This window comes from Lissotriton vulgaris, chromosome 7, assembly GCF_964263255.1.
Source record: "Lissotriton vulgaris chromosome 7, aLisVul1.2, whole genome shotgun sequence".
NCBI classification, from domain to species: Eukaryota; Metazoa; Chordata; class Amphibia; order Caudata; family Salamandridae; genus Lissotriton; species Lissotriton vulgaris.
In genome coordinates this window covers 58,345,171-58,417,259 of record NC_141695.1, presented here as the reverse complement: position 1 = coordinate 58,417,259, position 72,089 = coordinate 58,345,171, and positions in this window count along the sequence as shown.

Sequence of the window (72,089 nt, the reverse complement as noted above, 5' to 3'; positions counted from 1 at the left end):
TAATGTAAACAACTAAAAATAACACAATAAAGTAAACAAAACAGTACAACAACACAGGCAGAACGTATGAGTACACATCACAATAAAATAGTCAAAACTGAACACAACACAGCAACCACAGTACTACAGAAGATAATAACAGTAGAACAACATATCACAACAACAAAGCAGTACACAAAGCACAACAGAAAACATCATCCACACAGCAAAAGCTCACAAAACCTTCTTATCACCAGCAATAGAATCTTGTTTACAATATTACAACGGTGAAAGGTGTTTGGAGAAAGCAAGTGCCTTAACTTGCCAATAAGGACTTGAAATAACACCAGTGAAAAATGTTTTGTGACCATACCCACGGTGTAAATCATAGCAGTGAAATTAATTAGCATTACACAAACCTTCCAGTAGAAACCAATTCAATTTCAGGAGGCTCTGTTGTGGCTGAGTTATGGTTACAAATGATAACTTATTTAGAAAGTGGTGTTAAGCCACTTAAAGGGGCTTAACGCCGCCTTGTAAATGAGGCCCCCTTTCACGCTAGAGTTTGCATAAAAGAGGTGGGCAAAGGGTTTTGTGGTGGGCGTTCCGCCGCAACACCCATTTATTTTGAATCTGCACCCTATTTACAAAGGTGGCGTAAATTGGAGGCAGAGCCAATTTTAAGACCAGGGAAAACCTGGTGTTAACATGGCAAAATGAGGACAAATGCTTTACCTCTCCTTGTTTTTGCTATTCCTATGCCTGCTGCAATGTGAACCACACAAGGAAACAGCCAAATTGCCATGAATGATTGTTTATTTGCAGGAAGATGAGCTTCCTGCATATGAACAATCATTAAAAAAATGACGATTCACAGCTTCTCTGTGCGCTGCACAATGCAGCACACATAGGAGTTGCAATTCACCATTCTGGATTTATTATGTGCAGGAAGGAACACCTTTCTGCACATAAACAATCATTCCTTCAACGCAAGCCCCCTTGCACTATGGTGTTGGAAATGATGCTAGGCAGCTGAGAATATTGCCACCGCAGGGAGAAACACAGGGAAGTGCTGTATTATTGCAAATACAGCACATCCCTGCATTTCTGAAGTGATGGAGCCTGACTTTAGCAATTTTGGGATTAACCCGCCCTCCACCACTAACTTGTAAATATTCCCCTGAATCCCTATGACATTGAAAATAATGCTTAAGCACACAAACATAATTTGCACCCTTGCCTTTTAAATCTATACCTCACCCAACAAAAGCTTGCCCAGGCTCTCACAATATTAGGGACTTGCCAACAAAACATCTGGAAGTAACAATATATTATCAAACAAAGGAACTGTACCATATTCATTGTCATGACATTAATTAAGGCAAAGATAAGGTGATATGGACACTCATCAATAATTTCATCATTGACACTGTAAATGGCATCTGTTACGCCACATGTGAGGTCATGAGAAGTCCTTTTGGATGAGAGCGATGGTTTCCATGGCAAGGGCTCACTGGGTTCGAAGAGTGCCAGGGAACGAGTCCTAGTGGCATGATTAGTTCTAAGTCATCGGCTCTCAGGTTTTGTGTCTCTTGTGAATAATTTCAAACCTGCTTAATTTGCAGATGGACACGTTTGTGTACTTCGAGTGCGCTGATGTTTGTAATTCTCGAGTTAGTTCACTGGTGTGTAAGCAGGGGCGTAACGGATGCCCCCGCAGCCCCCACAGTGCGGGTGAAGAGGTTAGAGGTCAGAGGTGGGGGGGCACAGCTCCAGCAGTCCAGCTGCAGAGAATGTCCATCATGTAAAACAAAACAAAACGAAAATAGCTGAATAGACAGAAGCAGGTAGAGGCCATCATCTGTGAAAGAGGGGTGTGGAAACAAAAATAATCCATGAAGAGTGCCTCTCACTTGGAAGCGAGGGCCTCTTGTAGACTGAAATAAGTTTCACTTTTCTCCTGCTGCACTTCCAATTTGCATGGTACAGGGCCGCAGATCCCAGCCCTGGAGAGGACACTGGAAAGCAGGTCAGACCACAGGGGAGACAAAAGCAACCAGCAGAAATCTTTGTGTGCCCCGAACTGTTCAGAGCAGAAAAATAAGGGGAATAGAACTGGTGTAAAATGTACTTGCTGGAGGGAGCTGTTTTCTCTCTAGTTATGGTTTTGACTTACAAAATAGCAGATAAGGTTAATGAGCCTGCTGCAAATGTGTAACAAGCAGATCACAGATTAGAATGTTATGGTGATAGCTCAGTAGGCTACTGTTTTTGTTACAGAGAATATATTGGTACTTGCAGTTTGTAAGCTTCAGTCCTTGTAATGTAGGACCGTGAGCTGTGGACCATCACCAAAGAGCTGAATGCAAACTGTAAGGCACAAGCTTGAACCTTTTTTAAAAAAAAACCTTTTGTTTCGCAAACTTTAGTTATTTTAAGGTTGCTAAAAGGGGTTAATTTCAGTAGTGAACAATTCTTCTTCACATAGACAACTCAAACCACGTATAGTTTTAAATTATGTGTTTGTGTTTTTCTAGGCAAGGCAGTCTTACATTCATTGCCTATCAGTATGGATGATACGATTCCTACACCTTGCAGCTCACATTGTCTTATGTCAAATTTCCTGAGCTTGATTTAAACATTTGTAGGATTCAATGTCTCTGTCTTCTATGTGTGTGAAAGACAGGATCACTAAGGAACTAGGCTCAAAGGGAATTTCAATGTTTTTTTATGTGGAAAGAACACATAGGGCACTGATCCCCCCCGCTCAGTCCGGGTGTACCTCCTAGAGCCATCATCACCAGATTCTTTATTATTATTATTATTATATTTCTTATATAGCGCCAGAATCGACCCCCAAAGGGGTATCTCCGCGCTTGCCTTGGGAACCCATACTGGTTTTTCCCTGTGAGATAGCCCCTACAGGGTATCCCCAAGGTGAAAGCCAGGCATCCCGCCACGAGGGGGCCGTTGTGGAGATTAAGCAAGCTTAATGCCCAGAGTTGCAGAGTGAGAACCGATAATTAGGTCAGGCACCGAAGCGAGAATTATCGAGTCCGTGGACATTTGAGCTCAACACCCTGCCGCGTCGGGAATCGAACCCTGGTCCCGGGTCTGACCTCTGCTTCAGGGTCTGCCTGCTCTAACCAGTGAGCCACACTTCTCCACTTTAATTACAGGAACCACACCATCATCCTGCAAGCTGCCCCATTAGAGGCCAGTTGCTCTACGAAGGACTTCCCATCTCCATATATCCGGATTACATACAAAGAGTTCAGGAACAGAGGAAAACTTTCATAATGGTTAAACGGAGACTCCGAGTCCTGAACCTATAATACAGCCTCATGTTTCCAGCAAAGTTATGAGTGGAGAATGAGGGTCGTACTCTGTTCTTCTTCTCGGCCAAAAACGCGAGCCACTGTTTACACACTAGAGGAAGTGGAAGGAATTGTCTCTCTCCATCCATGGGATCCACCAGAATTCTAGCAACCAGGGAACAGACATAGGATTGCAGGAACACGACACGACAACAACTAGGAAGATTCAGCAGCCCGCTGCGGGTAAAAGATCTACTGGAAGTGACAGTGCAAGACTGATACAGAGAACATACCTGAGTCAGAAGTGAAATCACAGGAACTAACGACAGATGATAGAGGTTCAGGGAGTGGACATGAATGAGCAGAACCAGGTGGGCAAAAGAGACAAACACAGATAAGTGATTAACGAGCATGAGTACACTGGGGTGGGGATTATAAATGTAAGGATAGAGAGATAAGGGGAAAATATATATGAGAAACAATCTTAGAATGGAATTGGGCGTACAAGGGGAAGCACTTTCCCCAAAAGAAGCTGAACTTCGCCTGGGGAGCTTGAAGAGCTATCTCGCACCCTGGCCGCAACCATTCTACTGGCAGAGCAACCAACTACAGGAACTCAGACAAAGGAACCTAAGTTAGTTATTGTGAAGGGACCAGAACTCAAAAACCAATATTATGGACCCTAACTGCAAATAATTGTTGGGGGGAGGCAATAGGGAGGTATATGCTGAATTTAGTTTTAGTTCTAACAATGAAAGCGAGGATCACACGCCTGCCAAGGGGGAGGAGGGGGTAAAGGGAGAGTTCAGTTGATCATGTTTTATCAGGTTGGGGGAAGTTCACATTATCGTGTCCAACAATTCGATCTCAAATTCAAACCCAGACCATCTGGAGGGAGGAAATACACCTTATGAAGGATGGCAGGGTAGAGCGAGGTGGAAGAAAGTTGAAAATGGCTTCACAAGTATTGAAGAATATTAACTGGAAAGTCCAGTGTATGGCGGGCCTCGAAAAAAGACGCTGAATACATGCTTTTCTGAAATTATAAAAAGCCGCAATAGCCTGCCTACAAGAGACAGATATATTGGGGGGCACAATCACTAGTGTGCCCAGGAGATGGAGGGGATAGCTGTACGCTACCTCATATTCAGGTTTCACATGGGGAGCGCTCATAAGGGTAGCACCTGGGATCCCCTTCCAGCATCTACACCATGTCCTTGATCCAGAGGGGAGATATGTTATACTACATGGAAAATGGGAGGGAAGGAAACTATGCATTATAAATGTCTATGCCCCGAACTCAGATTGTCCCAATTTCTTCCTGTCCATTATGAAGGCAGCAAAACCATGTATAGGTTCGGAAATTATCCTCACAGGGGATTTTAACTGTGTCTTCGATGCAACATTAGATGGAGACCCCCCTAGGAGTAACACAAAACTGCAACCAGCAGCATCACTGATAACAATAGTTCAGAACATGCAGTTACGAGACGAATGGAGAGTCTGGAATCTGCCTAGGAGAACTTTCTCATGTCACACCACAGCATCTAACACATTTAGTTGCATTAATCACTATTGCCTTACACCCGAATTGTCAGCTGCAACGGAGGGAGTGTCTTATCTACCTTGATACATGTCCAATCACTCACCACTAATATTAACTCTGACAAATAGGTAGGGCCGTCCTGCTATGGAAGCTCCGGTCTGAAGCTCTCACAAACACACCCTATGTATTGGTGAAATAATCTCTACCCACCCAAACAAATACTGCAGGACTTTCTAAATAATACAGAATTACCCACATCAGAGTGAAAAGACGCAAAAGCCCTTGTGCGCTGATCACAAAAGAAGAAATACTAACAGCCATTAAGAAACTGAAAACAGAGAAATGCCCTGGAAGAGATGGACTGCCGGGGGAATTCTACCAGCGGTTGGCCCCACTGATGGCCGACCGCTTATTGGAAGTATTTAATAAGGCCCTAACAAAACAATCCCTACCAAAAGAATGCAGGAGGCGGTGGTGACCATGAACCTTAAACCAGATAAAATTCGGCTACTACCAAACTCCTATAGACCGATATCCCTCCTAAACCTGGACGCCAAAAAACTAAGTGGAATTATGGCACCCTGATTACTGCCATACATGCCTCAACTTATCCACCCTGACCAAGCCGGGTTTATACCTAGGTGGAATACTACACATAATTCACGTAGATTAGCACACGTGTGGCATGCTCCAAGGCTAGAGGCTGAGAGCTGTGCATTGGCACTGCTAGACATTGAACAAGTGTTTGACTCCGTCAAATGGGAGTATATATGGGCGACCCTTAGAAAAGTGGGGCTGAGACAGGTGTTTATACAATGGATTAGAATAATCTGCACCAACCCAACTGACAGAGTGAGGCTAATAGGACAAGCATCAAAACAATTTGCATTAATAAAAGGCACCCGGCAGGGCTGCCCCACTTATATTTGCCATTGCAATGGATCCTTGGCTGTTACACTGAGGAAAAAGGTGGGACGATGGGGAATCCAACTGGGGGACATCAACCATGCGGTCTCGATGTACACAGATGATATGGTATAAGCCGGACGAGGCGGTACCAGCTCTTCTTACAGAACTTAAACATTTTGGAGAGATATCCATTTTTTGTCTCAACCCTGGAAATTCTAAATTGTTCCCCATGGGGAGACTAGCGGGGCAGCCAAAACAATTGCTACCCAATGTAGGGCTAACGTGAGTATGATGGGGGTGTTAGGTTTTTAGGGATATGAATAATACATGTGCCCACCGCTTACCTAGAAAATAATATAGGGAAAGCAATGGAAGATATCAGTAACTCCATTAAATTCTGGAAGGAGCTTCCGCTTTCCCTGATGGGAAGATTAGAACAAATAAAAAATGGTAATTCTGCCAAGGTGCTTATATGCCACTCAGAATTCATTGTACATAATCCCTCACCAGTATTTTACACAACTAGAACATTTACTAGTTGAATAATTGTGGCAAACAAGAGGAAGCGAGTAAACTTGATAATCTTCAACAAAAATGGGAGGCGAGAGGAATTGAAGTTCAACGCCTGGATTTATAGTACATGGCCACACAGCTTCAATATGCAGTGCATTGGATAGACAAGCATTATAACTGGGAGACACAACTATTGTCAGCTCCCTACCCAAGCTCATCATGATGGGACTTGGGGACCCAAGTCCTATCCATATGTTATTCAACATGTTGCGGCGGTATGGGAAACGGCAATCCGAAAGTAGTTCGACAAGCGCCCTATACCCCAGATATGCCATATTGCAGGGGGCCACTAGGGTTTTATTTTGCATCTGTGTGCAGGTCACTAGTTTTCTGGTTCTTACTGGGCTCTGCAGTATTTTAGGTTCATCTGTTCAAGTTTGACTCGTTAGTGCCACATAGGTGCACAGGAACATTTAAATATATTGTATGGCTGTTGCTTTTCCATGTTTGTTGAAACACAGATTTAATAATCGATGTTTACTTTTTTATCGTAGGACCTACTAATAGTAGGGTCTGCTGAGATATGGCGGCCAGAGTCTCTGCAGGGGTAGATTGTGGGCACCTTGTGGGTAGTTGTCACAAATGATGAGGTCAGGTAGGACCTGGCCTTGGGGCCCATCGCATGACTGAGTGCAGCACTGATGGGGACAATGTTTTTGCAGAATTTAAGGAAAACGTTTGAGTGAGAGCAGGTGGAAAATAGATATTGATTCATGCAATAAGAGGCCCTTAAAGATAGTACCTGCCTGGTTGTACAGAGGGATAGGATCCAGCAATGCAATGTGGGTGGAATGCTGTACACTTTCAACATTGAAACCTCTCTGAAGATGACAGATCTACCCAAACATGGCTGATTGGGATTCAAACTTTAAGTGAGCACTGGCATCACATGAAAGCCATTGACTGCATATAAAAGTTGGAGACTAAATCCAACGCACCGAAAGTACAAGCACTTCCTGAACATGGAATAGTGAACTGCCTGTTCCCTCAAGGCTAGGACTGAGACTAATGCTCAACGTCGGCAGGGGTTATTGAAGCCAAGTATGGGTCTTGTGTATTTTCTTTCCTCCTTTTTACCCACTCCCATAGTTACCTCAGTTCTCTGTCTGACCCCTTTGAGTACTAAGATCTGGCCTCTATATATAGTTGAGCAGCTGTCTCTAGCTATTTGGGACATATGATGGGCAAATGTAAAGGGCCTGTGAATACACTCATTCTGCTTTTCTTATATATGTTTGTATACCCAAAATCCACTTTCCTATATTCCCTCTTCCTAGAGATTGTAATCAGGTAGTGGCTCCAACAATGTAATGGGGTCACTGTTATTGGCAGGAGGGTCATACTCCTTGCGGCCTTCACACAGGACTGAGAGTAGCACAGTGATGATGATCAACATAATGAACTTGAGCAGAATATTGTGATTCCAACCTAAGTACAGAGTGTATGTTGTGTGTATTGTGCTGACACTTTCTATTATTATGTCTATATATTTCCATGATGTTATTAAGTGGTGTTACAACGGTGATAACGGGATCTTACTGCATTGGATCTCAACAATGTTATCTCTCACTTTAAGCTATTTACTGATTGATCAGCTGGACCTGAGAGTCAAGGAGACTTTGGATAAAAGCAGGCTATTACAAAACTAGTGCCAAGGGTCCTGGTCAGTATGGAACACGTACATCCTCACCTCTGATGCTAACCGTGTGTCCATCCTCCTACATGGATATGGAGTTAGCCTGTTTCTCCTTCTGAATCCTCTACCATTAAAAGGATTAGGATCAGTGGGTGTATCAAAGAGGCACACATTTTCCCTCCTCTATACATCCAATGTTAATGCAGGTAAATGGCCTCTCCTATGTTATACCAGTGGGAGCTTTGGACGTCAACCAAGGGAGGCATCATCTGGGAACCTCACTGAAATGCCACATGGTCATTCAGGGGATGTCACTGTCAAGATCTGTCAAAATACTTCATGTTTCCCTTACACACAATCAATACAGGTGAGCCCAGACCTAGGACAATTGATACTTAATGATTGTAAACATAACCACTGACTTCAGGACATCATCTGCCTTCTGTCCTGAGAATTGCACATCAATGACAAGGGCACATCATGTTAATTGTGTTTACAAAATAATGGTGCTGTAGAATCGGGAATGACTTGCAGTTGTGGCTCTGGCCCCTGTAGCTCCAGTGACTGTGTCTCTGAGGAGCTTCCTGCAGAGTGAATGCAGCCTCCAGCTTCATATAAGCAGGTGAGAGAAGAAGGGAGAGAGAGGACGGAAACCACATGATGTGAATGCCATGGATGCTGTCGACCCTCTTCTGTAGTGAGCAAGATTAAAAGTATTGTGAAGTTATAAGTGTATATTCCTTCTCCTCTTCCTCTTCTAAATGCCTCCTCATCGTCGGAAGTTGTACAACTTACCAATATTTTGATGACGATGTTCACACAGTAAGTGCTTGGAATCTATTTAGCCCAACCTTCTACAACATGCATTATTTATGGATTATTTGCAAGTGGTATTAACAGTAGTGTTCATGGAGTGGTGTCAGTGTTGCTCATTATTATGTCTGCACCCACACGTGTCATGCAGATGTGCTCCCACCAGCTGCAGGACTTCCATGTCACCAGTAAAGTCATGTTTGGCTCATTTGAAACAGGTTCATGTCCAGCAAATCCACTGATGCTATCAATATGCTGGATATTAAACACAAATTCTGTTGACCTCTTCAAACAAATGCAGCACACAACAGGCATTGGTTATCAGATGGCGCCAAGAAGATGTGCCAGTAGTTTATTCCAGTGCTGTAATGTAACTGAAGTGTAAGCCGTGAGACATTTCAATCTGTTTACAAGTGACACAATATGTACAATGGCACCTGCGGCTGCTGGTGAGACACCAACAGAACATGCAAAGAAAAGGCTGTCATGCGAGGTGATTTCTCTGTCCCATATCTTCACAAAACACACAACAATGATCTGGGGACACGTACACTACAGGGTTGATGTGTTGTGTTCCAAGGCTTAAGCAACAATCAGGTTTATACCAATCCTTTCTAATGGCCCCTCCTTCTAGACTTTCAGTAGAAAAGAATGTGTACTGGAGAACAGTGTGCTTCCTCCATAGTCCCTGCAGCTGGGATTCTTTGACATTCAAGATGAAGGTAAATAGATTCACTGTTATGTGCATGTAGTTGATGATTTAACCACGTCTCTGATTGAAGCAGCACAGTAGTGAATTCATTGTACACAATCAGATCACACTGTGACCTCAGTTCTGAGTTCCCTTTAGCTCAGCTCGGCGATACCGGCTCACCATGTGTTAATGCAGATCATGAGTTAAACTCATGGGGAATAACCTGCTCGATCAATAATTACCAGGTTCTTTAAGGCAATGTATCCATGTCATCGAGGAGTTTATCAGAGACATTTACCACGTGTGTTGAGTAGGTGGTACACATCTGTGGTAGGGCTGGAGCAGTTTTGGGGTGTTTGAACTGGGGAGAGTGTCTGTGGGGCTGCTGGGTGGGGAGGGCATGGGCCAGGTTTATTCCATTGCCAGCAGACCCTCCCCTCTTCATCTGTGGTGTTACCTACCATGTGCAGATCAACACCAGATCAACACCAGGTAACTTTGGGCTTGGTGATTCTGGAACTGGACATTTTGGGTCTGGAAACACCTGACCACTTGCAGTTGCACATTAAAAAGTGATCCCCCCTCGAATACCTCTCTGGACAATTTCTCTTCGGACATGTAACACTGTCCTACTCAAGAAAAGCCTACGAGTCTTGGACTATGCTGCTGCAGGTTGTAGTGACTTTACCTCGATAGCAAGCTTGTATCTCTCTCTGTGAAGTTGAGAGTGCCCAGGATTTCCACATTTTTGTGAACTGGAACCTGAAAATCATTGAGTGCTGTGACCAGTGGAGGTACACATCACTCCCTCTCTTGTATGTGTAGGATGGACTCCATCAGGACGTTGATGCCAGGAGGTTGAACGTTGAATATTGTCATAAGAATATCATTTCCAAAATGACAACCAGAATGTAGACAAGGTAAGTGTACAATATGAATAGAATTCCTTTGTATATATACTATGACCAAATATACATTTTCAAGGTATACAGATAGGAATAGTAAATGTATACTTAGCAACGTACACTTACTACCCTCAAAATATGTGTGTATCACAATATTTACTAGTTGATAAATTGAGAATACACCCCATCAACTGCAAACTGTTGACCTGATTTATCGAGGGATGAATTTGGATTTACTTTCCACAGCAAATCTTGTTTTTTATTGGAAGGTATTACTAAAGTGATGCAAAGTAACACCGGGCAGCACTTTGTGCTCACTATTATTCATCGAGGAGCATCCTATGGGTGGTATATGGTTTATCCCATGTAGTCCCCACTGCTTTTTCCAAAGCCTTATGAACTAACATTTGTGGACAAAGCTTTGGTCGGAAAATGTAAATCTACTTGAGGCAGGCCTAAAGTTGGAGAAGTATTTATGTTCCCAATCTTTTCAACGTTCTCTTGTGTGCTGTAGGATAAGCACACATATAATGTTGGAAACTTATAAAAACTATGTCAAAGCATTGTCTTTTTTTATTGGGAGGGTACCTTAAAGTGCACCCGCGCATGGGAAAGAATGCTACGGGGCTATATTTGAGATGATATGGCTGGGTTCCTTCTCTTCTTTTCATGCAATGCAGCAACTCTGGTTGCTGCACTGCATCACATGACCTTTGAGTAAATTTGCCCCTGCGGTGTCAATGGTCATTGTACTGAAATTTGGGTGCTGATTCAGAGTTTGGTGGATATCCATCGTAAATGTGATCGATTATCCATCCACCATATTCCCAGTGCATGGCATCCTCTGGCACTTGTAATACAGCGGACGGGCTATCCATCGCCTTGTGATGGAGTGACCCATCTGTCGAACTCAAGATCAAGCCCTTATCCTGCTAACTCATGTGCATTTTTATTTCTGTTTGAAGACCACCACATACAGGTAAGTACTGATTCACCACAGTATGCAGCGCTTGTGCTAATTGATAACCACACAACCAGCCCACCACTCGCAAGACCCATGGATAATGCTCTTGATGGGGACATTTTACTCCTAATTGCTTTAGGTATTTATTACAGTTTGATTCTTATTCCTTGGCAAACATCTTGCAAACTTCCTTAAAGAGGTTGTAGATCCCTCTCCCAAGTTCTGTCACGTCATTCTCGCCTATTTATCATGCGATATATAGATTTATGGTAGATTTGAAAGCAATGCACCACCTCTTGGTGTGGTAGCAGACTGCTCTACTTTATGGGGCAGTTCAACCCCCCTAACGTTTCCAAAATGTGAAGCGAAACTCTTGGTGATGACTCAGTGCTTGACTGAACACATTGGGGGAGGATGGGGGAGTTTGAACTCCAGGCTCTACCTTCAGGTTCTTAAACTGATCATTAGGTTTAAGTGTTCATTGCATCTCAGTGACTAGAGACATTGTTATTTGTTGTTTTATTGGACGTCTTTTTTGCATGTCTGCTTTGTTACTTTTTTATATTACAAAACAAGTTAGGTGAATACCATCACACATCTCCTACACAAGTATTTGCACAGGGACATAGATTGGAATCTTCCATCTGCTCGGGACACGTCGTCCTTGTTGGGAATCCTTCTGTCTGCCTAGGGGTTCATTGTTATGCTTAGGAGATTTACCTGTAGTGCTTCTACTAAAGATCAACACTGTGTGCATTTTGGGATTTGTAGTTTTATTTTTCTTTCAGTATCATGGGCTTCAGAAGCTAGCATGCTGTGTGCTGAAGATGTCAAGCGAGGTCTGACTGAAGGTGCTAAACATCACAAGGGTGAAAATGCCAGCTGTGAAATGTGCATCTTGGGAGTTTTAAACCCATATTTATGAAGGAAGAAGTGGGGACAAAAGTCCCAGAATGCTACTTGTGTTTAGTTACAACAAAAACTGTCTGAAGATGTCACACAACAGAGCAACACTTGGCAGCCATGGAAGTGTGGTAAAGAGTTTAGGAAGTCTACAATGATTGTACTGTTACCCACATGCCACCAGCGTTCTAGTCATAAGGACACGATGAGCCACAGGCGGTGGCAGGTTCAGCAGTTGCAAGGCCCGGGGCCACTGCCATACTGGGACACTTTCCTGTTGAGTGGAGGCTGTGGTGGCTGCTTTCGGGGTTGGAAGGACTGCCCTCCAAGCCCTGTAAAGAAACGTGCAGAGGTGTTCATCCTCCAGCCTATGCCCGACACACCTGTATTATACTCATTAAAGACCTGCACATGGTCAGTGTTTCTCTCCCAGACCCCAGAAGCTCCAGCTCAGGGCCTCTCCCACATCTACAGTGAGTGACCCAACAAGGCACAAGGGACAGAGAAAGGACAAAGCACAATACCGCAGGTGACAAGTGACATACTGCACATTGGAGAAGAGCGTAGGTAAAGACTGGAGAAACGGTATGACAATAGGAGAAGGAGAGGTGTGAAGGTAAGAGAAGGAGAGGTGTGAAAGTAAGAGAAGGAGAGGTGTGAAAGTAAGAGAAGGAGAAGTGTGAAAGTAAGAGAAGGAGAGGTGTGAAAGTAGAGGGTGAAGATAGGAGAAAAAAGATGCTAAGAGGGCAGGGAATGATTAATGATAAGTGAAAGCAAAAAAAACGTGACAAGATGTAGGGAAGAATATAATGATACAGAAACTGAGTAACAAGAGAATGGGCAATAAACAGTGTGATAGGAGACAGAACACAGAAAGAGTCACAACAGAACAGGAATCGGAAGAGACGAGAGAGAACTAGAAGAGTGAAGTTTAATAAATCATGGGAAAGACCGAGAAAAAGACAGAAGTGAAACAAAGTGTGAGAAGGCGAACTTTGAGGGACAGAGCGAAAGAAAAAGGTGAGAAAAGGAGAAAGAAGAAAATTAAAACTAGAGTAAAAACAAAAGCAGTGAAACAGCTGCAGCATGCTCAGGATGATCTGTGAGTCTAGGCAGCTGCACATCATCTTATGCAGGAGGAGCTAAAGGAGCCCCTCAAGGGATTCAGAACAAGACACATATCTTTAGTGGCCTTGGAGGTGTTTATGGACACTGAGCTGAGGATGCTTGTTAACACACTCACGCACTGCACATGCGAGAAAGTGATGCATTGCATATTGGGGCATCACACAAAGAGGGGCTCAGCAGCCTAGTTGTGTTGAATTTGCATGCTCATGTATTACATAGACCTTAATGGGGACAGGGCATTGCATACAAGGGCATGACCCATACGGCATCAGACATTGCAAAATAAACTGGTGTCAAACACAGGTGTACCCGCTGACAATGGCCATAGGTGTAATGGAAAAAAGTAAGTATCAGTACTACAGCTTTTAAAATAGGGTGCTGGTTGCTCAAACCGTGCTGCCTCCAGGTGCATTTGGGACAAGTGTAAGCCGTCCGGGAGCAGTTGTGGATTATGTCCTGGTATAGTGCATTACATGCAAAGGTATTACAGATAGAGGCATAGGGATGGTGCATTGTATACTGCCCCTTAGCCTGTCCTGAATTAGCAATATTGTTTCCATACTTGGGCCCTGTGGATTTTATACTGGTACAATACAGTCACTGACCAAGTGGAGGTACCTTGCCTACTGGGGCACTGACACTAAGGCCCTAATTGTGTTGTGTAAAATTTGGAGCAATTATGGATCCTAGCCGGAGAATATTGCGCTATGGCATTACAAATGAGGGCATGTTGCATATCACATACTGTCCTCAGGATATTACTTTACATACTAGGGCACAGAGGAATCTGGCCCATGAATAGAGCTTTCTGTACTTAGCCTTTGCCGGTCCCGACTTGGTTTGGTAGCTTTGCATTCTGGGGCAATAGCGATACTGGATTACAGATAGTCAGGGATGGAGGCTTCTAGACTGATACTGCATTGGGATGGTGCTTTATATGCTGGCCTTAAAGATACTGGCTTAAGGATGGTACTTTAGTAATTGTGGATACTTTGCTACACTCACTTAGAGGTACTGGTCTTCCTGGGGTACCTTGCATGTGGGGACTTTGTGTCAACCGGACTGGGTACACTGCTTTATCTCCACAGACAATGTAAAAGGTGGCCATTTATGGTACTCTAACTATTGTGGCACTGTGAAAACTGTCCTGACAATAGTGCTTTATGTACTGGAGATTGTGGAGACTGTCATTTAACTATTGGGTATTGGAATATTTTGTTCTTTCTCATTCAAAACTGCTGCAAAATCCATTGCTCTATGGCAAGGAGTTTAACACTGTGTACATTCTTGCCCCTTAGAGGAGGTGTGGGTGTTTGGTGCAGGCTCCTCAGAATAATGTGTTTGTTGCAGGCTCCTCAGAATAATGTGTTTGGTGCAGGCTGCTCAGAATAATGTGTGTTTGGTGCAGGCTCCTCAGAATAACGTGTGTTTGGTGCAGGCTCCTTAGAATAATGTGTTTGGTGCAGGTTGCTCAGAATAGCATGTGTTTGGTGAAGGCTCCTCAGAATAGCATGTGTTTGGTGCAGGCTCCTCAGAATAATGTGTTTGTTGCAGGCTGCTCAGAATAATGTGTGTTTGGTGCAGGCTCCTCAGAATAACGTGTGTTTGGTGCAGGCTCCTTAGAATAATGTGTGTTTGGTGCAGGCTGCTCAGAATAATGTGTGTTTGGTGCAGGCTCCTCAGAATAACATGTGTTTGGTGCAGGCTCCTCAGAATAATGTGTGTTTGGTGCAGGCTCCTCAGAATAACGTGTGTTTGGTGCAGGCTCCTCAGAATAATGTGTTTGGTGCAGGTTACTCAGAATTATATGTGTTTGGTACATGCTCCTCAGAATAATGTGTGTTTGGTGCAGGCTCCTCAGAATAATGTGTGTTTGGTGCAGGCTCCTCAGAATAATGTGTGTTTCGTGCAGCCTCCTTAAGATAACATACATGTTTGTTGCGTGATCCGCAGAATAATGTGAGTTAAGCGCAGGCTCCTCAGAATAATGCGTGTTTGGTGCAGGCTCCTCAGAATAATGTGTGTTTGGTACAGGCTCCTCAGAATAATGTGTGTTTGGTGCAGGCTCCTCAGAATAATGTGTGTTTGGTGCAGGCTCTTCAGAATAACATGTGTGTTTGCTGCAGGCTCTTCAGAATAACATGTGTGTTTGGTGCAGGCTCCTCAGAATAATGTGTGTTTGGTGCAGGCTCCTCAGAATAATGTGTGTTTCGTGCAGCCTCCTTAAGATAACATACATGTTTGTTGCGTGATCCGCAGAATAATGTGAGTTAAGCGCAGGCTCCTCAGAATAATGTGTGTTTGGTGCAGGCTCCTCAGAATAATGTGTGTTTGGTACAGGCTCCTCAGAATAATGTGTGTTTGGTGCAGGCTCCTCGGAATAATGTGTATTTGGTGCAGGCTCCTCAGAATAATGTGTGTTTGGTGCAGGCTCCTCAGAATAATGTGTGTTTGGTGCAGCCTCCTTAAAATAACATACATGTTTGTTGCGTGATCCGCAGAATAATGTGTGTTCTGTGCAGGCTCCTTTGAATAATGTGTGTTTGGTGCAGGTTCCTCAAAATTAAGTGTGTTTGGTACAGGCTGCTCAGAATAATGTGTGTTTGGTGCAGGCTCCTCAGAATAATGTGTGTTTGGTGCAGCCTCCTTAAAATAACATACATGTTTGTTGCGTGATCCGCAGAATAATGTGTGTTCTGTGCAGGCTCCTTTGAATAATGTGTGTTTGGTGCAGGTTCCTCAAAATTAAGTGTGTTTGGTACAGGCTGCTCAGAATAATGTGTGTTCTGTGCAGGTTCCTCAAAATAAAGTGTGTTTGGTGCAGGCTCCTCGGAATAATGTGTGTTCTGTGCAGGTTCCTCAAAATAAAGTGTGTTTGGTGCAGGCTCCTCAGAATAATGTGTGTTTGATGCAGGCTCTTCAGAATGACATATGTTTGGTGCAGACTCCTTAAAATAACCTACATGTTTGTTGCATGATCCGCAGAATAATGTGTGTTTGGTGCAGGCTCCTAAGAATAATGTGTGTTTGGTGCAGGCTCCTCAGAATAATGTGTGTTTGCTGCAGGATCCTCAGAATAATGTGTGTTTGGTGCAGGCTCCTCAGAATAATGTGTGTTTGGTGCAGGCTCCTCAGAATAATGTGTGTTTGTTGCAGGCTCTTCAGAATGATGTGTGTTTGGTGCAGGCTCCTCAGAATAATGTGTGTTTGGTGCAGGCTCCTCAGAATAATGTGTGTTTGGTGCAGGCTCCTCAGAATAATGTGTGTTTGTTGCAGGCTCTTCAGAATAATGTGTGTTTGGTGCAGGCTCCTCAGAATAATGTGTGTTTGGTGCAGGCTCCTCAGAAAAATGTGTGTTTGGTGCAGGCTCTTCAGAATGATATTTGTTTGGTGCAGGCTCTTCAAAATAATGTGTGTTTGCTTTGCTGCAGGCTCTTCAGAATGATGTGTGTTTGGTGCAGGCTCCTCAGAATCACATGTGTGTTTGGCGCAGGATCTGCAGAATGCCAGGTGTGTTTGGGGCAGCCTCCTCAGAAGGACGTGTGTGTGGTGCAGGCTCCTCAGAATGATGTTCAAGTTCAAGTTCAGGAATTTGTATAGCGCACTACTCACCCAGAGGGTCTCAAGGCGCTTGAGGGAGGGTGGGTGCATTACTTATCGAATAGCCAGGTTTTTAGTTGCTTTCTGAAGGAGAGGTGGTTCTGTGTAAGTCGGAGGTGAGTGGGGAGAGAATTCCAGGTTTTGGCCGCTAAGTAGGAGAAGGATCTTCCACCCATGGTGGATCTGTGGATGTGCGGAATTGCGTCGAGGGCTTGATTGGATGATCGTAGTTTGCAGGTAGGTGTGTAGAAGGACAGTCGTGTGTTGAGGCATTCGGGTCCTACGTCATAGAGGGCCTTGTGTGAGTGGGTGAGGAGACGGAACGTTATTCTCTTGTTGACGGGAAGCCAGTGGAGACCCTTTAGGTGACCGGAAATGTGAGCATGACGGGGAATGTCCAGTATGAGTCTGGCTGAGGCGTTTTGGATGCGTTGGAGTTTTTTCTGTAGTTTGGCTGTGGTCCCGGCGTAAAGGGTATTTCCATAATCCAGACGGCTGGTGACCAGTGCGTGGGTGACTGTCTTTCTTGTTTCGGTGGGGATCCAGCGGAAGATTTTTTGGAGCATGCGTAGGATGTTGAAGAATGAAGATGAGACGGCGTTGTCTTGTCTGGTCATCGAGAGGGAGGAGTCTAGGATGAAGCCCAGGTTACGTGCGTGATCTGTGGGTATGGGTGCTGTACCCAGGGCCGGTGGCCACCATGAGTCGTCCCAGGCAGAGGGGGATGATCCTAAGATGAGGACTTCCGTTTTGTCCGAGTTAAGTTTTAAACGGCTGTTCTTCATCCATTCTGCTACTTCTTTCATTCCTTCGTGTAGATTGGTTTTGGCGGTGTTTGGGTCTTTGGTGAGGGAGAGGATCAGCTGGGTGTCGTCTGCGTAGGAGATGATGTTGAGGTTGTGTTGGCGTGCGATGGATGCGAGGGGATTCATGTATACATTGAAGAGGGTGGGGCTGAGTGAAGATCCTTGTGGTACACCACAGATGACTTCGGTGGCCTCTGATTTGAATGGGGGCAGGCGGACTCTCTGGGTTCTTCCGGCGAGGAACGAGATGATCCAATCCAAAGCTTTTCCTTGTATTCCGACGTTGTTGAGGCGTTGTATCAGTGTGCAGTGACATACTGTGTCGAAGGCGGCAGAGAGGTCGAGTAGGATGAGAGCAACTGTTTCTCCGTTATCCAGTAGCGTTCGGATGTCGTCTGTAGCTGCGATGAGGGCGGTTTCGGTGCTGTGTTTGGCTCGGAAGCTGGACTTTGAAGGGTCGAGGGAATTGTTGGATTCAAGGAAGGCAGTGAGCTGATTATTGACGGCTTTCTCAATGACTTTGGCAGGGAATGGGAGGAGTGAGATAGGGCGGTAGTTCTTAAGTTCAGAGGGGTCTGCTGTGGGTTTCTTCAGAAGGGCGCTGAGTTCGGCATGTTTCCAGCTTTCCGGGAAGGTAGCGGAGTTGAAGGAACAGTTGATGACATCGCGGAGATGGGGAGCGATGATGGAGTCTGCTTTGTTGAAGATGTGGTGGGGACATGGGTCGGTTGGTGATCCTGAGTGAATGGAGTTCATCAGGCGGATGGCATCTTCAGTGGTGATTGGGTGCCAGACGAAAAGGTTGTGAGAGTGTTGTTTTGGTTCGGGGGTGGGTGGAGTGGGTTGTTCATTGGACTGGTTTACAAAGCTGTTATGAATGTTGGCGATTTTGTTGTGGAAGAAAGAGGATAAAGAGTCGCAGAGGTCTTGGAAGGGAGTGATGTTGTTGGTGCCGGCGGTGGGGTTGGTAAATTCTTTGACGATGTTGAATAGTTCCTTGCTGTTGTCGACGTTGTTGTCGAGTCGATCCTTGAATTCTGATTTCTTGGTGGATCGGATCAATTGGTGGTGTTTGTGGGTGGCGTCCTTGAAGGTGGTCAGGTTGTCAGAGGTAGGGTTTTTTCTCCAGGTTTTCTCGAGGGTACGACATAGCTTCTTGGATTTTTTAAGGTCATCGTTGAACCAGGGGGCCTTTTTGCTACCTTGTTTGATCTGATGGTTTTTCAAGGGTGCTAATACGTCGGCGCTGTGGGTGATCCATTGTGTGAGTTTGGTGGCAGCTTGGTTTGGGTTCGATGGTATGGCAGGAGGGTTTTGATTTAGCGATGTGAGGAGTTGGTTGGTGGTGATTTTGTTCCAGTTTCTTCGAGGAATAGGTTGTGGGGGGTTGTGGGTCGTGGTCTTTTTGTAGCTGAAGTGAACGCAGTTGTGGTCTGTCCAATGGAGAGCTTGTGGAAAAAGGTAGGGCTGATCGAGAACCTTTTTCAGTATTGCCCGGCGCTAACCGCCTCTCATACCACTCGAATCTTTTAAACAAAGAGGCAGGCGCTGGTGACGGGAAGGCAGGAAACAGAAGTTTTATTCCGACGGAGCAGTACACGTCAACTCAGACAACAGGGTATCTTCTCGAGGTGCTCTCACCGCATCTCTGAGGCCTGGCCTCTTATACACAGGTTTATGGTTTTATTGCATGAAACACATCTTTGTCAATACTTTGATGTATGGAAAGACATCCTGGGAATCCCCGCTTCAAGCCCGTTCCCACACACATTTACAGTAGAAGTCCCCACCCCGGTCACAACAGGTGATGATTGTCACGCAGCTGGGCATTCCGCTGATTCCCGGAATGCATGTGGTTGATTGGATCTCATGGGGTGGGGGCTTTGATCAGTTGTGGATCCTTTGATGGGGGAGCTTCCTACTGTATGGGGGCAATAAACAGCATCCACAGGGCCAGGTGGCGGCCTGGGAACAAGCAGGACAATCGGGCACAGAGGAAAGGGGGTTTTATCAAAGGATACAGGATCATGAAAGGAATGGAGGAAGGTATTGAGCTGGGAACAGGATGGCGTTCCGAGGCAGGGTTGCGCTGGAGAGGGGTTTATGGCCCAAGCATGTGAGAGCGGGGGCTGTCAGCGTGTGGGGGATGCCTGCGAGGTTAGGAGAGTGAAAGAGAGACGCGCTGGCTATTGGCAGTGGGCAGAGAGGCCATGGCATTCAAAATGGCTGCCGCTTACGCGCACGAATGGGCCTAAAAAAGGAACAAGATGGCGCCGATAATGTTGATGTCGCAAACTAGATTTTAACAGTCCTTCCTTTTCATCATATCTAGCCAGCTTGTCTAATCGATATCTATCTTCATCAAATTCCTAACCTCGACATTGTACAATGCTCTCATGCGTTCGTTTTCAATGTCCAGAGTCTTAGGGCAGATACAATTCGCACATAGTGAACAAAGAGGCGGCAGGCATTGGATTCCTAGGCAGAACCCACATATCACAACAACAGGTATCAGTATAATTGTAAATAACTTCCACCCCCAGTTCTTTACAGTACTCCAGAACCATCCACCAAGCGACCATTCTTCTTGTTCCTGGTGAACTTCTGAGGAGAGTTTTTGGAGATGTTCGATGGCTTTGTACACTGAGGGTGAATTGTCCGGTATATAGGTGCAGCAGCTGGACCCAATGATGCGGCATGCTCCTCCATGATCCGCTAGAACCACATCTAGAACAAGGCGTTTCTGGAGAGCCAAAAGGCGGACCGCTTGAAGCTCAGCTGTATTGTTCGTGAGGATGCCAGCTGTAATGTTCATCGTTGTTTCAACTGCCTGGGTCAAATTTCGGATGACACGGCTGTTTGCCATCGGGCCCCAGAGTGGAACAAGTCCCTTCATTGCATCGAGGAACTATGCTCCGGTAGAGTTGGCTTGCTCAATGTCCTTGACTCGTTTTTGTCTGTGATGATTCGCTGGAGCCACATAGGTCGGAGGAAGGATGAAGGCAATGTAACAGGTGCCGCCCAGCATTTGGGGAGCCAGGTGTAAGCCTTTGTACCATAAACAAAGTCCTTTTTCTGAGAGGAGACAAAAGAAGGTGGATCAGAGGAGTCCAAAGTCCTGGTGATGTGGCAAGTGCTGCGGCCGACCAGCTGGGTCCCAAGCCCTTCGATGCACATAATGCCTGTGACGTTGAGGACGGATAGGGCCACAGTCAGGGTGGCAGCTGTTCGTTTCGGGAGGTAGGAGAAGGTGGGTCTAGTCGGATTGTTAAACACCTGAATTTCAATCCGTTCCTTGACGGGGATGTCCATGTGGATGTCTGTGGGCAGAAGTGTGCAGCAGTTTTCTTCGTTTTGTTCTGCCAGAACCCATGAAAGAAATGTGTCATAGTTCTGCTGGACGTGACATTATCCCTGTAGCTTTCTTGCAAGAGGATCAGCCAAGCAAGGCAGGAGCCGTGAACTGAGAAGGGTGAAGGGATGAAGGGTATAGAATGTCCAGTGGCGTGGGGTAGCAACACACAGATCCAGCAGTTGATGGCATTGGTAGCAAGGTTGTGCTGGTGCAGCAGTTGCACGAAGGAGTTGTTCCAAAACTCCGTTCGCCTTTTTCGGAGTTGGGGTGAAAGAGAAATCAGATAATGTTCTTTCATTGTGGTAGGCTGTGCAGTGGTCAGGAATGTCTCATGAGCTGGTGTGCTCTCTTCCACAATCCAGAGGGTAGTCATGAGAATGAGGCAAAAGAGAAGGGCGATAAAAAGTGCAATAGTCTTTGAACTGTGGATTTTGTCAGTCTTCGGATTTCTCTAGTGAATCTTCGGATGTCCGGTTGCTTCCATCATCTTCTTGTCGGGTGCTTCCATCATCTTCTTATCGGGCGCTTCCATCACCTTCTTATCGGGCGCTTCCATCATCTTCAAGGGGGCTCGGTAGCGGGCAGAACCACAAACTTCGTCTGGCTTCTCTACTGACAGCCTTAGTAGTGTTAGGCCACCGCTCTGAGAATTATGACTTAGTCAGTGGTCTGCTTAGCCGAAGCTCCCTCCTTTCGTCGCAGGTTATACCATTCTCTGGATGGCAGAGAGGGATCGGGAAATTTTGCTAATTCAAGTGTCTCTGTATCAGGATAGCAGTTCAGAGATGGCCGGTCTTTGTTCAGGAGCTCTTCCTGGGTGGTTACGTCTTCAGTCGTCGTCAGAGTCGAGGAGATCTTCTTAGTGTGGTGTGCATGCACCCAATTGCGTTTTCCTTCCACTCGAAGTGCTGTTCGGGTGGTGATCAGGACTTGCCAGGGGCCCGTCCACCGGGGTTTCAGACTCTTTGCACGCTGGAAGTTGCGGATCAAGACGAAATCCCCGGGTTGCAGGTTGTGTCTGGGACCCCTGGAAGCATCAGGAATGGCATGCAGCACCTGTTGGTGGATAACAGACAGTGTTTTAGTAAACTGGTACAAGTAATCAGACATTAGGACGTCCGGGACGTCATGAATGGATGTCGTTTTTGGTGCAGACCAGATATTCATTGGCCGGCCGAAAACGACCATCGTAAGGTATCAAGTGGTGTTTGGTGGGGGTGGAACGCATTGACAGCAATGCCAGTGGGAGAGCGTCTGGCAAATTCAGTCCTGTGGTAGCCACTATTTTAGCTAACTTGAGTTTCAAGGTGGCGTTATGTCGTTAAACTAGTCCAGCAGATTGGGGGTGGAAGACTGCGTGGAACTTTTGTTTTACACCCAGCCCCTACAAAATGAGCTGGATAACTTCGGCTACGAAGTGGGGGCCATTGTCGCTCCACAAAATTCGACAAAGGCAGTAACGAGGGAAGAATTCCTTTAGTAGTACCTTTGCAGTGGCCATGGCAGTGTTGTCACGGGTTGGATAGGCTTCCACCCACTTGCTAAATGCACACACTACAACAAGTACATACTTCAGGCCTTGGCATCTTTCCAGCTGTATGTAGTCCATCTGCAGGACTTCAAACAGATGACTGGGAACCCCAAACCCTCCCCGGGGTACTACAGTTCCTTTCCCGGGGTTGTTTTGCAAACATATCAGGCATTGTTGAACCAGACATCTGGCGGAGTCTGCAATCTTGTCATTGTGCCAAACTCTGGAAACAAGCTTGGTCATGGGGGTTGATACTATGTGTGCAGGGGAGTGTGCCATTGTCAGTATGGGGATCAGATATGAATCGGGTAGCAACCATTTGTTCGTTTCTTTCATCCACCAGCAGCCTTCATCATCTTTCAGTCCAACCTGTGCTCATTCAGTCAATTCGTGTTGTGAGTTGGCCATTTGGATGTCCCTAATAGTTTCCTTAGCGTCCGTCCATTTCTCTGCTTGTGACCTGGTCACGTACATGTGTGTCGTCGTCCTATTCTCAGCCGTGGTTCGGGCAGTGATGTCAGCCAGTGCATTCCCCTGTCCAATGATGTCTGTCACCTTTTTGTGTGCTTGGCATTTTATGACTGCAAGTTGTTTGGGAAGAAGGAGAGCTTCAGTTAGGGCAGAGACTAGATCTCCGTGTAAGATGGGGGTGCCATGTGAGGTCAGGAATCCCCTCTCCTTCCAAAGGAGCCCAAAATGGTGAACTACCCCGAAGGCGTACTGGCTGTCGGTGTAAATGTTTGCTGTGGTTCCTGCTGCCAGGATACATGCTCGTGTGAGGGCAATCAGTTCTGCTGCCTGTGCAGATCATTGTGTGATGCGGGCGGTCTCCACTACAGTTCGGGCTGTGGTAACTGCATAAGCAGCTGAGGTGGTGCCATCGGGGAGTTTGATGCAAGAGCCGTCCACCCATAGCTCTCCGTCAGGGTCTGGGAAGGCTGTCTCTCGGAGGTCAACCCTACTCCTAGTCTGTTCGTCCGTGAGGGTCACGCAGTCATGTACAAGGGACACATTGGGATCGTTCTCTGGCAGGGGTAACAAAGTCGCTGGGTTCAGTGTGGTGCATCTCTTCAGGGTGATGTGGGGTGCAAGCAGAGTCAATTCGTATCCAGTCAGTCGTGCGTTCGTCAGGTGTTGCGTCTTGGTCTGGTTCAGGAGGGTGTCAACCGCATGGGGTACTAACACTGTGAGGGAGTTCGAGAGTACGATACCCTCACTTTGTCGGATAGAGATAGCAGCGGCAGCTACAGCTTGAAGGCAGGCAGGCAAAGCTCTGGCTACGGGGTCAAGAGTGGCAGAGAAGTAAGCGCATGGGCATTGGTTTGGGCCAATGGACTGGGTCAAGACAGACAAAGCACATCCCTCCCTTTCGTGAGTGTAGAGGGAGAAGGGTTTCGTGTAGTCAGGGGTTCCTAGGACAGGGGCCGAGCAGAGGGCATCTCGTAGTTCTATGAAGGAGGATTGGCACTCAGGGGTTCCAAGGGAGTGGGAAGGGGACATCTTTAGCCAGCAGAGAAAGCAGTGGTTTCACGATGAGGCTGAAATTTGGCAACCACTGTCGGCAGAAGGAAGTGAGGCCTAGTAGGGAGCGGACTTGTTTCTGAGTCTTAGGGACAGGGGTCTCTAGAATGGTTTGGATTCGGTCGGGAGTAGGTTTCCTTCCGTCTTTGGACAAAAGGTGGCCTAGGTAAGTGACCTGGGGTTGGCAGAATTGCAGCTTCTTTTTGGAGACCTTGTGGCCATTTTCCGCAAGGAAGTGCAGGAGTTGGATGGTGGTTGTGACTGCAAGCGGAGTGGTATCGCCGCTAAGAGGATGTCATCGATGTACTGTATCAATACCACTCCATCTGGTAACTGGACTGCATCCAGTTGTCTCTTGAGGGCCTGAATGTAGATGCTGGGACTTTCAGTGTAGCCTTGGGGTGCTCCACAGAATCTATACGAGCGGGCTTTTAGGGTGAAGCGAAAGAGGTATCGGCTATCTGGGTGAATGGGGATAGAGAAGAAAGCGTTTTTTAGATCAATGACAGTGAAGGTGGTGGCAGTGGAAGGAATCAGGGTCAGAATAGTGGTGATGTCTGAAACACTGGTCTTCGCTAATATCATTACGTCCAACATAGGGTGCAGGAGTACGGTCTTTAGGGGGTGGATTCCTAGGGGCATTCGTCTGGTAATTCCCCTTGTACTGCTCTCGACCTACAGTCACCCCTTGCAACTGTGCAATCATCACCCTCTCCTTCAAGTCCTTTTTCTTTTTCTCAGTCACCCTATCGTTTTCGTTTTTCTGATGCTCATAATATTGGGCCATCTGGAGGATAGCCGCGGGTTTGGAGGCTGCCCAGCTACTCTCGCTGGCCTGCAGTTTCTGAGAGACCTCCTGCGACAGACCCTTGACATAATTCTGGACAAACAGATGGTGTCCGGTTGCAGTGGTCATGTCCTGGCCGCTGTAATCGGAGAACACCATTTCAAACCGGGAGAAGTATTCTGATACGTCTTCCTGGGGTTTCTGGCGACAGGCCGTCACTATCGACCAGTCCACTTTCTTTTCTGGGATCAGGGTTTTCAGTTTCTGAACAATTTTGTCTGGGAGTTCTAAAATGGATTTTAAAGGCTTCTGTCCAGGCTCTCGCTGTCTATCTATGCCATCGAGTTGTGACCTGGTATGTCCAAACAGCTCAAGGTGGTCGACTTTCCGGATTTGCTTCCACACATCAGCTGGCAGACATAACCTGAAAAACAAGTCGATGTCAGCTAGGGTCATAATCGTTGAACCTAGGGCGGTACCTAGTTCAGTATAGAAGGCAGTGGGGTTTTTACGTAAATCGGCTAGAGATTTCCGGAACGTCAGAATATCTTGCCGATCCCATGGTTGGTAGACCCAGTTATACACTACCCTCCCTCTTGCATCTTGGTGGTTGACGTCATCGTGTGTTCCTGACCTCGTGGAGGAACCCAGTAGGGGGCAGCCTCTCTAATCGGCATCATGGTGCTAGCTTGTTCTATTCGTGGCTCGGTCGCTACAGGTGTCGTAGGTTTAGCTTCCAACCCTTGTTCAGTGAGGTGGCGGAAAACCTCAAGCGTACGCATAAGGAGGTCCATCACGTCACACTCGCCCTCATCCCCGATATCAACCTTTCTATAAAAAGTCGTTAGGCTCTCAGGACCTTTGTCTCGGTATCGGTCCTGATGGCCATTTAGGGCATGATAACATAATCGTACAACAAAGTGTCGTCTGTGGCTCCCAGCATATGAGTTGAACATATCCATGATGTTTTCCTCACTCTCCTTTCGTTCTACTTGTGTCTTACTACCTTGTCAATCCCTGCTTGCTCATCTTTGCTCAACCTGTTCGTTCTTGTGGAATCTGTCTTTCGGGCCTCAGGGTCATCTAACATCGCTGCTTGTGCTGTATCTAGTACTAGAGGTTCGGCCGGCGTGGAGGCCATGGGGACCGAGGCCCTGGTACGACTCTCGCCTGTGCTTGGGGGCAGCGGGTGTTGTGCTAAAGGTTGGGAAGGGGCATATGGAGGGGGCATGTAGATGATCGGAGGACCTAATAAGAGATCATTGTTGGCTCGCTGCTTTGAGGGTAATTCAGGGTAGAGCGTAGAGGGTGTTCTAACAGGATACTGACTCGATGTTTCAGATTCTTGCTTCCGTTTGGCTTCCTCTCTCTCCTTTATCTCCTCTTCTAATTTTCTAGCAGCTTGGTGGGCTGCCTTTCGTAGCTCTTTCTCTAATCTAATCTCGTTTCTCTTTTTACGTTATTCTGTTCTTTATGCCACATGCCGAGACTGTCAAGCATAGTGGGCGTTGTCTTATTGTTACAAAGTGCTGTTTCGAGCGCGCTTATTTTATCTTCATCGAAGGATCCTATCAGTGGCCACTGACTTTTCTGATCCTTTTTCGTATATTTATGCCATAGTTTGCTATAGGCTATGGCGATTAATCCATGCTTCATGAACATGTCCTTATTAGGGGTGCCTTCCAGTGGAGCTGGACTGTTCATCTCTAATAAGCGGTCCGGGCTGAACCAACTACCAATCAGTGGAGAGAAGATAGGCATGACAGATTACAACGGGGGACAAAGGTCCGCACTACCTATCCTTTCACTACTTGCAAAGACTAGACAGAATATTTCTATTCTACGTTATTTGCAAGCAGAGAATATCTCAAAAGGACCAATATCGAACAGTCAGCGCTCCATCCTGACCATCGGTAATTGCTGCTTTGCCTCATCAGAGCATACGCTACTGTATTAGCATATTGCAGCACGTGGGTACTTGCATAGAGCTTTAACAGACTCGCATTGCGCTCCTCTGATCTACCTGTGCCTGATAGTGCCTGCGCCTTTACCCACCCCAACGTCGTCCGGTTCCCTATCGTGATTGCTGCCATCTTGTTTTTGTTGTGCCTTTCAGCCCCCCCCCCTCCACCCCGATCCCGCCTCCCAGCTGACCCTCCCTCGCCCTGCCCCTCCACCATCCATATATGACGGATGCATTTGCGTGCAGCGTTCACGCGCAGCGTTCGCGCCCCATGCGTGCAGAAAGGTGTGCCAAAGGTAAGCCCGTCTACGCCCGTCCGTGCCTGGACCGCGCCCAACGCCAGACCCCCTGTTTCCCGCAATTCCCATTCCACCCGCATAACGTACAACGCAACTTCCCTCTTTGCCCTCAACCCCGGACGCTCGCCACAATGCTGCACAGCTACCCCAGGACACACCCATGGTCCATTCGCTTGCCACTCCTGCAAGTTCACCTGTATCAGGACCCACACCAAATCCACCTTCCCCAAACTCAGCTCCGACTCTAACCACCTGAAGTGCATCCTGTTTAACACCCGCTCTGTCCACAGACATGCCTAAATTCCAAATAAAAAACACTGCCTGACAAATGACTGGTGCGTGACAAGCGGAGACCTGAACGTGTGAATTCTTCAGATGGAAATCCCTGTAGACTGTTCTTCCAAGAACCTGGATTTTCCTGTTTATTTGGATGTTTTATGTAGTGCTAACATACCACCTTTTTGTGTGCTTAGGAGGGTTATGTTTTACAGACTGTATAAATAAAGCCAAGATGACGATACATGGACATAGTGTGTCCATTGTAGCTGATGTTGAAATGATGACTGTAAATAAAAAAACTGCTTGAAGATACAGTTTTGACACTAGACAATTGGACCTATGTATGTGATATCATTAGTCAGCTGGGCTTTATATTCAGCAACACTATGCAAACTTAATTGTTTATGCAAATACACCGAATAATAATGATAAAACTACAGTTCCAGAATGCAACATGAAGTTTGTAAAATGCCAGGACTGGGTAAAGGTGTACCAAATAGCATAGAACTATTTGACATAGTGATGGGAATAAACCTGAGGCAAACTTGATTTTATTTGCAGAGTGGATGGGTGAGGACAAGCTCTTAAAAACTCATCTTCTCATCTAGCCATCCTAGAACTGGCAATTCCTACTGGAGAGCATGCAGAAAGTGTTGCCACAACAAATGCACTGGTATTAAAGGGCTTTTCTTGTGCAGGGCATGTTCAGTTCCTGGCTTCAGACAACAGCTTTGTGCAAGTATTTTCAGTCCATGCTTACAATTCTTAAGGCATGACTACCTGTCCCAGAATACAACTTTCATTTCCTATAAAGCATGACATGGGGCCATATAGCAGCTTTGGAAGTCAGTGAAATCTGGTAATGCCTCTTGTTGCCCACTCTACAATTCTTCCATGACTCCAATTGATGCGTTGATAACATCTTCAAGTGGCATTTTTCAATCCAATGTTGAGGCGTGCTGAACTGGATTGATACAGAGAACCATGCACCCAGAGTACTAAAAAACATATATTGCTCTCTAGGCACAGGCGCAGGGGTCCAGTCCTAAATTCTGCTCAGGAAAGTCACAGAGCACTGAGGAATAGTTACATTTTGAAATTGTGGGAGTATGATTGATGCACAACCACATACACAATAATGCAGGACTCCAGTAAATGGTATTCAGCAGACTGCAGTCTTAGGAAATCCCTCTTACCAGGCTTTGCCTCCTATCTGAATTCCTTTCATCACACTGTGAAGCGTGAAGTCTCTCCTACCTTCCATTCAGTTATCTGATAGGAGGCCGCGCAGCACATACACCGACGTCAGAGCATGGAGAAGAGGAGTAGGAGCCTTTGAAGTAGGTCAGTCAATCCAGTGCTTAATTTTAGAAAAAAAGTAAGTGCAAGACTACCAGACTATTTGAGGCCCCAAAACGAAATGAATGCCTTTTAGACGAGGGTATTATTTGTTTGTATTGTATATTGATTGATCAAAAAAACTGTTGTTCTGCCCATCTCTAAATAACACAAACAGCATCACCATGTGGCAGCTGCCATTAGGGCCAATGTTGACAATTAAGTAGAGGTACCAATCACCAGAAACTACCAGCTCAAGTTAAGCACTGCATCAATCTTCCACACTATAGAAGGTACTCGCCCTATGTACCTCACTCACAGGCAAGCGATTATATCATGGGAACTGAACACATTTAGATATTTAGTGATCCTGGATTTAAAAAATAAATACAAAGATATACTAGAGGGCAATCTAGGGGCCTCAATTGCTCCTTGAGGCCACACGTTGCTTTCCAGCATATTTTGACTCTTGCCCAGTGGGATGAGTGGCAGTCGCCAAAATTATCTTGTGGCGGGCACATCCTAATACCCCCCACACTTGCCATTCTGTGGATAGCGCACTTCAAGGACGCGCTCACCGTTGTAGGAGGGAGGAAATACCCGGACCTCGCCGCACCCGCTCCGCGGGTGCCGCATCGCTGCTGGACGCTGTAAGGGGCATCCGCCCAACTCATTGGTCGGAGCTTGCTGGTCAGTGGTAGAGGGCTGCAGGGCTGCGAGCGTCAGGGACTCCATTTCCCAGGAGTCCCTGCCAGACCGCTATCAACTTCCGGTCCGCTCTCCCTGGCGGCCGCCCACTGACAGACTACAAAATCGTCAATTTCCCCTAGCGCCAGTGGGACACTTGCCATTCTGTGGATAGCGCACTTCAAGGACGCGCTCACCGTTGTAGGAGGGAGGAAATACCCGGACCTCGCCGCACCCGCTCCGCGGGTGCCGCATCGCTGCTGGACGCTGTAAGGGGCATCCGCCCAACTCATTGGTCGGAGCTTGCTGGTCAGTGGTAGAGGGCTGCAGGGCTGCGAGCGTCAGGGACTCCATTTCCCAGGAGTCCCTGCCAGACCGCTATCAACTTCCGGTCCGCTCTCCCTGGCGGCCGCCCACTGACAGACTACAAAATCGTCAATTTCCCCTAGCGCCAGTGGGACACTTGCCATTCTGTGGATAGCGCACTTCAAGGACGCGCTCACCGTTGTAGGAGGGAGGAAATACCCGGACCTCGCCGCACCCGCTCCGCGGGTGCCGCATCGCTGCTGGACGCTGTAAGGGGCATCCGCCCAACTCATTGGTCGGAGCTTGCTGGTCAGTGGTAGAGGGCTGCAGGGCTGCGAGCGTCAGGGACTCCATTTTCCAGGAGTCCCTGCCAGACCGCTATCAACTTCCGGTCCGCTCTCCCTGGCGGCCCGCCCACTTCCCCGTATACGGGTATAACTTCGCCCAGCCTTCCCGCAGCGCGGGACGCAGCCCGGAGCAAAGACCGGGCTAAGAGCGGGCCGTTTGAGGCCGTTCGAGGACGGCAGAGGACGGCCCCGGCCCACTCCCCCCTTGCCAACCCAACCCCCCCTTGTCGATCTACCGGTGGGGTAAGTCAGGCTATTGAATTGAGGCAACATATCTATTACTAAGTGTGAGGGCCACAATAACAACACCTAAGCACGCAATATGAGTACTAGGATTACACGTAGTAAGGCAGTGAAGGGCGGTCCACAAGTTAGCGGCCCAATGGACGACTTCATCACCCGCACGAATATAGCGATTGATGAAGAAATATCCAAACTTCAAACTAGGGTATCCCTAGAATTGGCAGCAGCACGAAGGCTGTCTGAGGTAATGGCCCACACAAAGAAATCATCCCTAGGCCACATAGCCTCTGCTGTCACCCCTGTTCGCCCCGGTTGTCCAGTTAGCATCACTACACAGGCTGACTTTCACCACCCCCCGACCACTCTCTTTCCTCTTACCTCCCCCTCAGAACAAACACGTACCGTAGTAGAGCTAAGTTCCCCTGCACCTCCACAAGTCCAGCCCCCTACCCCTAAACCGCCTGCCCAAGTAACCCCAACTATTTTTAGTGCTACTAGTGCGCATCCCAAAAGGAAACGCCATTCTAGATCAGCCTACTCCCGCAAAAAGGCCAAAGTAGCAGGTTCTCAACACCTTACTTTGGCAAATCCCCAGACATGCACGGTCCCACCCGAGGGCTTATTAGTATTAACAGCACAGCCAGAACGCCATATAATGGGAGACGACCTAGCTACCGTTAATTTAGAGGGCGAGGGGTTGCAGGCCCAGGATCAGGGACAATGTGACAAAGAATTTATAGGCCAAGTTTGGGAATCACTAAAAAAACTTCTCTCTCCACTCGATTTAAGACTGTCCAGGATTGAAAACAATCTACTCGAGATGGAAAAGAGCATTATTGCTCTGGCCACTCTTGGCCTGAGAAGCCTTGAAAATCAGGGCGTGTCTCTACCTGATCCTTATCCACCAGCTCCTGCTGCACAAGCCGAGCAGCACCCTTCATCAGCACCTGTTGTCGCAAGGCCTGTCCCCAAGCCAAGGACTGTGGCTATGGGCAAAAATTTCACGACCGCTAAACCGCAGGCTTCACAACCGCAGGCTACAGTCGGGTCCTCTAAGCCCCAAAAATCTATCCCTATCCCTACCCCGGCACCTCCATCTAAACCTCATTCTTCTGAAATCCGGGGTTCCCGCTCAAAAGAAAATTTTAGAGGGGGCTACATAGACCTTCCTCCAGAGGCCAACGAGTACGTAGTTGTGCTGACTGGTGTCCCTGTCCTAGGCATCGACCAGTACGAAAACCACTGGTCCCTGAAAAATAAAACAATGCACTGGCTCAATGTTAATAGACCTGCTTCTAATGGGAGGAGAAGTAGGGTAATGATGGTCCGTAGAATACCCTGGGTGGGCCCAACAAAGAAATCTAAGCAAGGGGACTGTGTAGTCGTAACTTTTGAGGACCCACACACGGCCCGCCACATCTGCTCTTGGCCCACCAGCGAAGATTCCCTTGTTATTCCGAGGCCGCTATCTTACTTTTACCCTCCACGGCAGACACACACTCAAGCGGCAAGTTGGTCCTTGGTGCCGCCACCTCCAGTAAATATTCATCCTACGAGGCCAACTGAAACCCTTTTACATTGGAACGGCCTCTCAACTTATAATAGATTTGGAGGTCTGGAGGAGGTTGACTGACTTTCTGTGCCCCTTACTTCACCATCTATAGTTGTAAAAGCTCCACCCACCCTGGATCCCGAACCACTGAGAAACCAAATCTGCAGTCCCCAGATTAAGGATGACGCATTTCGGATTCACCTGCCGCGCACCTTGGAAAAACACAATATGGCTATTTCAGACCATACAGGGATGGAACAACGGCCAGACACTCAACACATAAGTCCACCTACTCTGGCCCAACTCAATCTGATGGAGATTAAGCAGTCAAGCAGTGCTGCCCTCATTGAACCAAATCGAGTCAAGTCCCCCATAATACCAACCATTCTGGAAGAGGGGAAATTGCGCTCACATTCTCAAGTTCCCAAAATACCTCCATCTGGTGATCCCTCATTTAAGATCCTAAACTGGAATGTGGCTGGCCTAGATCGCAACCTGGATAACCCAGATTGGAACACTTTCCTGGCACCTTATGACATCTGTTTGCTTCAGGAAACATGGTGCCAGGAACCCAAATACAGAGTGGGATTCTCGACCTACTATGTTCCGGCAGTTCACCAACAAGGTTCCAAAGGTCGCCCGTCAGGCGGTCTCCTCATCTGGATTAATATAGCTCTAGACCTCAGCGTTTTCCAAAGAGCTACTGAATCTCCTGACCTTCAATGGCTTACAATCCGACACAGAGGGGGAATGAAATTAGAACTGTTCAATATCTACCTAAGGGACAGTAGGAACGGTGGATCTACGACCTTGCAATGTCTGAATAACAATTTGACTGTCTGTAATGCCGATTCTCTAGTCCTGCTGGCAGGTGATTTTAACTGTTGTTTTGAGCCCCTAGCCAGGGAAGATATCTTGGACACCAACGATGAGGATAACAGAAGGGGAATTCCGATCCTGAATCTCGATCCGATTCCAAAATGGTCACAACGGGCGATCGATATAAACGCTCTTTGTATGGAACACAATTTGCGAGCAACGAATGGGCGTTCTAGATCAGACCCCATGGGTGCCCATACATACAACAGGACGGACCACTCCTCTAGAATTGATTATGTTATGCTCAACTATACCCTCTGGTCACACCACCAGGACATGGAGGTTATAGCAAATTGTGATAGTGACCACAACCCTCTTGCTCTAACCATTTCCGACCCCTGGCACCTGGACTCTCGAGATACATTGAACCAGATATGGCAGACATCACGTGAGATTCTCCCCTCAAACTGTGGGAGACGTCTCAAATGGGCAAAAATTGCAGCTGACGAGACACGTATGTCCCAAGCCACAAACATTCTGCTACAGGCTGAATCCAAGTTCGGCTCCATAAAGGAGGGAAGTACGAAGTTTCTAACTTTATTTTTAGAGACAATATCAGCACTAAGCGGGTTATTCACCGTTCCTAAACCACACGCTAGAAGCGCTGCTAAAGGCGCTCCGAGAACAAATGGGAAGTGGTTTACAGCGTCCTGCCGGAACGCCAAGAGAGAACTTGTGGCTGCTGTAAAGGGGAAAGACCAAATTGCTATCAGGTCCGCAAGGCAATTATACAGGAAATCTGTGTCTGAGGCCAAACGGTCATATGACTTTAACTTCTGGCGTGACCTAACGGAGGCAAGCACAAAGAAAGATGTCAAGGGGTTCTGGGACTTGCTAAGATCTAGAGATAAGCCCGTAAATAACCAATTGACTTGTAACATCCCGGGCGCTGTCTGGTTCACTCATTTTTCAAACCTGTACTCAGCACAAACAGGGACCATCCAACCAGACCCCAATAACTGGTCCAGCACCACCATTGCCCCTGCGCCAGTCGAAGACGCATTTTCCTCCGTAGAAGTGGAGAAGGCAATTAGCTGCATTGTTCCAAATAAAGCGGCAGGCCCGGATGGGATTCCGGGAGATCTGATAAAAAATAACCCCCCATTCTGGAGCAGACTAATTGCAGAACTACTCAATGAGGCCACACTAGGGGGACCACTACCTGATTCCTGGAGGGGCGCCGAAGTCGTCCCTGTTTTTAAAAAAGGTAGCAGGGAGGACCCAGGAAACTATCGTCCGATTAGTTTGATAGACACAACACAAAAGGTGGCGGGGAAAGTAGTATTGGGGAGGATTCTGGAGTGGGTGGACGATAATCATATCTTATCCGATCTCCAAGCGGGGTTTAGAGCAGGGACAGGCACCGTCGAGCAGACCTTCCGCCTTCTAATGCTATACTGGAAGGTAGTGGTCCTGGGAGGAGGCAGTTTATATCTAGTCTTTATAGACTTGAAAACTGCCTTCGACCTGGTCCCGCGAGCAGCACTGTGGAAGGTCCTTGACGGTCTAGGCTTACCCCCCTACCTTTTGGCCTTACTGGTAAAATTTCATGCAAACAACTTTGCCCAAATCAGATGGGGTGATCAGGGAGAAAAAACACCGCGTATCCCAGTAGACAGGGGTGTCCGCCAGGGGTGCGTGCTTGCCCCCACTCTGTTCTCGTTGTACGTAAACGGAGTGGTGGAGCACCTTTTACAACATCCTGCAGACGCACCATCCCTGGCTGGAAAGAAAATCCCGACACTCCTGTTTGCCGATGACACCCTCCTGATCTCGAAGACACCCGCTGGCATACAGACCCTACTTACCAGCTTCAAGGCCTTCTGTGATTCCAAGGGGTTAGCAATAAATATTGGTAAGACCAAATTCCTCGTTCTGAACCCCCCAAAGAGATCTGTAAAACCCCCCACCCTTGACTGCGTTCCACTTGAGCGGGTCAAAGAATTCGACTATCTAGGGATACGCCTTTGTGACAGCATGAATTGGAAGGCCCACCACCAGAAAGTGTTTCTATCCCACAAAAGGGTTGTTGGCGCTCTACTTAAAGAACAACGTGCCTCCACCACAAAACCGATTGGGGCACTGCTTGACATCTACAGAGCTAGGGTGGTGAGCGCAGCACTGTACGGTGCAGAACTTTGGGGTACCCAGAGAGTGGACACCCTGGCCCTCCTTGAAAACAAATTTCTTAAAGACTTGATGAGGTTGCCCCAAAGCACTCCCACCATTCCAATCTTGCTTGACACAGGTACCCGCCCTATCTGTGACCAGGCCAAACTACGCCCCTTGTTATTGTGGTCCAGAATTTGGAACGTCCCCGAGCTACAAAGCTACGCCGATGCCCTAGAAGACATTTTGTCCCTCCCAGGATGGCATAAGATCACCTGGCTTAGAGAGGTCAAGAAGTCACTTACTTTGCTCGGTCTAGGTCCCAGCTGGGTAAATAAAACTGCACCCCCCAAACAGGAACTAAAGAGGGCATATTGGGACTGGGTCGACAGCGAGAGATTGGGCAAAACTAACCATCCAAAAACTGTTGCCAATTTCTTGATGGTAAAATGTAATCCCTCCAGAGAAGCTTATTTAGACTTAATACAGAACCCTTACGATAGGGCTCTATATTTCAAATTCAGGGTTGGGGTCCTACCTTTGTATCAGTTCACTTCTACTTGGAAACCACCATTCCAAACTGTTCCCGATTGTCCTTTTTGTGAGCTAAGAACTGAATCCGTGGCCCACTTCGTATTTGAGTGCCGAGCTTATTTAGCTCCTAGACGAAGGTGGCTGAAGCCCCTGTTCAGGTCCCTAGGAACACGTTCACATGTTGAAGCCCTGAAAATACTGCTATCAGATACAAGACCCTACTTCTCAATCTGTATGGCAAAATTCCTAGGATGGGCCTGGCGAATAAGGACCTCTAAAAAACTGATGACCCAATGATGTTTTACCAGTTCTTAATATGTTTTTAACTCAATGAACGGCTTTCTTGTACTGTATAATGAATTGTAAGTTTTGTATCGTCTATTGTTATACTATGTTGTGCTGCTTTTATGATATGTTTTTATATATATCGAAATAAAGCTTACTTACTCAATACCCCCCACGGGACCCCCGCCCTTATGGCGGGCGGTCCCAAATTCCGATGGGATGGTGGGCGGACAAAGTCCGCCTGTCATCCTAATGGGGGCCTACGTTTGGCAACAAAAAATTATTTTCATATGGAAACTTTGGTTCTAAATATAACTACCTACTGGTAATTCACTGAGAAAAAAGCAAAGGTTAACTTACCTTATAAGTAGGTGGAATGGCTTCTTAAAACACAACATATTAATAGAAACCTTGAAATTCCTCAGTTATAGTTAGCTGAACTAACTCTAAGTGTGCCTCACCCTGCACCGCTTATAATCTTACATATTACAACACTCATTACATGTTCAATGACATAATTGATAACATCACTCCTGAAATCTCAAATGATATCATTTATTACGTTATGACATCACTAATGATGTCATCCAGTATACTGCTGTTCAATTTGCTGCATAAACAAGTGCAACCTTTATTATTATTAATACTTATGTAGTGCAACAAATAATCCCCAGGGTGATCTCTCAGCACCTTGGCAGCACATGCCCGGACACTCAAGCCACTAAAGCCAATAAAGCCAATAGTCAAGAGTTTAAACACTGCTCTCTTTCTGATAGGTAGCCAATTTAATGATTGCAGTAGGGGTAGAGACGGGGTACGGCCTGTCTTGTTGGCCTCGCTGCAGTGTTTTGCACCATCTGCAGCCTGGAAGATAGGTCCTCCCTTATGCCTACTAGTAGGGCATTGCCATAGCCTAATCTACTAACTAGTAGTGCCTGAATTAAGGTATTTTGAACTCAAAGGGGATCCATGGAAAAATCTTTCTTAACATTTGCATAATCCCGAAGCATGTGCCTGAGAGTGTCTTCACATGATTTTCCAGCGAAAGTTTAACGTCAACCAGGATTCCCAAGTTCCTTGCCTGCATGTAGGAGTGGGTGCCTCCCCAAGGTCAGAGGGCCACCAGTTCGCCATCCACAGTTCCTCAGCCTTCCCAAACAGGAGGGGGATACAGCAGCATTTACCTGGGCTGCCCCTTTTGCTCCTTTGAAGGACCCTCGTAGCCGGTCAGCTGCCGCCGCACTCTCTGCCAACGAGTGCCACCGAGAGCAGAGACCAAGACACGGGGAACCAGGGACCACATCCCCCAGGATTCACAGCGGCCGGAAGCCGCGCACCGCGATTTGGCGCCAGGCGGCGCATAAACACCAGCACAACCCCCTGCGACGCGGGAGCGCGCTGGAGTCGCCCTGGAGAAGCCCGGGACAAGGGCGTGACAGTCCTAGACAGTCACAGACAGGAAAAGGCAGGGCGGGGCCATACCCCTTGTCTTTCTGTACCGGACTACACCGATTTTGAAGACTTCTCCCCTGGTAAAGTGTTTCCTTGTTTTTTTGCTTAGCGTCAAGCTATTGAAGCCACTTATTCCCCAGAATTGTTGCCTGTTCTTATAATGCCTAGTGGAGCTAAGGAAACATTTAACCCGGGTTCAGGTCCTCTTGATAACTATTTGGTGAAAATGGTAAATAAAATAAACAGTGACCGACAGTCCACCAAAACTTACTCAGGCTCTTCAGACCCCTGAGGAGAGCACAACGGAACATGTTATCTGTGACCCGGTTTCTTTAGCTGTGTCCACGGTCTCTGCCCAGGTCCATATGGATTCTTCAGCATCAGATGTACAGATAGTGAATGCAAACATTGATGATGCCAGCCCCGCTGCTAGACCAGTGAGGAAATGCAGGAAGCAACAAAACAAAAGGGGGGGGGAAGCACTCAAAAAAAAGGGTTGAAATCACTGAACAACTACAGGTCAATCTAGATGAGCCGTCTAACTCAGGGGATGACAGTGAGGCTGTAAATAATCTTCTAAACTCTGAACAACTTTCCCAACTACTCGGCTCCTTGGAAGCCTTGTTTGAAGCAAAAATAGCTTGTGCAAGCGTTAGTAAGGAAACTTGAAAGTGTGGCTGCTGAGGTTAAAAGGCTGGGAGGGTTGTTAGCAAAACATCTACAACCGGCGGAAACTATTAGACAGGGGGAGTCGGGTACAGCAGTGCCAGTGCAGGAAGCCAGAGTAGCGCAGGTAGCTAGCGCAGAAGGTCCACTAAAATCAACTCACCCCTTAAATACCAACAACCAAGCTATACCAGTCACACCAGCACCCACTCCCGCACCAAGTGTCACTACTCCAGTAGCAACAGGGTCTGATTTAGTACGTAACAACTATGGGGAAAGGAGAAGTAGACCTACTAATTTACCCTCAGCATGCAGCCCTTTGTTGTGATTCTAACAAATGTACCACTTCAGGATAGCTCTTCAGCCCACATGCTAAAGGAATCGCATGACTCCCTAAAGTACAAAACTGTCTCCTGGTTAAACAGGAATTCTGGATTCCCGACAAAATTTGCCCCTGACATTCTGAGTACCAGACGAGTGAACTGGATTGGGCCATCGAGAAAACTCTGTAAAGGAGATTGTGGTATAGTCAATTTTAGACACCCTCAACACATGACTACTGTCTTGCTGAGGGCAGCTTCGATGGTGCACGATGAAAATAGTATTCAGGTCCGTCCCCTTGGCTATTTTTATAACCATCCCCCCAGAGGGCCCCCACACAACACAAGATTGAGACCCTATACCTCAGTGACGGCAGAGTTGCTGTCTTTTCAACAGGGTTTAGGAGGAGAAAATTACTTCAATTATGGGCCAAATATTCCCACACATAATAGATTTGAAGTATTCTCCTCTCTGGACATGTGTGATTGACGAGAGGCCAGTGAGGGAACTGGGGAAGATCTTTGTACCGGTTTTGTACCTCAACATTTAGTTCAATCACCTATTAATCCTAGTGCTAGTCACTGCACGAATGTAACCCACGGTAACTCTAAGGGGTCAATGATTAAGATGCTAACCTGGAATATAGCGGGTCTACGATCCAAGAGAGATAATACCTCGTGGCTAAGTTTCTTGAAACAATATGAGATCATGGCTTTCCAGGAGACTTGGGGCATAGAATGTGACTTTTGGATGGACGGTTTTACGTCATACTTTGTTCCAGCTTTAAAATCAGTGGCCGGGAGAGATATAGGGGGTTTGTTGTTTCTGGTCTCTGTGAACTTAAGTGGGTCAGTCAGCAGGATAAATTGTTCATCTAATAATTTCCTTTTCTTGGAAGTCAAACTTACTAATAATATTAAATTAATCCTGGTGAACTGTTATAACTCCCAGCAGGGGGAATTTCCGAATGCAAATTTGTTAAGGATATCGGATTTTTTAAGCACATATACTTTAAAGCAAACCACTTTCTGCCAATATATTTTGTTAGGCGATTTTAATGTGCACTTATGTAGTCATAATTGTTTGGTAACTGACATTGGTGGGCCAGATCTTACATCCCCGCAACACTTTGAGCACTCAAGTAAGGGGGAAGCACTGGAGAAACTTTTATCTAACAATGATTTGTACGAACCAGGCTTCTTTGATCATAGCTCTCGTGGCCCCACATTCACAGGCAGGGGGAGTGACACAATAATCGACTACATATTCCTGTCCTCCGGACTTTTAAAATATGTTGTTTTTTATAATGCTATACCGTTAACCTTTAGCGACCATAATCCAGTGGCAATTGAAATGATAGATGGATTTTCTTTTTTAAATACATCCACCCCTCACATGGCGTTGGTTGAAGTGAAAGCAAAAGATCAGGGGAGGAGGCTAAAATGGAGCAAGGTAATCCCAGACGAGTTTTTTAACATCATTACATCAAAGGCGGCGCTAGATTTAGAAATCTGTGGTGACCAACACTCTACGGGGGAGCAAGTAATATCCTCGTATGAAGCTATCTGTTCTAAAGTAGCTAAAGAACTTACTACTAAAAATAGACCTGCCACCAACAGCTTAGCCATGGGCTGGTTTGACCATAAATGTTCCAAAGCACACAACCTCCTCAAAAAAGCTCTGAAGGACCGTCCCAGGAATAAAGTTCTGGTGGTACAGCTTAGACGAGAGTATAAAAAAATAGTGCAGGAAAGGAAAAATGAAATTAAACATAATGCTTATGGACAAAGCGACACTTAAAGACAGTGCTAAATTTTGGTCTATAATCAACACGCCCCTTTTTTCTAATATTAAAAATAACGTGTTGGAAACTAACATCGCAGAGGAGGATTGGCTGAGCCATTTTGAAAAGATCTATGGCAGCCACCTTGATATAGAAACTTTTCCGGGTCAAGCCCCAGAGTCCCCCTCTATGCCAATTAGCTTCCACATAGGAGAGGTCATAAAAGCAATTGAAGATTCTGCAGGGAGAAAGGCTCCAGGCCCAGATGGAGTCCCTTCGGATATGTACAAGGCCAACCCACTGTATTGGGCCAATATTCTGACAAATATTTTTAACACTTCGGCCACTGCAGGATTTCCTAAATCTTGGTCACGGTCGATTATTATCCCTGTGTTCAAAAAAGGCCAAAGGGCCGACCCTAGATGTTATAGGCCCATATCCTTGCTGGACTCCTCTATAAAAATTCTAGGGAAGGTTATTCTAGCAAGAATAACAGGGTGGGCCTCTGACAACAACATACTGTCAGACGCCCAATATGGCTTCAGAGCGGGGAGGAGCAAGGAGGACCAATGTTTAAACCTCCATTTAATAATAGCCAAATACATCAAAGTGGCCAGGGGCTCCATTTATCTGGGTTTTATGGATTTGTCCACAGCCTTTGACCTAGTCAATAGGTCAAAGCTGTGGACAATGCTCCTGGAGTTGGGACTTGACCGGTCTCTCGTGTACTTTTTGGCTGAGCTCCACAAAAACCTGAATGCTTCTATCAGGATGACGACCGAGGGTAAGTGTACGTCCAGCTTTAAGTCCAGTAGGGGGGTACGACAAGGATGCATATTAGCCCCTATGTTGTTCACGTTATACATAAATGGCCTGGAACAAAATTTGTTGGCAGCGTCGCCCGACATTCCGCGTATGGGAGCTACCCCGATTCCGGTGCTCCTATACGCGGATGACGCTGTCCTTTTGGCTAGTACCCCCTAGGTTTGCAAAGACTCCTGGATTCTTTTGGGGATTTTATGAAAAGTCTGGACTTGGTGGTAAACAATGGTAAATCACATGTCATGTCACTGGGGCCTGCAAACAATAAAGTTAAGACTTTCTTTTGTGGGGGAGAGGAAGTTTCAAGAGTGAAGGTATTTACTTACCTGGGTGTAGTATTCGACGATAAAAGTTCTTGGTCCCCCCAGCTTTTACTAAAGGCAAACTCCGCGAGAAACTCTTCAGCGGCAGTATTAGGTTTTGCTAAAAGGTTGGGAGGAAAGCCAGTAAAGGCAATAGTAACCATTTACAAAGCCAAGACCATTTCTATCGTAAGGTACGGGGCATCAATTTGGGGTTATATTAAAAATGATATGATCCAAACGGAAGAAAACAAATTCCTTCGTTCTCTTCTTGGTCTACCAAATTCAACTGCTTCCTACTCGGTTCACTTGAAACTTGGGATTGGTTATATAGCAGATATAATTAAAATAGCCCCATTACTGCTATGGATTAGAATCTGGACAAACTCTCATCTCTCCCTAAATCATAAAATTTTAAAGGATTGCATCAGGTTAGACAATAGGAATAAAATCCAGTGGTTGTCTAACATAGAAATGTTAGCTGCATATATGGGGCAACCAGACATTTTTTCTAATCCAGAATCCCTATGTAAGGCTGATTTGGAGTAGGTAAAAACAAACTTCACTAAGATAAGAGAGGTCGAGCGGGAGGGAGTAGAACTATGTAAATCCTCCGTTAGGGGGCATGTTTTGGTAACCTTGTCTCCAGCAATGTCACTATATCTGACAACAGTTACCAACCAGTTCCAAAGATGGCTGTTGACAAAATTACGATTTAACCAAATACAAATGCTCCTATGGGATGTGGAGGGTTGGAGTAGACCTGAAGATGTTCCTCCCTGTAAGTGCGACGATTTTCCACCTCAGGACACTACGCACTTTATGTTCTTCTGCTCATTATATAAACAGGCCAGGAAAAGATTTAATATTCCATTGTTAAAAAGTATGAACTTTACTCAGTGCAAGCCAGCCTTAATGTTTTACAATTGGTAGAATCTCCATTAACCATGTTCTGTGTCGCCAGCTTTCTTGCAGCGTCTGTTAGAGAGAAGAGGGTCAGACAAAAAACTGTACAAGAGACTGATCCCCTCAATTAACAGACAATGAATTTGTATTAACGTTATTAGATGGCTGTGGTCGTTTATGAATTTTTATTGTTAATGAATATTTTTATCTGTATAATAGTCATTTTAAAAAAAATTTAACATTATGTACATGTATAGCATACTTTTATGATTTTAATTAATCGAATAAAGTGGTTTTGACTTGACTTATACTGCTGTTCAATTTGCTGCACAAACAAGTGCAACCTTTATTATTATTAATACTTATGTAGTGCAACAAATAATCCCCAGGGGGATCTCTCAGCACCTTGGCAGCACATGCCCCGACACTCAAGCCACTAAAGCCAATAAAGCCAAGAGTCAAGAGTTTAAACACTGCTCTCTTTCTGATAGGTAGCCAATTTAATGATTGCAGTAGGGGTAGAGACGGGGTACGGCCTGTCTTGTTGGCCTTGCTGCAGTGTTTTGCACCACCTGCAGCCTGGAAGATAGGTCCTCCCTTATGCCTACTAATAGGGCATTGCCATAGCCTAATCTACTAACTAGTAGTACCTGAATTAAGGTATTTTGAACTCAAAGGGGATCCATGGATAAATCTTCCTTAACATTCGCATAATCCCGAAGCATGTGCCTGAGAGTGTCTTCACATGATTTTCCAGCGAAAGTTTAACGTCAAGCAGGATTCCCAAGTTCCTTGCCTGCATGTAGGAGTGGGTGCCTCCCCAAGGTCAGAGGACCACCAGTTCGCCATCCACAGTTCCTCAGCCTTCCCAAACAGGAGGGTATCCATTTTGTTGAAGTTTAGGTGAAAAAAATTGTTGCCCATCCAAGAAGCTATGTTCAACATACAGGTCTTAAACTTGGGTCTGGTTGCTGCTGGATCTGACTCGAAAGGGATTATCACCTGCATGTCATCTGCATATGAGATCATCTCAAAACCACAAGATCTAATAATGGCAGCCAGCGGGGCCACATAGATGTTGAACAAGTTGGAACTTAAGATGGACCCCTGGGGGACACCTTTATCCAGTGGCGTGGTCTGTGAACAAATGTGTGCAATTGGACACATTGGGGCCCATTAGGATGGCGGGTGGATTGCCCCCGCCAGGTTGGCGGTAGCCTCCGCCAGCCTGGCCGGGGCAATCCGCCCGCCATCCGCACCTAAATTCCACCCCGCCATATTAGGATGGCGAGGGGGACCGCGGTGGATGGAAAGACCGTCCGCCGCTTTTACGAATTTCCGCGGCGGCCATGCCGCCACGGAAAGGCATGCAGTCTTCACTCTGGGGGCCCCTGCGGGCCCCCAGAGTGAAGGAGAGGTGGGGGGTGCACACTGGGGGTACCTGTGATACCCCCCTGCATTTACATAAACAAAGCGGCAGGCACTGCGCGGTGTCTGCCGCTTTGTTTATGCAAATGCATTGATGCATTTTTAGCATTGTGCAGGCGGTGCTGAGAGCACGGCCCGCCACAATGCTAAAACTGCTAAAAATGCAGGATGTGCCCTCCACTGTGGCGGGCACATCCTATAACCCCCCACGGGACCCCCACCCTTATGGCGGGCGGTCCTGAATTCCGATGGAATGGCGAGGCGGACACATCCCATCGGAATTCGGGACCTTATGTGGGCCTAAGTGTTCTGTTGGTCGAAAAGCTTTGTAGCCAGGCTAAGGTGGACCCTCTGACACCAATCTCTCACAACCTGTCCAGCACGATGCTGTGCGAGATTGTGTTGAAGGTCGCCAACAGATCCAGGAGCATCAGCATTGTTGGAATCCCCCTATCTGGAGACATCCTCATTGTATCTGTGACTTCCATCAGGGCAGCTTCAGTGCTATGCCTGCCTTGAAGCTCGATTGGGAGGGATACAGAAGATCATGCTGTTACAAATAACCCGTGAGTTGTTGGTTAATCATCATCTACATGACCTTAGAGCAGCATGGAAGAAGGGAGATCGGCCTATAGTTTTTCATGTCTGCCGGGCCTGCCGACACCTTCTTCTACAGAGGTTTATTGTGCGCCTTCTTACAATTCCTGGGAAATGTAGCCATAGCCAGAGAGATGTTACAGACTTCTGAGAGTGCGGTTGTTAGTACCGGAGCCAGCTCTGACATAATGAACGGAAGGGCCGGGTCAGTCGGTGACCCCGATTTCATTGCCGCGAGTACCGGCTCTATTTGCTCAAATGGTGATGGTTGCAAACAAGTTGAGCCTAGGTGATGCGGTATTCCTCCCCTCAGAAATTAACCCCTTTGATGCATCTCCAACCCCCAAGAGGGCTGAAGATTCTATCAATCTTCTCCTTGAAATGGCGAGCCAGATTATCACAAAGCTCTTGCGTAATGGTATGTTATGTTAATGTATTTCTTCTATAGCGCTCGGCTACTCCGAGGAGCATCCCGGCGCTTTGGCGAAGAATATCAGCAGGTGAAGCAACAACATAACAACTAAAATGCAGACAGAAAAAAGGAAAAAGAACTATTTGGTAAAAAGCCACGTTTTAAGGTCTTTCCTAAAAGCAAGAAGACTGGGAGCCTGTCTTAAGGAAAGTGGTAGTTCGTTCCAAGCCTTCGGGGCTAGGTAACGGAACGACCGACCTCCCATTCTTGCACGCCTAATGGCCGGGACTGTCATCTTAGACAAGCAGGATGACCTCAAGGTCCTGCTAGGTACATATCGGGAAAGACGTTTCCCTATGTACTCGGGGCCTGGCTTTGAAAGCAAATGTCAGGCTTTTGAAAAGAATTCTCTTTGCGATCGGTAACCAGTGTAGGGTGTTCAGTAGGACAGTGGCACCTGCTCTTCTCGGGAGTCCATAGATGGCACGGGCTGCCGAGTTCTGGACTACTTGCAAACGGGTCAAAAGATATTTTGGTAGACCCAAGAAAAGAACGTTTGCGTAGTCCAGTCGAGATCCGAACAAGGCCTGGACAATTATCTTCCTATGCTGAAAAGACACTAAAGGAAGAAATTTCCTCAGCATCCGTAGAATGCTGAAGCATTTACCTGAAAGGCACGAAATATGCGGCCCGAAGGACAATTCACTGTCCACAATCACTCCCAAGTTCTTGGCCTTGAAAGACACATTGTCAGGGGGAAACATATCTTGTGGCCACCAAGATTTCCAGTCAGGTTCAAGGGCGCATCCAAAAAAGAGCAGTTCCGTGGGGGGAACAGTAGAGATGCTTACTTTAGGATTAGTGAACTCCTTTAGTTTCTTAAAGAGTTCCTTTGAGGAGTTTTTAGTCTCCCGTATTCATGTACCCAGATGATCTCTTCTTGCTGTATTACAGCTTTTTAAATATGCTCTGTGTGCTAGATTATAAGCCAGCTTATCCTCTGGCCGTTTAGTCTTCCTCCATTTTCTCTCACTGCCTCTACACCATGCCTGTTCTGTTTTAGGACCTTCCGAGTACCAAGGGGCTGGCACCCTCCTCTCCTGAACCCTCACTACTTTGAGAGGGGCTATGCTGTCCAAGGCGTTTCCAATGGAATCCTCCCATCTTTCAAGGGCCTTTTCAGAAGCCTCCCCTCTTCAAATAACGGGGTTCTAAAAGCCAGACCAAATGCTTCCGGAGTGACTTTCCAACAAGCCCTGCGAAGGTTATCCTACATTGGAGCTGACTTCCGACTTCTGGCTTACTAAAAGAAAATCTTAGTGCCAGGTGGTCAGTCCACGTCAGCCCCAGCGGAGATTATACGGATAGGTCAAGGAAACTCATAAAGATAGTATCAGGAGTGTGACCTGTAACACGTGTAGGTTCATGAACTCTTGAAAAAAGACCTAGCGACTCCATGCCCAACAAAGAGACCTCGAATCTACATTGGAAAGCTCTTCCAGGTGATGGTTAAATTCCCTGGTCAGTAGAAGTCGTAAGACTATAAGATATACGGGGCAAGGGTTTCCAGTAATGCGGAACAGAACCATTTTTTGCTTTCTCCAGGGAATGATAAACTACTGCCCCCATCTACCTGGCCCCCTTGAGGGACTCCAGCTGAAACACCATTAATTCAATGTAGGTGGTCGACACTGTATGCATTATTTTAATATAGTGTGGTGCCCGCATAGCTTTTGCCAGCGCCCCCATCGTTTGCCTGCCCTTTCTAGTCTTGTGACTGTATAGTCTTCTGGAAAAGCAATAGCCAGGGCCGGATTCGAGTGGGTTTGGAGCCAGGTCTCGGTAAGGAGTCACATATCTGGCTTCAGATCTTCCAACAGATCAAATACTTCAACAGAGTGTTTGGGGATTGATACACAGACCATGGAAGGGAGGTTCTTGTACTGCCTTCCCTTCATGATATTCCCCGCCATATCGCTCCTTTGGTCCCTGGGTGCTTGGGGACTGAAATAGCAGGGGGACTAAGATTTGTGAAGGATAATTCCTGTGCCACCTACATTGAGGACAGTTACAGCCAAGTGCCACCCTCTCTGCTGACATATACCCCTAACACCCCAAACCTAGAGTGTTCGCCTTGAGAGCCAGCAGCACATCTTTTGAATAATTATTAAAAGCCATCCTGTACCTTAGGGAATGTGCACAATTTTCTTGCAGCTGGCAGCATCCAGGAGCGGACGGGTGCAGATAGGCTTGCCTTAGACGCGCCTTTGGGCACGCTTCCACAATGAATTTATGCCCCCTGCAGCAACGACTAGAGTGCTAGTCGCTCAACATGGCTGCCAGCGTCAAGTCAAGTCAAGTCAAGTCAAAGAATTTATATAGCGCATTACATACCCAGAGGGTCTCAAGGCGCTTAGGGAGGGGAGGAGGGTTACTTGTCAAATATCCACGTTTTAAGTTGCTTTCTGAATGCTAGGTGGTTCTGGGTAAGGCGAAGGTAAGTGGGGAGTGAGTTCCATGTTTTAGCTGCCAGGTATGAGAAGGATCTTCCACCCATGGTGGTCTTGTTGATGCGGGGTACAGTGGCGCGGGCTTGGCTGGAAGAACGTAGTTGGCGGGAGGGGGTGTAGAAGGACAGTCGTGAGTTGAGGCATTCTGGTCCGATGTCGTAGAGTGATTTGTGTGCGTGGGTCAGCAGTCGGAAAGTGATCCTCTTATCGACGGGAAGCCAGTGGAGGTCTTTCAGGTGGCCAGAGATGTGTTCATTACGCGGGATGTCTAATATGATCCTGGCTGAGGCGTTTTGGATTCGTTGGAGTTTCTTCTGGATTTTAGCGGTAGTACCTGCGTAGAGGGTGTTTCCGTAGTCCAGTCGGCTCGTGACCAGAGCATGGGTGACTGTTTTTCTGGTTTCGGTGGGGATCCAGCGAAATGTTTTTTTGAGCATGCGAAGAATGTTGAAGCAGGATGAGGATACGGCGCTGACTTGTCTGTTCATTGAAAGTGAAGAATCCAGGATAACGCCTAGGTTCCGTGCGTGGTCTGTCGGGATGGGTGCTTTTCCAAGGGCTTCCGGCCACCAAGAGTCGTCCCATGCAGAGGGGGATGTACCTAAGAGGAGGACTTCTGTTTTATCTGAGTTCAGTTTCAGACGGCTGTGTTTCATCCATTCAGCAACTTCTTTCATTCCTTCGTGTAGGTTGGTTTTGGCGGTGCTGGGGTCATTGGTGAGAGAGAGGATCAGTTGAGTGTCATCCGCGTAGGAGATGATGTTGAGATTGTGTTGGCGAGCGATGGCCGCAAGGGGGCTCATGTATACGTTGAAGAGGGTGGGACTGAGTGAGGATCCTTGTGGTACGCCACAGATGACTTCAGTGGCCTCGGACTTGAATGGTGGAAGGCGGACTCTCTGGGTTCTTCCGGTGAGGAACGAGGTGATCCATTCCAGTGCTTTTCCTTGGATTCCGATGTTTCTGAGGCGTTGTAAAAGGGTGCTGTGGCAGACTGTGTCGAAGGCTGCAGAGAGGTCGAGGAGGATGAGGGCGACTGTGTCTCCATTGTCCAGTAGAGTTCGAATGTCGTCTGTTGCTGCGATGAGGGCGGTCTAAGTGCTGTGTTTTGCTCGGAAGCCAGATTGTGAGGAGTCGAGGGATTTGTTGGCTTCGAGGAAAGCGGCGAGTTGGTTGTTGACAGCTTTCTCGATGACTTTGGCCGGGAAAGGAAGGAGCGATATGGGGCGGTAATTTTTGAGTTCGGTGGGGTCCACTGTGGGTTTTTTCAGAAGGGCGGTGAGTTCAGCGTGTTTCCAGCTTTCCGGGAAGGTGGCGGAGTTGAAGGAGCAGTTGATGACGTCTCGGAGGTGCGGTGCTATGACGGAGTCTGCTTTGTTGAAGATGTGGTGAGGACATGGGTCTGTGGGGGATCCTGAGTGGATGGAGTTCATCAGGCGGATGGTGTCCTCAGTGGAGATTGGGTTCCAGTCGTTGAGGGTGTTCAAGGGGGGAGAATGTTCAGCATATGGTTGGGTGGGTTGGTCTCCGGGTTGGTTGTCGAAGCTGTTGAGGATGTCTGCAATTTTGTTGTGGAAGAATAAAGCCAGGGAGTCGCAGAGGGCTTGAGAGGGGGTGATGTCGTTAGAGTTGGCCGAGGGGTTGGTAAATTCCTTGACGATGTTGAAAAGTTCCTTGCTGTTGTGGGCGTTGTTGTCTAGTCGATCCTTGAATGCTGTTTTCTTGGCCTTTCGGATTAGTTGGTGGTGTGTGCGGGTGGCGTTTTTGAAGGCGTCCTTGGTGCTAGTGGTTGGGTCTTTTTTCCAGGCCTTTTCTGAGAATGCAATATGATCAGGTAAAAACAACAATAATTTTAAAAATTAGTGAGCGGTGGTAGTGTCTGCTGTCTATGTCTGCCATTCACTGCCATATTATGATTTTCGTTTTACACTCAACATACATGTAATATGTAAATAGGTAGCAAATGCTGTACAATCATGTAAGAATAAACTACATTCATACTGTTCTCATCTCTTTAAAGGCTTACTTTCATCTGAACATCAGAGCTTGTAATGTATTGCATTAAATCTCACAAAGATCTTTCTCTCTGTGTCACGATTCCGGAAACCTCAGGATCAGGGTGATGCCGAAAGGGGTCCACCTCCTGATTTCCCCACACTCTGACTGTACAAATAACACAGAGCGTAGAGGTAATCAAGCGAGGGATAAATCAGGGAAGGTAAGGAAGGGGTCTGGAACGGATGGGATAGCTGAAATGACAAGAAGGAGATAATTAGCACACCAATTCTGACTACTCTCATTCAAGTCTCGCTAGTGGAACGATACATACCAGTTAAATCAGGAGGAGGACCTCTTTTCTCTAACCTTAGATACTTCTCTAGACCAGAGGGCTCCCTATAAGAAAACCACTTGTTATTATGTATTCCAATACTTTCAGCAAAGCATTCAAAAAGACCACACCTTCAACACACATACCATATACTGCTTCCTTTGAGTAGAGAATAGATTTCTCCAGTAACCCAGTTGTTATAGTTTATGGTGCCGCAGCAGTTCCACAACAATGAAGATCAGAAATCCATGATATCCTCTGATAATACACTTTCAATTCATCCAAGGACAAAGATATAGTTCGATTTAATGTTCCTAGCTGGGCCCAACTATATATGGAACACTAACAAAAAGAGAAAAAAAATGCTGCTTCCTCATCCGAGGCTTACCAGTCTTCCCATCCTGAATATAGTTCTGAAATGTGGTTGCACGAATTATTATGTCCTCAGCAACCTGAACAAACACAGCTTCAGCTGCCTTCACCTCGCGGCAGCCGCTCGCGGTAAAAACCAATGCACCGTAAGTACTTCCCAGAGCGGACACGCTCTGTAATTCACAAGTCCCAAGCGAAAGTGCCCATAGCCACGAGCACCTTGAAACCGGGAATCTTCCCTCGCGGCAGCCGCTCGCGATCGGGAATATCTCCTTTAAACTCAGGAAGCCTTTTTTCTCCACCGCGTTTCACCAACCCGGCATCTTCCTGTAACTGACAAGATTGTCTTTCTATGCGGCAGCCGCTCGCGGACAGAAAGCAGGATAAGGGAAAGCCTTCCCTCGCGTTTCTCGTTTGGCAACACTTGAGAAACTTGCCATGCAGAAACTGCAACAAAGTATCTAATCCAAGACTTTGATTCTGGAAACAAACAGCTCTCAACACAGGGAACACGACCACACTCGTTTTCCAGATTCCAAGGAGGAATCATTTACAGCGCCATCTAGTGGTCCACACCATTATATAGCCTCTGTTCACTTTCAGACTTATGGGATTTGTAGTCCTGTAGGCGCAGTACTCGAATCCTGACACTCTGGTGGCACAGTGAGCAGGGCTAGAGAGACCATGGAAAGTTACATGTTAACCCTTCTTTTAGGAAGGTGAGCATCTGAGAACTTCAATGGAGTGAGGAACAAACAAAGCAGCACTTCACCTGTTTGAGTGGAGGAGCACACACAAATGTTACGACTGTGAAGCAAGAGAATAAGACTGGTGCAGACATTCACATGGAGGTAACTTTGCATTTGCTGATTTGGTGCAACCGTCACATCGATGTCGATTAGAATGGCGTCCGTCCACAACCACCCGAGGTGGAGGGACCGTCCGCAGGGGCTGCGGCGTTCCCTCCATAGGAATTAGGATGTGACCGCCACCCTGGAGGTCACATCCTGTATATCTACTATTGTGGCGGGTGCTGCTTAAAGCAGCACCCGCCGCAAAGTAAAAAATGCATGCTTTGCATGTGCATGCACAAAGCGGCAGGCACTGCGCGATGCCTGCCGGTTTGTGCATAAACACATGTGCACCCCCCATCCCCCAACATCCTGGGGGCCCGCAAGGGGCCCCCAGAAGCAAAGGTCCACATGCTTTTCCACAGCGGAATATCCGCAGCGGAAAAGCATGTCTCCGCACCCATCATAATATGGTTGGCGGTGTCTTGCAGACACCGCCACCTTATTGTGGTCCACACCCCACGGATCAGCGGCGGACAGTCCGCCTCTGATCCCACCGCCATCATAATCTGGCGGTGGGTGTTTTCAAGGGCCCCGGCAATGAATCCACAACCTCCGGGCCAGCGGTGGCTTCCACTGGCCCGGAGGATGCGGATTCACCGCCATCATAATCGACCCCTTAGTGTGGGCAAGGACATGCCAATATAGCCTTAGTCAATGTACAATCATAATTCCCTTTTGTGAGTTTAATTCTTTTAGCCTGCTGATCCACTTATTTGTCCATATTTTATTAAAGCCACACCTACCTTCACGAGGCTTGATTAAGAGTTCAGTGTAAATCAAAATCATCCTTTATATTAAAATTTGGTTTGATGACTAATAAGCAGAAGAATTGTTTCTCTTGACTTCATAATTCTGGCTACCCTTAAAATATTAATAATGTTAGAATTTAGACTTAATGTAGAAATAGTCATTACATTTTAATTTACAATATAATCATTTACTTGCTCACTCTCATGCAAAGTACCCAAAGTCAATCTACTTCAAAACTTGGCTCATATTTCATTTTAGACTTTGTAACTAATAATGTTTTACTTATTTTCAGATGGGAGATATCAATCAAAGTTACGGAGCAGAATTTGTTCTTGTGGGTTTCTCTGATATTTCCAACTGGCGAGTTCCCATCTTTGTTGGATTCCTGCTGTTGTATCTAATAGCAGTTTCTGGTAACCTTACTGTCATATCTGTCATTTACTCAGAGTCACAGCTTCACACACCCATGTACTTCTTTCTTACAAACTTGTCTTTTGTAGACATCTCTTACGCTTCTGTCACAATCCCAAAATTGCTGGCCAGCTTCTTTGTTTCAAAAACACGAATTACTCTTAAGGAATGCCTGCTGCAGGTGCACTTTTTCATGGCCATGATTGCAATAGAATTCCTTATGCTGACCATCATGTCTTTTGATCGCTATGTAGCCATCTGCAATCCCTTACAGTACACAATGTTGATGAATAGATCTGTTTGTCTGCGTATGGTCACCGGAGCATGGATTTTAGGCCTCCTGGAGCCAATATTTCACACTTTTCTTTTATCCACATTCTCCTTCTGTAAGACTCATGAAATTAACCACTTCTTCTGTGACATCGCTGCCCTGCTGACACTTTCCTGCACCAGCACTCGTACCATTGAAACAATGACTTTCATCCTTGCCGTGATATCAGTAATATTCTCATGGATTTTAATTATCAGTTCATACATCAAAATCGTCTCAGCTATTCTGAAAATGCAGACCACTAACCAGAAACAAAAGGCCTTCTCCACCTGTGCCTCTCATCTCACAGTTGTTATTTTATTTTATGGAGCCATCATGTTTGTCTATGTAAGGCCAGTCTCTACGTATTCAGTAAGTGAGAGCAAAATGTTCTTCTTGGTCTACAATGGAGTAGTCCCTTTGTGCAACCCCATAATCTACACTCTTAAAAACAAAGAGTTCAAAGATGCTTTGAAAAGAAGAACAGGTGGAAGATCACAGAATAAGGAATGAGCCTGAGATACAATTATATTGTGCACTATATTTATTGCATATTTATTTGTTATGACTTTTATTTTACACTCAAAATACATGGATCAATACTAGGATTTATGAGTTATAAAGGTTTGATCTAGCCTAACAGGCTGGGGCAGGCATGGGTGCATACATAACTTCAGGCATTGCATAATGGGAGGCAGTCTGCATATTAAATAAGGGCTCATATTAAAAGAGAGGTCTATATTTTTCCTTATGTATGGGTTAGATTTGATGCTCACAGGTGTATTTTCTAAATTAGTAATGAACATCTGAGTGGATAGTCCCATGGACAGGGCTTGCATAGTTTGAAGTGTACCATGAGGACAGTAGGTTTCAGGTAAATAAATGAGAAAATGTGCATACAATGGCATTTGTTTCTGTTCTTAAAATCACTAAACATGGCACTGCATGTGCACCTTCTAAATTCCCATCCTGAACACAATAGACCTGATTCACAAACTGCACTCCTGTAGTTCATTTTGTAATACTACCTAATGTACAACAAAACATACTACATTTTGCAAATTGTGCCTATACTTCTATGTGCAGTGTTGTCTGCCCCAACTGTGGAAGCTTTGCTCATGGAAGTATAGATTTTAATCTCAAATATCGGATGGACACAGGCGAGTGGGTAAGAATAGAAGAAGACTTACTACCAAATGGGATGCTATTAGAGAGGAGTAGGAAGGGGCTAGGGGGGCCAGCGAAGGGTCTAGGGAGGGACGTCACCCAAGAGTAAGTCACTTGCATAACTCTGGGGCTAGAGACATATAACTTACAATTTTTATAGTAATTGTATTGAAATTTGTGAGTGGAATGCTGAAAGTAGTAAACTTACTTCAAGGAATAAACAAACTCAATAGTGACTCAGGCCCTATAGAGAGATGAACAATGTTTACTCAAATCTGCAAATAACCTTATTAGGACAAGGAGCAGTTGACTTCTGCAAACTAAAAAAGTAAAAGGCTGCAGCAACTATTGACAATAATATATATTTTTTTTCACAGATGTAGAGAGTTTTAAGAAAGGAGAATCAGGCTCATGCAAATCAGAAAATGTTTGTGGATAGCACTGAATGAAGTGCATCTGTTTAACCGACATTTCTGTAAATAGTGTGCATGGTCCCTGATGCGGATTGGGGAACTGGCATGAGAGTCATATCCCTAGTGGTGGGAGGGACACTCTACTGAATTTAGGTGTGAGGGACAGAGAGGAAAGTTCTTCAATGGTAGAAACTATAGTAGGGAGGTATCTATACACCCCAGAAGATTTTGGGTTGAGTTGCATGGACGGTTTGATACTGTCTCACCAGTATCATGAGGGTGATGTGGGATACTTTTGAAAGCCACTGGATTTTGAGGTGAAGGGTAGCTTGGTTAACACATGTGCTGGACTGTGTGACCTGATTGGTGGAGAGCATATGGTAACACCCAGTGGAGTATGAGTTCCCTAAACCTGGGGAGCTTGAACTGTAAGCAGCATATTTGGTTTATTCCAGGTTTTGGGGGTGATTCTGAAGGGGGGGCTGTGTCCTAGGGTGCCCAAATTCCAATTTCAGGAGTGAGCACCAGAAGGGAGGCTTAGTCTATACCGGGTTGCAATCCCCTGAGGGGGATCCCTTAGAGTCAGGAGAGCTGGAGGCGGCTGGGACAATCGCCCCACACATTCTAGTGTTTGACAGCACCAATCCAAGTACGAGGGTGCAGAAGTCCAGAGAAAGGGGTGAGAGGGGAGACAGTCCCCAGTGGGAGGACCAATGGGTCGGGGATTGCCAGCTCTGGGGGAGGACTGACCATAGTGAGGCCACTTCTGGCCGGGGTGTCTTCATGCACTGTCAATTGGACAGGAAGCTGGGGGTCTGGATTACTAACAAAATATCGAGGAACAGAATATCGAGGTATCAAAATATCGTCACAAAAATATCGAAGTAAAGAATATCAATATCCTATCTACATCATGGTAAGTACAAAAATATCAGGGCAAAAAAAATCGATGTCTAAAATATAGTTGTAAAAAATATCATTTTTTTATGTTAAAAAAATAATGTAAAATAAGCAAATAATACATATAATTAAATGAAACAGTTAAAAATACTAAAACATGTTTAAGAATAATAACTAATACTTATAGTGTTAAAATAACTTAAACATATACATATATAAAATAATATATATACTTACTGCACAGAGTGCAACAGTAGGGAAAGTGTTAGATAGCGTAGGGGTTAAAGTTGCTATTCCCACTCCAGTGAGTGCAACAGTAGAGAAAGTGATGGACAGCGTAGAGGTAAAAATTACTACACCCACTCCTGAGAGTGCAACAGTAGGGTAAGTGTTGGATAGCATGGGGTAAATATAACCATTCCCACTCCAGTGATTGCAACAGTAGGGAAAGTGTTGGATAGCGTAGGGGTACACATTACTATTCCCACTCCAAAGATTGCAACAGTAGGGAAAGTGTTGGATAGTGTAGGGGACAAAATTACTATTCCCACTCCAAGGAGTGCAACAGTAGGGAAAGTGTTGGATAGCGTAGGTGTAAAAATTACTATTCCCACTCCAGTGAGTGCAACTGTAGGGAAAGTGTTGGATAGCATAGGGGTAAAAATTAATAATCCCAATCCAAAGACTGCAACAGTAGGGAAAGTGTTGGATAGTGTAGGGGTTAAAAATAACATACTTATGAATTAAATGATTTTTTAAATTAAATAATGATTTATTAAAAAAAAGTACAATAAATTAGTTAAAAATACTAATGAATTAAAATTAATAATTACTTTAAAACATTAAAATACTTCCCACCCCATTCCCCAATAAACACACAACACACTCCACATTTCACACAATTAATTTAATTATCAATTAAAGATGTAATAACAATTGATTACCAATAATGCATAATTAACAATAAATTAATTATCAATACCAATAAATATTAATTAATAAAAATGAATTACCAGTTAACAATTAATTAACTACATTATTTATCAATACCCAAAAATAAAAATGTATAATTACTTAATTACAATTAAATTACTTCCCACCCTATTCCCTTATAAACCCACAACCTGCTACAGAACTAAAACGCAAAATGTAATTAAAAATAATTAATAATTACTAACAACTATTATTTAATTTACTATAATAAAATAACTTTCCACACTATTCCCTCTATAATCCCACAACCTGCTATGGTACTAAAACGCATAATTTACTTCAGATTATTATTTTTTTTAAACTGCAATATTTAACAAAAATGTAGAACACATACATTTAAAGTACATACTAAAATACATAACACTGTCAAGTCAAGTCAAGTCAAATAATTTATATAGCGCGCTACATACCCAGAGGGTCTCAAGGCGCTTGAAGAAGGGTGGGGAATTACTTGTCGAATATCCAAGTTTTAAGTTGCTTTCTGAATGCTAGGTGGTTCTGAGTGAGGCGAAGGTGAGTGGGAAGTGAGTTCCAGGTTTTAGCTGCCAGGTAGGAGAAGGATCTTCCTCCCATGGTGGTTTTGTTGATGCCAGGTACCGCAGCAAGGGCTTGGTTGGAGGATCGTAGCTGGCGGGAGGGGGTGTAGAAGGAAAGTCGTGTGTTGAGGCATTCGGGTCCAAGTTCGTAAAGTGCTTTGTGAGCGTGGGTTAAGAGGCGGAATGTAATCCTCTTATTTACGGGGAGCCAGTGGAGGTTTTTCAGGTGACTAGAAATGTGGTCTTTACGCGGGATGTCTAGTATGAGTCTGGCTGATGCGTTCTGGATGCGTTGGAGTTTTTTCTGAAGTTTTGCTGTGGTACCGGCGTATAGGGTGTTTCCGTAGTTCAGGCGGCTCGTGATCAGTGCGTGGGTGACCGTTTTTCTAGTTTCGGTGGGGATCCAGCGAAATGTTTTTTTGAGCATGCGAAGAATGTTGAAGCAAGATGATGAAACGGCGTTGACTTGTCTGTTCATTGAGAGTGAGGAGTCCAGGATGACGCCCAGGTTCCGTGCGTGGTCCGTCAGGATGGGTGCTTTTCCAAGGGCCTCTGGCCACCAAGGGTCATCCCAGGCAGAGGGGGAGGTACCTAAGATAAGGACTTCTGCTTTGTCTGAGTTCAGTTTCAGACGGCTGTGCTTCATCCATTCGGCTACTTCTTTCATTCCTTCATGTAGGTTGGTTTTGGCGGTGTCCGGGTCGTTGGTGAGTGAGAGGATCAGTTGAGTGTCATCAGCGTAGGAGATGATGTTGAGGTTGTGTTGGCGTGCGATGGTCGCGAGGGGGCTCATGTATACGTTGAAGAGGGTGGGGCTTAGTGAAGATCCTTGTAGCAAGCCGCAAATGACTTCAGTGGCTTCTGACTTGAATGGTGGAAGGCGGACTCTCTGAGTTCTTCCGGTAAGGAACGAGGTGATCCATTCGAGTGCTTTTCCTTGGATTCCGATGTTTCTGAGGCAATGTAGCAGGGTGTTATGACAGACTGTGTTGAAGGCTGCGGAGAGGTCAAGGAGGATGAGGGCGACTGTGTCTCCATTGTCCAGTAGAGTTCGAATGTCGTCTGTTGCTGCGATGAGTGCGGTCTCAGTGCTGTGTTTTGCTCGGAAGCCGGACTGTGAGGAGTCGAGGGATTTGTTGGTTTCGAGGAAGGCGGCGAGCTGGTTGTTGACAGCTTTCTCGATGACTTTGGCCGGGAATGGAAGGAGTGAGATCGGGCGGTAGTTTTTGAGTTTGGTGGGGTCTGCTGTGGGTTTTTTCAGAAGGGCGCTGAGTTCGGCGTGTTTCCAGCTTTCCGGGAAGGTGGCGGAGTTGAGGGAGCAGTTGATGACGTCTCGGAGGTGTGGTGCTATGAGGGAGTCTGCTTTGTTGAAGATGTGATGAGGGCATGGGTCTGTGGGGGATCCTGAGTGGATGGAGTTCATCAGGTGGATGGTGTCCTCAGTGGAGATTGGGTTCCAGTTATTAAGGATGTTCAAGGGGGGTGAAGGTACTGCAGGAGGTTGGGTGGGTTGGTCTCCGGGTTGGTTGTTGAAGCTGTTGTGGATGTCTGCGATTTTGTTGTGGAAGAATGAAGCTAGGGAGTCGCAAAGTGTTTGAGAGGGAGTGATGTCGTTGGAGTTGGCTGAGGGGTTGGTAAATTCTTTGACGATGTTGAACAATTCCTTGCTGTTGTGGGCGTTTTTGTCTAGTCGTTTTTTGAATGCGGCTTTCTTGGTGGTCTGGATCAGTTGGTGGTGTATGCGGGTGGCGTTTTTGAAAGCGTCCCTGGTGCTGGTGTTTGGGTCTTTTTTCCAGGCCTTCTCAAGGGAGCGACAGAGTTTCTTGGATTTCTTAAGATCATCGTTGAACCAGGGAGCGTTTTTGCTGCCTAGTTTGGTTTGACGTTTTTTTAAAGGTGCTAGGTTGTCGGCGCTGTTGGTGAGCCATTGAGTGAGGTTGATGGCTGCTTGGTTGGGGTTCTAAGAGTGGGCCGGGGGGTTTTGAAGAAGTGATGAGGAGATCTGGTCAATGGTGATTTTGTTCCAGTTTCTTCGCAGAGTAGGTTGAGGATGGTTGTGGGTTGTGGTCTTTTTGTAGAAAAAGTGAACGCAGCTGTGGTCCGTCCAATGGAGAACTGTGGTGTGACTGAAGGAGATATGTTTGCTGGAGGTGAAGATGGGGTCGAGTGTGTGACCTGCGTAGTGAGTGGGGGTATTAACAAGTTGTTTGAGTCCGAGGTTGGCGAGATTGTCCAGAAGGGTGGTGGCGTTTCTGTCGTTGCTCTTTTCCAGGTGGAAATTGAGGTCTCCCAATAGAATGTAGTCCTCGGAGGGGAGGGCGTGTGGGGTGATAAAGTCAGTGATGTCTTCACTAAATTGTGCACGGGGTCCTGGAGGCCGGTAGAGGAGGGTGCCTCTGAGTGTGGTCTTGGGGTCGGTGTGGATCTGGAAGTGAAGGTGTTCGGCGCTGGCGAGGTTGACGTCTGAGCTGGTTGAGATGCGGATGGAATTCTTATGGACGATGGCGATGCCTCCTCCTGTTTGTTTGGTGCGGTCCTTACGGATGATCTTGTAGCCGTCCGGGATGGCAATGGTGATGTCTGGGGCTGATGAGGCGGTCATCCATGTTTCTGTTAGGAAGGCGACGTCCGGAGAGATGGTGTTTACTAGATTCCAAAGGTCGATGGCGTGTCTGTGGACCGAGCGGGTGTTGAGCAGGATGCATTTTAGGTGGTTGGTGTTGGATCTCCGTTTGGTGTTCGTGGATGAGGAGTTGGTCTTGGTGCCGTCATACTTACGGGAGTTGCAAGTGAAGGGTCCATGGGTGTGTCCAGGAGCGGCTTGGGCGCAGTTGGGGAGTCGGCCGGGGTTTAGGGCTAAGAGGGTGGAGGCGTCGTATGTAATGCGGGTGGGGTGGGTGGTACGGGGGCCAGGGGGTCTGGTGCTGGGGGCAGTCCAGGCGCGGACGGGCGTAGACGGGCTTACCTTTGGCGCACCTTCGGCGCGGCCGCAGCCCGTGGACGCTGCGCGTTGATGCATCTGTCATAAGTGGAGAAGTGGAGGGGAGCGGAGCGTGGGAGGGGGAGCTGGGAGGTGGTAGCGTAGGGGGAGGGACGGGCTGCAGGCACAACAAAATGGTGGAGTCAACAATAACAAGGACAGCAGGACGCTATGGGCGCAAACAATCAGGCAGCACACAATATTGATGAAATCACAGAGAAAAGAAATGCGGAGCACTATGCCACAGATCGGCTTCCAAGTCAGTTTCCAATTAAGTTTAAGGCAGAGGGGGAGAGGCAGCGCTACGCACACAGGTCAGTTAAATTATTCTAAGCACTGAGAGCAATGCGAAGAGAGAATGAGCAGCGCTATGCACACAGGTCAGGTAAATTAATCTAAGTACTGGGAGCAATGAGAAGAGAGAATGAGCAGCGCTATGCACACAGGTCAGTTACATTAATTTAAGCACTGGGAGCAATGCGAGGAGAGAATGAGCAGCGCTATGCACACAGGACGAATAAAATATTTGTAAAACAAATAACGCAATGCAGAATCAAAAAGATGAATGGCAGTGTAGACAGGCAGCGCTATGATACCACTATAGCGCTTGCAGGTCGGGAGGAAGGCTGGAGCGACCGCTTCACACAGGGTTAGGCTGGTCACAGAGGCCTTGATAATACCAAAAACGATATTTCTTACCGTCAGGTCGATATTCTGATCTTCAATATTCTTGATGTCGATATTCTGACCCCACAATATTTAAAACTCGTTATTTTTTCTTGCCTGATCTCCCTTCTCCAAAACAGCTTTTCAGCAAGGGCATGGCTTGTGGTTGGAGGCAGCGGTCCGACTGGGCCAAGGTCGGTGTGCAGCCCTAGAATCAGATTCTGAGGCAGCTGAGGTGGGAGCTGTAATTCGGTTTGCATACTAGAGTGCAGCCCAGTCTGCATTGGAGAAAACACAAGTTCTAAAGTTAAAGAAAATACATAGAGGAGAAAAATTGACAAGTCCTCTATAAAACCTCTAATGACTCCGGTAAGAGGGGGAAGGGTAAAAAACTAATATCCTTGGTGGGGGTTTAAAATCCCTAACAGTTGTTCCGAGAAAGGGAGAGAGTGAAGTTTCCACCAGTTCTATTATTAGATACACCCTGAGAATCCGAGACTTAAAAGGCCAATACCCTGTAGGTCCTTTAAGTAATAAAGTTAACTGATTAGCCTCTCAAAAAGGACAGGATAAAGGAAGATCTATTTGTTTTCAGTCGGTCCCTCCAGATAATACCACAAGGGATTCTCTGGCAGATAGATCGACACAGGGACCGGGACTGGGACCAAGGAAGAAGCGATCTAAGAGAAACCCTGATTGTTTCAAAATGACACCTTCACTCCGCTTGTACTTCAAAGTTCAATCCCAGATTGTGAATGTAACCCCCCCCTCTAACTCAGCATTCACATCTACACCCTTAGATCCGATACAAACCTCTGACTCCACAGTCCCTACAAATATCATGAATACGGATGGTACCAGTGGCATAGAGACCATGGGTAGTGCTTTGTGTTTGGAAAATAGGTTTAGTCCTTTCCTTTAGCTGCAATAGTAGAAAATGAGTTGGGTGCACAAACAGAGACCAGCTCGGTAAACATAATTAACTGGTTTCTGGAAGCAACCTCTGCGCTGGTTGAAAAAACAGATCAGCCAGAACAATCTGTCCAACCAGGAATAGAAAAGCTAATATTTACTTTACTAATGGAAGTTAAAGAAAAGTTTGCAGTTTCAGAGATAAATCAGCAAAAGATCCAGAGTACTTGTAAGACCCTAGGAGGCAAGATTAATAGCTTGATGGACAGAGTTGGAATAATGGAGAGTTCCCTGGAAGAACTAACAAAATAAATTGACCTAAGTAAAAGTGAAATTGTTAAACTAAAAGACAGCAACTTAGGAATAAGCCGGAGGTCCTTGAAAATAACAGCAGGAGAAATAACATTACAATTTTGAGTGATCCAGAGGGTCTGGAAGGGGAAGACATAAGGGGCTTTACAATCAGACTGCTAAAAGGGATAAATATGGATATTGAGGAGCGCACCCTGGAGGAAGACATCCAGACAGTCCACCGAAACCCTTAAGTCCAGCAAAAAAAATCCAAGGAAAATTCTGGTTAACTTTAAATCATATTCCTTCAAGGAGAGAATTCTAGCAGGGGGCCGTAAACACATATAAGAAGGATGAATGGTCTTTCAGAGTCAGATCAGACATTTCACTTATAACTCAAGATAGACAACGGGAGATGGGGAAATTCAACCAAGAGTTGAGAAGTTTGGGCCCTACTGCCGATTTAACCTTCCCAGACTCCTTAAAAGTGATGTGGGATAATAAAATGCACAATTTCAGGGACCCAACCAAAGTCAGCAATTTCATCGAACAAATTAAGGCGCACTGCAAATAATTTGTTTTGTTTTCAGCCTGTTGTAATGGAGCTTAAATAAGAGGTAACAATCCAGCTACCTCTAGTAGTGTTAGGAAGGTTCCCTGGGGTGGGAAGGGGGAAAAATGGGTGTCACTGGCAAAAAATAAAATACAAACAAACAGATGCACTGGGTGGGGGAGCATAAGTGTTAACAAAGAAAAAAATCTAATTTGTCAACGTGGTTCAGCCTTTTTAAAGAACTATACATTTCTGAGACACCCCAAATTCCATGAGCTATGTATATGACCAATTCAGATAGACCAAACAAATACAAAATTCTATTGTAGAATGCCAACAGCCTCAGAGTAGTTTCAAGGAGGAAAAAGATTCTAGAGTACTTGAGACTCTCAGATAGCGAGGTGATTTTAATACAAGAATCCCATCTATTGAATGACGAATGGGCTGCAGTACTCAAAACCCAAAAATGGGTAGAACATTGGGTGTGCACCACTCAAACATGCCCGACAAAGGGAGTCCCAATACTCTTTAAAAAAACTATTCAAGCCACTTTGGGGGAATGTAGGGTTGACCCTATCCGCAGATGGGCAATTGCTACAGCCAAAATACATGGATCTTGGCTGACTCTGGTGGGATATTACGGTCCTAACACAGATCGATCCGGCCTTGTTACAGACATTATTTCTTTATCTGATAGATATTAATAGCCCTATAATACTTGGGCGGATTTTAACGTTGTTTTAGATCCAATTCAAGATACAACATCTAAGAGAAGTTCTGCAACTCACGACATGAGAAGTATTGTAAAGCAACTAATGGTAGACACTGGCCTTGTAGATATATGGAGGTTGATTGGAGCTAAGGATGGGACAAGTGGGGGATCCTTCACTTATCACAGCAAAAAGCATGGCTAACGATCAAGGATCGATGTTTTCCTTGTGGACTACGATACTAGACAAAACACGATTAAAGGTACTCACGCCCCAGAATACAACTCCGATCACTCTGCGGCTATCTTAGAGGTTATGTTAAAAACAAAGCAACTCTCTCATAGGTGGAACTTTAAATAGATCTCCACTTTTAGATCATTGGATAGTGGAAAAACTGAAAATGACACAAATGAATTATTTCTGATTAATATGGATTCAACCCCACTTGATATATTTTGGGACACATATAAGGCCTACATAAGTGGCATCATAACAGGCCTATCATCTGCACACAACAAAAAAGTTACGGCGAAGATAAATGAACTGGAAAATATAGTTCAAGGCTTTCAAGTAGAAATTGAACACAATTTAGGAAGTCAAAATATGTTAAAACTAAAGAATAAGTTGCAAAATTGGAGTTGGCTGACTATCTTGAGGCAATCATAAGGAAGAAATGAGAAACTAGCAAATTGTCCGATTATGAGTATGGAGAGTGGTGCAGAAAATTTCTAGCATGGAAAGTAAGGGCCAACTAGACAAGAAATCAACTTAGATGTCAGGTTTCTGGAGATATAATCTCTTATGAAGAAGAGATTTAGAATGCAATTCTTTCCTTTTTTCAAGATCTTTATAAAGAGCATAGTAAAGTTGACGACAGAAAAACCGAGGATTTTCTTCAAGACATTGAACTACCTTCCTTGCAAGGTTTGGAAAAAGAGAAACTAAACAGTCCTTTCAGTCTTGAAGAGATAATTCGTATCATTAGGGGATTGAAAAGGGGGAAAGCCGCTGGCCCTGATGCCCTCCCAAACAAATGTATATTCTACTTAAAGAGGAACTCGCCCTGATATTACAGCAGCTGTTCAATTCCGGCTTTATTGGCAGGCAGAATCTCCTGTCATCTTGGGAAATACCTATCATAACCATACATTTAAAACCAAATAAAAATCAGAGGGCCTGTGAATCACACAGACGAATCTCTCTTCTTAACAGCGATTATAATAAGTATACTTTGGTTTTAACAAAAAGATTGGATAAGGTGATAGGATCTTTAATTCATGGTGACCAAAAATGTTTTATAAGAGGGAGGCACCTACATGAGTTAACTCATGAATTGATCGCGACCATAGATCTTGCGAAGCAGTGTTGACACTAGACACCACCAAAGCTTTTTACAAGGTTAGCTGGACATTTTTGTATAAAATGATAGAACAATTTTACCTTGGAGAAAGCTTTTTAACGGCAATAAAAGCAGTGTACAAAATCCTTCGGCAAAGACGTTAGTAAACGGGAATCTCTCTAAATTAATAAAAATTTATAGAGGGACTAGACAGGGTTGTCCTCTCTCTCCCCTTCTTTTTAATATTTACATCGAGCCTATGGCTTGTAAACTAAGAGCAAGTCGAAATATCCAACCTTTTATCTGCAATGGATGGTCAAAAGAAATCGGTCTATATGACGATGATTTAATGATCGTCACAGGTGACCTCACTAATTCACTCTCGTCTATTTAGGAAATTCTGGACCAATTAGGAAGCGTATCTGGGTACTCTGTAACCCAGCAAAAAAAAGAATTGATGCAATGGAACACCCAACATTCTAGTAGCTTGTTAAAACAAGAAAAGGGATACCAGGGGGTACTAATCGTTCACAATCTAGAAAAATGAGCCCAGATAAACTTCGATAAACTTGTTATATCAGTTGAAAAACAACTTCAAGTGTGGGGAGTGCTGCCATTGTCTTTTCTTGGTAAATCAAATCTCATAAAAATGTCGGTGCTCCCAAAGTTTACTTTCCTTTTTAACACCATCCCTCAAGAATTTAATAAAGCATGGATTAAAAAACTACAGTTTCATCTGGGAAAATAAATGACCCAGAATTGCTCTGAAGAAATTACGTAGGAAGAAAGAGCAAGGAGGTATAGCCACCCCAGATTTATACCAATACTACCGAGCCTTCAATCTAAAGAACTTCCTTAAGCTTTTAAAGGACATCTCCAGCTTGACCCCTTGTTTAAAGGCTCTTGTAAAGGATCCCCAAGTCCAGTCAGAATGTTTCCTCTTCAAATTTGGCCATCCCCAATTTAAAAAAGTCAAATGAAAGATCCTTCAGAATGCTGCCAAAATCTGGTACTATATAAGACTCACATTGCAAATACATTATTACTGTGATTCTGTCCCGATCTGGGACTCTCCAGGCACCCTGGCCTGCCTTTTAGACTCACTAGCAACTCTGCTTCGTGAATGTGAAATTAATTAGTGGTGTCAACTTCTTGAAAACTCTAAACTAATTTTGTGGCAGAGACTGTCGAAGGTTTGCAGTAATTCTGTCTCTAAACTCAAATACTATCAACTAGTCAGCTGGGCAAATACACTGAACAAAAATGGTGAGGGGAATCTGGAGGCTGAGGCTAGGATAAAACCACGTCCCAAGCTACGGAAGAAAATCACAGAGTGCTACTGGTTGTTAATTCAGGCAGAAGAAGGGGCACAAAATCTACTGATGGAGAACTGGAAGAGGGAAGTGCCGGATCAGGATCACAAAATATTATGGCAAGTATCTATGGCTTATTTATGGCCCTATGTGAAATCTGCTCCACTAAAAAAAAAAACATCTTCTCACTGTCCATAAGGCATACTGGACACCTCGGAGGTTATCTAAGATGGTAAGCCGGACAGTAAAACAATGCTCTAAATGTGGCAAAGAAAAGGTGAACAAGCATATATGTTCTGGCAGTGTCCCTCGATTCAGCCCTTCTGGGATAAAGTGGGTAAGATCATATCAGTAGTCATAGGTCAAAAACTAAAGGTGAGCTTGGATATAATTCTTTTTGGGGTTTTGATTGGTGGGGCAAACAATGGAAATGTTACAAAAATCCCCCAAAACGTTGTTTTTTGTCCTAATTCTACTGGCAAGTAGGGAGTTGTGCATCAAAGGGATGCTTCCATGTCCCCCACAGAGGTGGAATGGATCCATTAAGTAGAAAGGGTTGCAACCCTAGATCGAGCTACTAAGAGGGTTAAGAAAACAACATTTTGGGAATTATGGGACAAATGGCTAGAAATTTATGGAAATAATTTTAATTCCTAAACTTGATATATATCCACTATCTCAAATTTAATTTTGAAATACAGTCTCTTTCTTTTTTATGTATTTTTTACCTTTGTTAAATACCTGGTCCTATGATTAGTAATATGTTTTACAGGTTTGGCATGTATGCCTCAGAGCCACTACTTCATTGACCTGTTTCAGTGAAGTTAGTCCTTTTGACCAGACAGGGGGGATATTACTCTGAAAAACTCAGGATGTTCACAACATCCCCTCCTTATGGAGAGACCAGGTACCCCCAGTCCCAGTAAAAACCGACCCTTTTCTTGATACGGTCTGCATATTGACAAATGAGGATAAACAAAAAAATGAATTATCAATACCCAAAAATAAAAATTAATAATGACTTAATTACAATTAAATTACTTCCCACCCTATTTCCCTATAACCCACAACCAACTCCAATATTAAATTATGACAATTAATATAATTATCAATTAATAAAGTAAAGAAAAGTAATTATCAATTAGTAATCAATTAACAATAAATGAATTATCAATACCAATAAAAATTAACATTTACTTAATTACAATTAAATTACTTCCCACCCTATTTCCCTAATGACCCACAACCCACTCCGATAATAAATGAATACAATTAATATCATTATCAATTAATATATTAATGAACATTAATTAACAATAATAATTAATTATCAATCTCAATAAATACAAATGAATTATCAATACCAATAAAAATTAACATTTACTTAATTACAATTAAATTACTTCCCACCCTATTCCCCTATAAACCCACAACCCGCTACAGAACTAAAACGCAAAATGTAATTAAAAATAAATAATAATTCCTAAAAATTATTATTTAATTTACTATAATTAAATTACTTCCCACCCTATTCCCGTACAAACCCACAATCCGCTATAGTACTAAAACGCATAATTTACTTTAAAAAAAATTATGAACTACTAAAAATTTTACACATATATTTGAAAAAACAGTACAATACTTAACAAAAAATGTAGAACACATACATATAGAATACATACTAAAATACATAACACTAATATAAACATTGATATTATTAACATCAATATTTTTGCTATTGATATTACTAACTTCAATATTAACAAAAACAATATTTCTTACCTTGAGGTCGATATTCTGGTCGTCAATATTCTGTCCCAACAATTTTTAAAACTCGATAATAATGTAGGTCGATATTAAAAACTCGATATTATGTCTGTGCACCTGGAAGTCTGCACCAGGCAGACTCTCACAGCACACCAGAGGAAGGTGTTTCTCCTGAGGTGTGAGTATACTCCCACAGAAGTCCTGGCTTACCAGTAACCCTGGGCATAGTTTGTGAAGTAGTGCTACGCATAGCTACGCGAAGTGGACTTCGCACTACGCCTGCTACACGTAGTACTACGCGAACTGCGTAGTACCAAGTTCGCACTGTGCAAGATGCCGTTTTCAATGATTGCACAGTGCGGACAAGCATCCAGCACTGTGCAATCATTGAAAACGGCATCTTGCACAGTGCGAGCTGTAGTTTTCTGCTGCTCGGGTAGATTTTTACTTGAGCGGCAGCTTTCTCAACATGCACTGGTAGTTTCTCATCGCGAGCGGTCGCGTGCATACGCGACCACTCGCAATGAGAAACCTGACCTCCCCGCGTTGGAAATCTCACCGGGAGGTTTATTTTCCACACTCGCGATCGGCAACTTGAGGTTGCTGATCGCGAACGGGGAAAACGTCTCGCCGGGATGTCAATTTGCTTGATCTCGGTCGCCAACTTGACGCTGAGGACTGTGAGCAAGCAAAAATGACAGCTGCAGTACGCTATGCTATGCGTGTTTGCACTGTGCTATGTGCAATTCACGTAGTGTGAAGTAGCGGAAACTTCGCAAACTACGCAAGGGTAGTGTTGTGCTTTGCCCAGGGTTACTTACTAGGCACAGGTCCAGTCAAAGGGTACATATCCTGGTTTGCAGGTCCAGGTTCAGGGTGTCCCACATGACCTGGAGGAAGGGGCAACTGCTAGCAGTGCCCCAATCAGTTTACCTTCTAGGGGTAATGCTTTGGGTGGGAAGGTACAGAGCACCAGAAGGGAGAACAGGGGAAGGGAAGTCTCACCCCTGACCATTGTCCAGTACAAGGGTACACAGCCTAGGCTGGTGTACAAGTTACAGGATAGTACCCCTGAAATTGTGTGAGAATTGTGCAGGACACTTGCCTTTGGTACAATGATAATTCTGGAGTCTGGAGGTACCTTTCCCCAATGGAGAGTACAGAACTTCAGAGGAGAAGACAGGGTGTGGGGAAGCCCACCCCAGTCTCCTGTCCAGCCTGGGCTGGTGGGCCAGTGTCAGGATGCCATTCATGACCCAGCTGGAGGAAGAATGGGCAAAGGGTGCCAGGTACCTGGTGCTACCACATTCCACTCTCTGAAGCCACAGGGGTTATAGAACCCTGAGAGTCCTGAGGACTGGCTGTCGTCTTTGACAGCTGTCAGTGGGCACTGTGGCTTGTTGTGCTGGTAGACAGAGTTTCCCCTTGGGGGGGGCAGGAGTAACACCACGGGTTAGATTTGGCTACACCACTGTGTTGGCCATGGTGGTACTATCTGTCTACTAGGAGACATTTGAGCAAAGTAAGGTTAGGTGCTGGACAGATGGGATCCACAGGTGAAGAAAAGGGTTCCCCATTGGTTAGCTTAGTGGTCTCTTAGACTATGGACAGAGCGATCCAACTGGGTTCAGAAAGGCATAGAACTGGAATGTGCCCCTATTGTTGGTGCTAGGGTCCATGTTCTATCACACCAATCAGGGAAATCCATCAAGGTATTGATTGGTCTTCCCTGGCTTTAGCCTGGTTGGGGGTTGTTTTAGACATGGCCCTTTTTGCAGGGTTATCCTCTGCCATTTTGCCTTCTATTTTTCTGACACATTCTTTGTTGACTTTAGGACTCTGGGCACTTTACCACTGCTAATCGGTGCTAAATTGCAAGTGCTTCCAGTGTATATTGTGATTGTAAGGGCTAATTAGAATATTTTATTTAATGGGGTACATACCACACGGACACTCCCCACTGCCCAGATCACACTATGTAGTATACACTGCATGGGCACTCCCTGCTGTCCTGATCACAATATGGGGTACACACCATATGGACACTCCCCACTGCCCAGAATACAATATTGGGTACATACCACATGGACACTCTCAGGTGGCCAATCTTTGCTATGTAGGTTTTGATGTTGTATTTGTTCAGCACTGTTCTCCTATGTTTGTATATAGCAACACGCAGTGCTTAGTACATTTACACTTCCTTATTAAAGTATAAATCCATAAAATGTTACCACATTTTGGTTATTTTTTCTGCCTTTTCCTTTGAAACCCATTTTAATGCTTGATGCTGGTGATGACACTGGTAGGAGCAGCATCGCCTCCTGTCACACCTCGCATACATAAGGATGGCCTTCTAATGCATGTCCACCTTAACTGAATGTCATTTGTTAAGTGCCCATAGTATACTGTGGACCACATCCTGATGCCTCCTTCCACTTAAAATCAGCATAGTCTTTCATGTAACACCCTTATTCTTCACATTCACTATTTGGATTTAAAATATGAGGCACATTTCTTTCTTCATTTTTTTACTACTTTTTACTGAAGCCTAAAGTACGACTGTACCTTTTTACTTGACATAAAAGTATCTTCATTAAAATGTATAAGGCAACCATTTACTATATTAATAGAGGTCCTTTATTGGGAAATCCTACTACGTTTAATTTCCCATTCCTATACACCCTGCTGTGGCTGGTGATTGTGCAAGTGGTGGGCCACTATTATGCAGCCATAGTCAGCATGTTACCAAGAAGGCTCACAAAAAGTCACTGAGTGGTTACAAATGTGTCTACAAAATGCAGCAGATCACTAAGGTTGTCCATAAATATGCTAACGGTGCTCCATTATTATGCCTTGCTAGCCAGCATACAATGCTCAAAATATGTCAATGATGTACCATAAAAACTTTAGACATAATGAATTTTTTGGGTAAGAATTTACACACTTATGTTACACATGACCCATTACTTTCAAGGTTAGGCATATATTCTTTCCCTCCCAATGTCAAGGGTGCACCACTATTATGCAGGAATAATTATCATGGATCAATGAACGCCAGCAAACATAACAAGGATTGGGCACTATTAGTCAGGTCTAGTCAGCCTACTACCAAGATTGCACACGGTGTCACTGATGGGATGATAATATGCACCATACTCAGCATTACACTACAAGAGTCACAGCATGGGTCCTTTGACCAACCACTCAGACAAGAACAAAGGGGATGTCTTAAAGAATGCTCACAAATATCACTGGTGGACATACATGATACAAGAGTTTACTAGCACAATGCACAGTATTCCGCATCAAAAGCAATCCTGTTACCAGTATTAACCCTTCAACTTTTCTGCACAAATATACAGGATGCCACTAGGAGTAGCTGCACTATGTCATGGATCATTCAGATTACGCAAGGGTGAGCCCAACTCTTTTTTTAAGACACAGACATCATCTAACCCATTATTAGGCATATATTCACTCACACATTCTCACTCCCACATTGGCACATACTATCACACAGTCTACATTCAACCTTCACTCCCCACACCTTTCTTGTTACCTTTCTGATACATTTTGTGATCCTGCATTACCAGACCAGAGGCCCCAGAAACTCTTTGTTCTGGATTGAGTCATACTGGGCGGTGGCAGTTGCTGGCCTGTGGAGAACAGTGTTGATGCCAGATCCACCCCATGTGGTGCTAAAGCTTTCTAGCACTCAGGAAACTGAGTGAATCCCATTGCGGTCTCCATCACCTAGGCCCTACTATTAAATTATATGCATTAAACCACATGTGTGTACATTCGTTACCTGTAAATACTTTCAGTCACACTGTCAAAAAACAGCAAGATCCACAAAATAACAACCTTCCCCACCTATGCCAGACAGAACAACGTAATATAAAGGGGTGCCATTTTAAATAAGGCAGGCCTACTGGCTTTGTCAAGGAGTCACCAAATCAATATATAACAAGCTGATCCCTACCTTAATAACATAGTAATCATATGTTAAAACTTAAAATTGAAACAAATAGAATCCAAAACCTTATTCAATTATACTCTTTGTTAATAACATGCATTGCAATGTATGTCAATAACCATTTAAATGCAGCAGTTTTATTCAAAACATCAATAAACGAGTGTGAGAGTCTTTCTTTTGCATTCCTCATGCCACATAATACAGCCATGAAACCATCCACAAGGATTGCTGGAATCATCTGCTAAACAGCAAACGCTCCAGTTCTGATATTGTTTAAAAACATCTCAAACTTTTCCATGGGACACATTTTATAGGCCCCAGAAAACTTACAGTTAATTTAATCAATAATTTCTTGGGGTGCTGCTCCACTCCATTCCACTCCATTCAGCTCCCCACAACACTCTGAAAACATGTTGCTAGTTCCCTTGCCAAGATTGGAGCACTACAAAGTAGAAAAAAGTGTCTTAATAAACCCACAATTAGAATGATGGGGAAAACCTTGCCATGAGCAAAGAATAATAGGCCACTTTCTCAAATGTTTTGGTTGGGATCCCGAGTCCCCCGCAAGACACCCACAGCTTACCACATTGTTAGTGGTCCACTATGTAGCTCCAATGGCTCTAAGTCCACTGCAGCCACACAGCTCTCCACATGCAGCCTCTATTCCCTGGGGCCACACAGGAGCTGGCTACATTTCTTTCTGATCCCATCAGGTGGGAGCACCCTTTCATTTTGTCTCCCACCAGGCGGAAGTAAAACTTGGGGTGGTGAAACTCCTAGAGTATCACTCCATGGAATTTTGTGTTGTGCTATTTGTGATGGTTTTTAATGCCAGGAACTTGTCCCACACTGTAAAATCAGCACATATGGGACGGCGTGGCACTCCAGAGGGTGCTGCTTCTTTGTGCCACACAAGCATGTTTTCAATTTGAGAGGCAGCTTTCTAAATGCAAGTAGCAGTTTTCTCAACATGATTGATAGCAACCTGCCGCAACCATCTGCATTGATGAACCTCACCAGAAGGCAGTCTAGCACTTCGATTTTCTCCCTCTAACTCGCACTCACCAACTTAATGTTGGCAAGCCACAAATGAGAAAAAACTCCAGAGCAGCGGAGTTTACCACCCACCGCTAAGCAAAACACAGCTTCCCAAAGCTTCCCCGGTGGGCAGAGTACTGTGCTTGAAATTATCACTGTGTCCTAGGGGATGGGGTCCCCAAGACATTTCAGCATCAGTCTCTGGGGGTGAGATCCCTGTGACCAAAGTTACAATGAGTTGGCCCTTGTCCACCACTGCAAAAAAAAAAATACTGCACTACCTCGCAGACCCTGGACTACTCCACAAGAAATTCAACAAAAAGTGTGGTCCCGCCTTCTTTAAAGTTGTTTGCCACTCATGTGGTACACTTGCATGGGACCGCTAAACAATAAAAAGTCAAATTTGACCCAGTGGACTCCCTCTTGGAATGCCACTGCAAGGTGTAGAGGTCAGGGTATCCCTACCCTGTCTCCTTATGTCCTTTTTGAAAAACATTCTCAGGACAGGGTATCAAGTCCCTG